This window comes from Colius striatus, chromosome 3, assembly GCF_028858725.1.
Source record: "Colius striatus isolate bColStr4 chromosome 3, bColStr4.1.hap1, whole genome shotgun sequence".
Taxonomy (NCBI): Eukaryota; Metazoa; Chordata; class Aves; order Coliiformes; family Coliidae; genus Colius; species Colius striatus.
In genome coordinates this window covers 5,178,169-5,250,257 of record NC_084761.1, presented here as the reverse complement: position 1 = coordinate 5,250,257, position 72,089 = coordinate 5,178,169, and positions in this window count along the sequence as shown.

The following is a 72,089-nucleotide window of genomic DNA, read 5'->3' as shown; positions in this document are numbered from 1 at the left end:
AAAGAAGAGCAATTCCCATTTCTGGTGTGCAGGACAGTGGGCTAAGGCCTTGAATCTCCCCCTTTTACCATTATGCTTTCCCCTAAGGCCAGAGTTGAAAAGGAAAGAAAGTTCTCAAGTTACCAACTCCCTTTATTGGAGTCCATAAAAAGACCAAAAAAAAAAAACCAACCCAAAACCCAAAGGAAAGCAGACAGAAGCTCCAGATTTTCCTCTGCAGAAAGACATTTGTTTCTCTTACATCTCTATATTTATCACACATATTTATAGCACCTACATTAAGTTCACTGGCCAGGAAAAGTCATTAGAAAATGATTTCTGAGTCCCTCACTGGGTGCAAACTGGTACAAGCAGCAGAAAATGTGGCAGAGCTGTGTGCTTCCATGTGCTCTAGATCAGATTTTGGCCACTGCACTTCTGCTGTTGCCATTATCCAGGTGAAGGTAGTTCCAATTTATTTCTTGTGGATATGTAGCACTATATGGGATGTCTGTGCCCAGGCACTGATGGGGAACTGTAAGGGCCTCTGTGAGGAGAGGCTAGAGCTGCTGCTCCATACCTGGTTAATTAGCTAGTGGCTCCACCCTGGGACACAGCTGAGCCCATCAGGTGATGCTGATGATGCTGCTGGGAAACAGATTTAAGGAAGGGCAAAACCCCACCCATAGAGTAAGGAACCTGTAGTGAGGTGCTGGAGTGAGAAGGACTGGAGTAGAGAGTCTCTTGCAGCCTTTGTGGGGGGACTATAGTGGAGCAGGGAAGAAGTGTGAGGAGGAAGGATCATCAGAGAAGAACTCAGAGCCTGACCCCAGCCTACACTGCCTTGTGCGGCTTGGACCAGGGAGATGTGCAGCAAATGACTGAAGGATGAAGGAGTGAAGTGTTTCCTTGGCATTGTGTGAGTTCACAGATGGTTCTAAGCTGGGTTTGTTGAAGATAATTATGGAATGTGTTTTATTTTTTCTCTGTTTCTTACAATCCTACTCTATTTTTAATTACCAATAAGTTACATTAACTTTTTCATCTTATTTTCTCCCCCTGACTTGCTGAGGGGAGTGAGAGAGTGGCTGGATGGGCCAAGGTCAGCCCACTGCTAGGATTTGTTTTGGCTAGAGCAGTGCAAGGTGGAAGAAGGGCTTTGAAAATTGGAGGTTTTTAAACACATATATGTTTTCATGTGTCAGAGCACTGTCCAATGTCTTTGTTATATGTAGAACATCTCCCTGAGGCATTGGGGGCTGGAGGTGATGGTTGCCTGTAGCTGTGCACCCTGCCTTTCTGCTGGGGACCACCTGCCCCTATTTTAGCACTGTGAAGCTTGTAGCCTTTAGATAAGTTGAATCAAAACAGGAGTCAAAACAAGGGGTGCAAAGGTGGTCTAAATTATAAGTTTACTCCTCCTGGACAGCTGCGACAGCTTCCCCTCTTACAAAGAGAGGATTTTGCTTGAATAAGGGCTGACTCTGGTGTCTTTGCAAACTGCCTGGTCTAAGCAAGCTGGGTTTCTCTTTAAGAAAGCACACACTATATTCTAGCTTAATGGTACGTGTTAAGCAAGAACATCTGCTTATGAAGAGATAGATATGCTGAAACATTTACTGATGTTTTGCTTCCTCCCCTCGTGTCACCTGAAATCTATCATCTCACTATGGTATTCCAGCACAGTCCTGCTTGCAAATCTAGGGAAGGAGGGCAGTGGTGCACAGCTTTTAGAAAATGATTAGTGATCTGTCAGGCTAATGTCTAAACATGGGCACCAACTCAGATGTGTTACCTATAAATCTGTTCATCAGCAGCTGAGGAACATATGTGCCTCCTCTTCCTTAAACATAAAAACATTAATTACATTATATTGTACCACAGTAATGGGCAAAGTAGTGACAGAGGCTTGCCAAAACTTTAACAGTAAATCTGGAGGGTCTGAAGTGCCAATTCAAGCTGCTTTAAAAGATGAAGATAAAGCTGAAGTTGTGTGTGTAGGAGCAGGAGTGGATAGGGATGGGGAGGAAGGCACAGAATTAGTGTAGACTGGCTGAAACACTGGAGACTGAGCTAATAAAACTACAATCTTCTCTGGACAAGGTACTGGAGAGAACAAATTGCAATTCAGTAACAGCTCCTCTTCTGACTTTCTATATTAGTCGTGGGATAAAAGGTTTCTCCTCTCCTCTTGGGTCCTGGCTTCCTACTATTAGGTTTTGCTGTCCCTCCTTTTCTCTTCCCTGGTGTAATCATTTAATCACAGAGGGAATCCTGAACAAGCAGCCCTTGGTGTTCTTTCTCTGGCTGAGTTTTCACTTTGAATAGAGCTTGATTGGGAGAAAAGATGAGGCACAGCATGTCACTTGCACTGCCCTTTGTACCTGGATAAGAGTGATGAGAAAAGGTATCTGGGTTGTTTATCAACAAATAGGAGGAATATGGAAATCTGTATGTCGTTAAATATGAAGGGCACCAGGAGCAAGTTCTCCTTTTGAATTAAGAACTGTATCATTGACTGTTTAAAGAATCACAGAATGATGGGTTGGAAGGGACCATCCCCTTGCTAAAGCAGTTTCCCCTTGATCAGGTCCTTTGGGAACATGTCCAAGTGAGTTTTGGAAACCTCCAGATAAGGAGACTTCACACTCTCCCTGGGCAGCCTCACAGGAAGGAAGTTTCTCCTCATGTTCCAGTGGAACTTCATATGTTCCAGCTTGTGCCTGTTACCCCTTGTCCTGTCACTACAGAAAAAAGACTGACCCCATACTCCAGACACCCACCTCAATTTATAACCATTGATAAGGTTCCCCTCTCAGTTTTCTCCAGGCTAAACAGCCCCAGGTGTCACAGTTTTTCCTTGTCAGATATTCCAATCCCCTGATGATCTTTGTGGTCCTCCACTGGCCTCTCTCCAGCAGTTCCCTGTCTCTCTTGAACTGGGAACCCCAGATGTGTCCTTATTAGGGCAGAGTAGAGAGGAAAGATTAATCTCCACCAGAAAGACAAAGATGTTGCCACTTGTCTGCATAAGCAAGCAAGCATGATTAAAGCAGAACAAACTGTTCAGAGTAATACTACTTGTGGGCACAAACCTAGAAGGACATTTCCCTTGGGAGAGGCAGATGTTATTCAGAAGCTGTGTAGCCACTGTTGCTTTACAGTCCTGTTCCGTTTTACTGTATCTCAGCTTTTCAGTTTTCTCAGGTAAAACAGTGAAGTGGTTTACCTTTTCATCAGTTTGTGGAAGTTTTGCTCTACTTCAAATAGAGCATTACACATTTTTAGAACAACACATAGCTATGGTTGGCTTATATTCTACTCACAGGCTGTTTTCCTGCTCTTGCTCCAATATATCTCTTACAGGTACATTATATTCCCCTCATTTTAATGCAAGTAGTAACTCTTTCCATGCTGCTTCTCCTTTCTGATTTAAGAAAGCTTTCAGAGACTTAACATTTGAACTACAGATACACTGGCCCTGACTAAGCAGTGCTTTAATCCATCTAGGTCCAGGTTGAACTGACAATGTTTTCACAGGCATTAAAAGGGCAAAAAGCTGGAGTACTGTGTACAAATACTCCAGGCTTGAACTGCAAATTGGCTCAGATAAAGATATATAGCTCTTCAGAAATTCCATGAGGTGCCTGGTTCTTTTTTGTTTGTTTTCCCAAAGCAGGAACCATGACATGGAAAATGTTTTCTATTTGCCTCTTAGCTAAGGGAACTTAACTGGCTGCCAGATGTATTAGCCTAGGGAAGAGTGTGTTGCAGCAGAAAATAGCAACCCATTTGACCCAAAGTACGGGCTGGAGTGCAGAGCAGACTTTGCAGCTGCTCTGCAGGGTGTTTCTTCCCTGTCAGGTCAGCACAGGATGTATCTATCATAGAACAGAACACTGAATATTCACTGTGCACTGGACAGCAATATTTCATTTCATGCATCATTAAGAACCTGCATTGATTCCAACTAGTCATATAACCTCACCCTGTGCTCACTTTAAAGCAAAAGGAACAAAACAGAAGAAGGTCTGTCCTTCCCAAGTCACTAGATAACTTTAAAACTTGTACACTTGAAAACATAGTTTTTCTTACTGTCATCTCTCTTGGAGACCAAGATGGCAAATGCCTATGACTTGGAAAACAGCAAGGGCTCCAGTGAGAGCCTTGGTTTCGGTGTCACTCAGATTTGTTTAGCACACATCCACTTTGCAGTCATGTATTTTTCAAGAGGTCTTATTTCCCTGTTAGGGTCAGTTTGATTGGGAGTAGAGATTGTCTTCTCCTCTCTAATGAGATTGGAAACTATAACCTGTGGTAGGAAGCGCTGGGCTGCCTGTGGGGCATTTTCTCCTGGGCAACCTCTGTGGTGCTCCCTGGTATGACCATTAACAGTACTGTGGACAGTGGTAAGAGGGCCCTACCAGCTTAAAAATAGCATATTTGTACACATTTCAATTTCAAGGCAACAGATTGAGCTTAATCCTAAACTTGAGGCCTGGATCTAGATTAAGAATAGTAAAAGAATTTGGTGATATTGAGGCTGCATTGTCCAATGCTAACATTTCCATGCTTCAGGAGCTGCAGTGCCCTTCTGCTAGAAGCATAGAGATGCTAGAGAATGCTACCTCCCTTTCCAGGCTTTACCAGGACAGTTGGAACATGTGTGATGGCCTTCCCTAGGGTCTTATCTGGATTGTGATGGAGTTGTTGGCCCCTTTGTGAACTCAGTTTAGGTGAAAAGATGCCCAGCAGAGTCATCTGGGAAGATTCAAAGAGCTCTTTGAATAGCCAGGGCTCATTTCTAACCATGGTCCTTGGCATGTTACATTTCTAACAGAATATTCCAAGAATCACTCCAACTTGTTGCCCTCAAAGGGAACTTGCAAATGTTTGTCAGTTCAAGAAAGCAGCCCTGAAGATTGAATGTGCTGTTCACATGTACTAATGTGCTATACATTGTATTGAAGAGGAATGTTATTGCTTGTTCATACTAACAGTCCTTTCTCCTCAACTTGAGAAGAGGAAAAAGGGGGCAAAAAGATGAAAGTGCAACTCTCATCATTTCCAGCTGCTCTTACTGACATCTATCTTCTCAGCAAGAAATGCTCTTTGAAGCCTTACTAATAGTCTACAACAGGAGTGACTGTCTCTTTGCCAATAATTAGCCACATCAACCTGTCCCAACCTGCAGGGCAATGCACTACAAAAAATAGTATTGTGTTAATATATTATTTACTATTTGAATGAGAAACAATAGCCTTCATAAGTTACCTGTCAAAGACTGCAAGAGGTGCTTACTTTCCATGAATAGACTGAGTTTAATGTATATGATATAGTCCAGAGTAGAACTAAGAGCCTTGCATTCCTTTCTGACCATAATCTCACAAGAGAACTTCCCTTTTCCTTGTGTTGTAGTCTCTCATTGCCATTATTTGACTTTTTTTTTCCTCTGCATCTCAGATCCCACAGCATCTGGTGGCAAATCAAACATGGTAAAGTGTTGGTTTTGAGCTCAATAATATTTTCCAAGTCATTTATTTACCAAATGCTCTTGGTGGAAGTGTTTTGTTCTGTATGTTAACAGGTGGTGCATACTCAATCTGAATGTATGAGTAATCAAATCACAGCAATAGGGAAGTCTCTCAGGGTGTTGTGATGAAGCTGGACAAGTCCTCGTAAATTCAGATGCTGCATGTTTTGATTATCTGAACTTCCTACCCACTCCTCCCAAACACTGTTACAGTTTGCTTTTCTGTATCTGTTCTGTTTATACTGCTGGGCAGTGATGGCTTTTATCAGGAAAAACAATGAATGGGCTTATCCCATACAAAACTCCAGGTAAAAATTTGGAATTCAACAAGAAAGTTGCCCCTTCATGTTTTTTTCAGACCCAAGCCAGACCTCAGCACTCTGTTCTCTCCTTGGCAGCTTGAGCTTGTCTTAAAAGCTTGTCAGATGTGTCTCAATCCTCAGGGGGTTTACTTTGTCTTCTCCCATTTTCAGTGACTACTGATCTCAAAGGGAATGGAAATAGCAGTAAAACTGTATAATTACTGTTCTATACATTGTCTTTGGATGAGTTCACAGCCCAGTTCAAGATGAGTCACCTAAATTCTATAAGACAACAAAAATGAACAGAGAAATGTTATAATCAAAGTAGCTTTTTTAATTGGAAAACCACATCTTTCTTTCAAAGAATGGTCATTTAAATCTGATTTCTTATTCTTGGAGCACCTGAAGAAATGTGGAGTTACTCGTCATAACCTCTGTGCCATCAAAAGATAAGGGCACTTTGCAGGTTTATACTGTTTATAACTCCCCCATCCCCACTCAAAAAGTTGTATTTTGCTGTTATTCAGCAAAAGAGAAACTCATTATAATGGTAACAGAGGAGGTTGTCCAAACTCACAACCCTTCTATCTTGAGGGCATTGGATAAACTCAAACTGTAAACTTAGACTTGGAAGGTTTTTTTTCTTCAATCCACCAAACAACAGGAGCAGATGCAGATTATTTTTTGGATAAGACATCTCTCTCTTGGAATGATTTCACATGCTAACTTTGCTTGGGAACTGCTCCTGTTGGTGACCATGTGTTCAGCACATCTGCTTTGGCTTGTTGTTTTCTCAGAGACTGACAATATTGTGGCAAGACGTCAGAGTGAATTGAGGTGAAGAAAAAGGAAGAGGAAAACTAACATGAAAGAGCTGCATTGCAAGTCCAAATGAACCCTGGGAGACTTTCCATCCCTTGATCCTCCATGTGTATATTAGGATATGTGTTGAGGGATTTGCAGAGGTGGGAGAAAGTGACAGACTTGAAGTAATATCTGGGCTTGTCTTGTCACAGTCAGAACCAGAGCTCAAGCAGACATGCTGGGAGGACATTTCTGACTCTGAGCCCACAGGAGAGGATGCCTTCAAAAAGTTGGGAAAATCCTGCCAATGACTCATCAAAGCCAGTTTCACTGTTCACTGCATAATGTGCTCATTCATCAAACTGAAAGGATTTCAATCAATATTGTCCAACAAAAAAGTTATGTATTATGCACACACAAGTGCACCGGGTTATGCAGAACGTATGCTGTGGCTGTCAGCAAATAAATTGCAGAGCTGGGTTCCAAACTGAATTTACTGGAAGTCCCTATCTCTACCTGTCCCTTTTTTGCTCCAAGATTGCCACATAAAATTCAATATTCTCCCATCTGCTTCAAACAGCCACCAGTTAATGAAAATATCTGAAAAATATATCTATTAAAAATAATAACAGGAACTTTTTCTTTCTTTCTTCAGCCTGTGGCTCCTTCACCAAAATCACACTTCTAAAGATATCAAAGAGCCAACAGTAATTCCCACCATAGAGCACATCTGAGATCTGAAGTGGAGTCACAGAAAGCTCAGTTCAGGTAACCAAGTGATGCTTTAAATAATATAAAGATGTTTTTTGCAAGATCCAAGGCTAATGCTAACCCAGAAACCATTGTATTGGGCAGTCAACAGTAGATAAGTCATGCCTGGCATATAATGTTCTATGATCCTTATTTGTGGAAATGTGGGTGCAAGTATGGACTGAGTGATGTGGTTAGGGGGGTGCAGGCACTCTGGGTTCTGCTCCTCATTCAGTCTCCATCTTGATATCTGCAAAGAGGGAAGGGGTGAGAATAAGTATTAATTCTCCTGACACTCCAGTCCTTTGGCTATAGATAAACCTGACTGGAGAGAGAGAGAAAGAGGTAAAATAAGGGGTTTTTGTGGCCACTAGCCAATTCAATCAAATTTAAAGCGTGCATCAAAATAATCTGGCTTTCTAAAATAGAGGCCAGAGTTATAGATCTACACCTTGATTCCTGACACCTCAGCAACTCTGCTTCGTGGCAACCTGCCTGTTAAGGGAGAACCTAGAGAACTTGTCTTCACCATTGGTGGCTCAGCCACCCTGATGACTGAGCTCTGGGGGCTCTAATAGTCCTTAGTGAACCCTGAGCATCCTCATAGGTGGCCTCCATCCTTCCCCTCTGCCCGTGGCTCATTCCTTCCCTGGTCTGGAGCTCTTCATGGACCCTGTCGCCAGCCCTCAGCTCTGCCTGCTGTGCCTGGCACTGGGGATCTGTGCACATTGCTGCAGTCTGTCCTTCCCTCACGAAGCAGCCCTGCTCTTTCTGGCCCCTGACTCTGAGTTTGTGGGCTCATACACCTAGTTAAGTCATCATTCAGGATTTAATGCAAGAAATTTGAAGCTTGGAGTGTTGTGAATGGAATCAAATTGTGGTGTGTTGCTGCTGTTCATGAGCATAGGGTATTGCTACCCTTCTGTGAGCTGATCAAACATCAGGCAACACAGTCCTAGATACCAAAGTGTCGTGTCTTGTCATTACCAAGTGTCTGTGAAAAACTGTAAGAGCTGGTTGGCTTAACAGTAGAATTTTGCTGACTCGTGCCCACACACCAACTCCCAGAGCACTGAATGGGCAGCGAGTCAGTGAGCCAACTCCTTGCGATGTCAGTTGGTACCTCCTGCCAAGGGGACAGCTGACTGTACAGTCATGGCATGGCTCTCTAGAGGTCCACAACAGAAGAGGAGGCTCATGGATGGCTTCTAAGGCAGACCACTGATGCAGATGAGGACTGAGTAAAGAATTTGCCTGTCAGATGGAAATCTCACTCATTTGAAGCATTTGATGTGGGGATCTCAAAGAACCATGTCAGATGTATAAAAACATAAAAAGACATGACAGTTGAAGGGATTTTTGTTAATATGCACAAAATAGAGCAGCAAATCATGTAGTTAAGATTGAATTTGACATGGAATGTGCACTTCAGTGCTGAGTCTAGAAAGCTACTTGTATACAGGCTTCAAATTTAAGGATGTGAATAGGCTCACTGGAGTTAGTGCTAAGCCAGTACATCAGCATTTTATTGGTTTGGGGATGGGTGCACTGAGCATCCCTCAGGAAAAGTCCTATTTGCCTATGGGCTTGGACTGAACAAGGCAGGCTAAGCTCAGCTGCCTTTTGCTTTTTGTGGAGGAAGCTACTCAGATGTCAATGTCTGCTGTTTTCTGAGTTGCCAGTCCAGGTGTCTCAACCAGTAAAAACACCTGGCCTTGCCAAAGAGAGAGTACAAGCCTTATGAAGTTAGAATTGGGCACTGTTGCTAAGCTGCTCAGTTGTGGTCACCACAGAATGAACATTTCTAACTGGGTATTTTCCTTGTTCTTATTGAATGTGGGGAGGAAAGAGACCTTCCTGCAACTCTGGCCTAACCTTCTGTTTCATTAATTTAGTTGTTTTTGTAGGGACAGTTTCTCTCCTCTCCTACACGTCTTCTCCATTTCCACAGCTTGTTCCTCATCTCCACTCATTTGACTTTCCTGGAGTTTCTGATTTTTCTCTTCAGCTTGGAAGCTCCTGGGCCCTTTTTTTTTTCCTTCTTGCAACACTTGTGAGGCTCCTGTGGAACCCTGCTAAGGGAAGAAACCTTCATTTCAGATGTAGTGGGCCCCCTCCAGCCCCAAGGTACAGCTCTGTATATGGGTCTGGGATTTAATCTCAGTGTGATTCTAGCTCAGTAACAACAACATAAGCGAAAACTGTGATCTGCTCTCTTCCTGTTGCCAGTTGTCTGTATGCCACAGCTCATCTCTGTGTGGTGGTGGTACTTTACCTCTCTGTAGTAAACATTCCCCTTCATCCTCCAATACTTGCATGCATGGACACCACACTATATCTTAGAATATCTTTCAGTCTTCCCATAACAATAATGGAGCACCAAATACCAATACAGTATTTTTCAGATCACAGCCTAGGCAATTTGGTAGCCTTTTAGCAAAAATCAAGGGCATTACCACACATAGACTTTGGAGATTCTTACTTTCTGGAGTATTTAGTTACTAAAAAACATAATCCTTGCCTGCTCATTCTACTTTTGATGGACAGTGTCAGCAGTTTTCCTCCTAAATGGATTAAGTACTTCATAATATCAAAGCATTTGTGCCAGGGTCAATCTTATTTTGACTGGAGTTCCCTCCTTGGAGAAGGTTGAAAGCTGTATCAGCAGGCACAGATGGGAGACGTTTATTGCAGGTATAGGAACCAACATGATGAACTGCAGTGCTAGGTGAGGTATTTTATTTAGCATTTAGCTTTGCTTCACATGCCTGTGGTCTATTAATTCATTCCCAGGACACCTATTATAATTTTCCAGACACCTGAAAATTTTCAAGCAGATATCACTTTAAACAAAACCAAAAAAACTTGGAGACAGATCTGCTGATTCCTGCTGGTGTCTGAAATTGGTGGTTTCTACACTAAAATTGCTCCTCAAGAGTGGGACAGGCTCCAATACCTGACTAGTAGCAATGGTTTTTTCCATTTAAAAAGAGAAGTGTGGAAAAGCAAAACCTGGCATGTTGGAGAAGGAAAAGCTGGGAGTCAGCACTTGATTTTTAACCGTGGAAAGAGCTGGAATAGGCAGATTCAAACTAGGGTGTGTCTAGATATGAAAAAACTTTGCACAAGTCTTTCTCTGAGCCTCACTCAGGCAATGAGAGTACCTGGAAGATGAACAGGGAAACACACTTAGGAAAACACCAATGCCCATACCATTGCTAAACAACAGTGTGAGCAGGGAGCTGTCAGCAGATGGCTAAAACCTGAAGAATTTGAAAGCTTTGTGTCATAGTATAGATATAACCTTCCCCTTGCCCAGCTCTTTACCATAAAGTTTGAGACTGAGTAATCAATGCATCTAGCTTCTTTGCAGTCTCAGAGATTTCTACCACCACCCCAGTTTTCTACACTGTTTAAGGACAGAGGTAACAGTATCAAGGTGAGTAGCCATGGTCTTTGTTACCTGCAAGTAGAGGTGAAAGATGAACACACTCATTTTCCCAGTTACCTCACTGGTAGCTGCTGCTGTGAGAAGGTTCAGTCTGGTCATTCCTCGGTGGAGTGAGAGCTGTCAGACTGGAGGGGTGCAGGTTGCCCTGTCCTCCTGCACAGCATCAGGTCAGGTGTGGGGGACTAAACAAGAGCACAGGAAAGCTGACAGCTCTGGTTCAGCCACATTCAGACTGTATGCCGTTAAGCCTGCTCAGGAGGGTGTTCCTTCATCCCTTTTTTCACAACAGCTTAAGCAGTAGTGTGTTTTTCCCTCTCTTTCACTAAACAGTTAAGAAAACAAAGCCACCTTTAAAAGCCAGATTCCCAAATCTTCCCCTGGATGCCAAGGCAGTAAAGTATTAAGAACTTTGCTGGCTCAGTCAGGTCACTTCATGAGCATCAGAAAATCAGGCAGTGGACTGTGTTACCCATCTGTCAAGAAAGATACCAAACAGCTTTCCATTAATTATTTTTTAGAGGGAATGCAAATTGTCTTTGCTTAGGACAGCTCCACTGCAGGCCAGTCTGCTCCACAAAGCAAAGTTATTCCCATGAAAGCAGTGCAACTTTGTTGGCTTTTAAGAGCTGAGGATATGGCCTATGCTATGGGGTTTTTATCTTAAACCTTGTACAATAAAATGTTTTAGCACATCATGAGTGTTGGGTTTCTCAGCAGCTCCAGGTAATAATGAGATTCTGATTGCTTAGGTTAACTCGTCAGTGTTTGAGCCTTCATCAGCAAACCTGCAACACTTCCAATTAAACAAGTTGTGCATTTAATGCCTTTTCCTCTGAGCTGAAGAACACCGTTTGCCACAGCTATAGAAATACAAAATACCAACATAATAGGATTCATATATAAAATAAAACCTTGTGTCTATAAATATGTGAGAAGACATTGAGTTGAGAGGACGTGCTCATTGTGCAGAGCCTGCACATGCACAGCAAGCTTATGGAACATGACCCTATTTATGATAGCAGCTTCCCAAGACATGATGTTTGCAAGCTTCTCTTCCCTTGCACTGTCATTCTCAACCTCTCCCTTCTTTATAGGTAGGCCAATTACTGGGGTAACCAAGAAGTTTCTGTCACAACTTGAGCAGTTTCTCAAAACAAGTATCAGCTTAAAAAAGCATAGATGGAAGAAACCAGAAAAAGCAAAGCTACAGGGATATAGCTGGAGGGAGAAAAGGGAAGGAATGTCAGTTGTCGACTTCCGAAGCAATTGTGGATATGGATTGCATGGAAGCCTTCTCATCAGCAGGGAGTCTGACAGGTCTATCAGGGGAGAGTTCATCTACTTCTATAATAGTAGTTATTTGAACAACCAGAGATCGATACAGTTTCTAGGGGAGATGCTGCTATTTATTGGGAAATAAAAGCAAAACGTTGGTGAAAGTTTCCCTTCTGTTTCTACAGTAACCACCATCAGCAGGATTGTGAATATTTACTCGAGCTGGGAATCATGCTTAGGGTTTCAAAACTGCATGGCTGCAGAGCAGCCTATGTACAGAGAGCCACTTGCTTTGCCTCCAACTTCTCAGACCTCAGAGTGGCCAGCCAGTGGGCATTAAAGTGATGAGTTCACACCTGAAAGAGATCTCTTGTGAAATGAAAATGAGCTCTGAATTTGCATATGTCTCTTGGCCACTGACAAGGGGTCACCCAGCGGCTCATCTGCCTGCAAGTGATTCTTGCAGCCTGTTCTGCTGCCAGGCTTGCTGTGAACAGCTTTGTGTGCAGAAGACATGTGTTACAAGCCCAGGAAACATGCAGTGTGCAAGGTCAGCAGCTCATTTCTGTTTAAAAAGCAGAAATGTCCTCATAGGCGTTGGGCAAAAGGTTTAGGTATAGTTGTGACCGTCCTTTAGAAAGGGGATGCATCTCATTCATTGCATGTAAAGAACTGAGGTCTGTCAGTTCACATGCAGAGGGCCTATAAGGTTCTGGTGCCTTCCACCACATCAGACCTTGTACAGAAAGGTAACCTCAATGAGTACCTGTTACAAAAAAGCAACACATTGAGGATGTGGTCACTTTAGGACTGGACTCTGGTTAAGTAATGATTAAGGAGGCAATAAATATAATTGCATGGTGCATCACCAAAAAAAGCCAGGAACACTTCTACTCTGTTAGCAATCATACCTGCAATATCTTTACCTTAAATGAGCAGTAAAGTTATCTGCCTCTCCTTCACTGTTTACTCTGTGTTACCGTTTTCTGCACATGCTGCAGTATTTTGCTCTTTAAGAGGTCTGTGTGATAAGCTCATGAATAACAAATGAGGATTTATGTTTGTAGAGTGTGAAATAATATTAACGTGACTATTACTTTTAATCTTTGCCCTTGAATGATGTATTGAGCTGCAGGTAATCCCAGAGGGATATTACCAGGTTCTGAGTATTGAAAATGTCTCCTCTTTTTGTCTTCCTTGCTATTAGAGTGTGGGATTGAATGTAGAAAAGTGAAGCAAGTAAGACAAACACAGGTTCTCTTATTTAATGACTTGTTTTATAGGCTAAGAGCCACACCAGCTATAGAATGGAAGGGAGGGGGAAGATGAGTAACTCAAAATCTGGACACAAGCTACCATTTTAGAGAGAAATGATGAAAGTCTCTCCATGCTGAAGCTTGATGATCTCCAGTATCAAAGACTGAAATGATCTGTTTCCGAGAAAATGTCATTCATTTAAACCCCCAAATCTTCCTTACTGTTTGGAAATGAACAATTACATTTTCTTTGCAGCTTCTGAATACCAGAACTGGAAGTTAGGCTGGATTTTGCATCCCAACATTTGAAATAACAGTAGAACAAAGTGCTTGAAATTCTATTGGAACAAAATTGAATAGACTTCAAATCTACCCTTCTTTATCTGAGTGTGATAGGAGTTATTTCTTTAAGAGGATGGATCTCTGAAAACATTCCCCAGGACTGTAAATATGAGAAGTAAGATATGCTGTCTGGGATGGTTTCATGCAAATAGACACCGCCCCCCCCCCAGATTTGTAAGCAAACAGAACATGTCACCAGCTCTGTAAATCTACTGTTCATTTCATGACATCAAACAAATGTTGTCTGTTATCTTTGCATAACAGCAGTACTGCTATTACCTTCCATTGCTACATTACTGTTGTACCTCAGTTGATAGAGCTGACTGGAAATCTTGGGGCAGAAGAAGATGTTACTGGAGACTACTTAAATTCTCATTTCTCATTCAGTACACTTCTACTGAAGATCTTTCCAGAATATTCATTGAAGCCAGCTCCAGACAGCCTGCAGGGGATGTTCAAACCTACTGGCCATAGGAATGGCACCTCCTTGGTTGTACTGGGCCCCAGGCAGCCACAGTGGTGAGCACTGCGCTGTGCATCTGCCCAGACACAGGCTACTCCTGGAGAAGGAGTGGGGTGGATACTTTCCTGTGCATAGCTTGACGTGGGGCTGGGGAGGGCAAGCAGGAGGATGAAAGCAAAGTGTCAAGTATGAGTGGACTTCAGGTAGTCAAAAGGACCAGCCCTTCTGACTTCCAGAGGCAACTGCTGTCACTGTCTGGGTCAAGACAGCAACCTGTGTGCAAGAGGGAGGTGCTCAACTGTCAGGACAAGCTTCTCTGAGTAACTGGTAGGTTCCCATCCTCTCTGGAGAAATGCTAGCTGTAAGGAAGCCTTCTGCAGGCTGGATCTGATGGGCTATCAAGCCATGCACCACATGGCATCACTGGATTTTAATCCCACCAATGACAGAAACATGGAGACCTCCCTTTGCACGTGGTCAGCTACCAGCTCTGTCTCGCACGGTGTCATAGTGCAAAATCCACCTCGCACCGCTGAAAAGGTGAGCACAGGCTCCTACCTCCCCCTTCTGAGGGATCTTTCAGCAAAAATGTTGTACATGGCTCATCTGAAGGCAATGCAGTTTGGCAAAAAACAGAGTAAAATGTTTACAAGGCTTGAGAAGCATGAGGTGTGTAGAAATGTAAAGGCAATCTCTGCTGTAGGGCAGATCAGGAGAAAACTGTGGTGTGATGCTGCTGGAAGGAAGCAGTGTCTGATTTTCAGGGGCAAAATGACTGCAAGTCTGCAGCTTTTGTGTACTTATGACTGAGTCTGCTAAAACTGACAGGTGGATAAGGGGTCACAGAATCACAGGTCCCTCTGTTCTTTCCAACTTTACTCTGGGAAACAGTTTAAATTTCAGTGGGAATTCTTATTCTTAAAGCTAAGACAGTCCTGTCCTTGAAAGCTGGTAGACCTAATTATGAGAGGCTTACAGGGATGGTGAATAGATCATCTTTGCTTCTTGAGTTAATCTTGATATATAATGCATGGCAAATATTGTCTTGTTTCTTTTAAAAACTGTCAGTGAGAGGAAGTTCCAGAGACGGGAAATGCAATCTTTCAAAGGATTAAGAGAGAACTAACTAACATGAACCAGATCATTAGCTTTGTATTTTCTGTTCCACCTTCTGATGCCCATATTTCACTCATGAGGATGAGTTGGAACGACTCCAAAAACTAAGTGGAAATTAATTTCTCAAAGGCTGATCTGGAAGTTAAGATGCATTTCAAAATCACTTGCTTTACAGATCCCATCCATTTGCCCTGAAGAAAGAAGAAAAAATAATAATGCTTTATGTAGCAACACGAAGTACATGTTAAAATGAAAATGAGTGAGCCACTACAGGAGGCACGGGAGGGGGGACCAGCCTGCAGCCCAGTGCTGCTGTGGAATGCTCATCAGCCATGTGAGGGGGTATTTAGTAGGTTTAAATCAGATCCTTAAAACTGAGGATTTTTTTAAGAGAGCTAGGAAGACAATGTAAGGAGGGATTGTACACACTGTGATTTCACAGATGATTTTAAGATATCAAAATCAGGTTTTCCAAGAGACTCCCTCCCCAGATTATGAAAACCTACATAAAAACTCAGGAAAAAACCCAAGCAAACAAAGGTTTGATTTTCCTTTCAACATTATATTCTTTGACATAGACAAGAACCTATTTTCATAATAACAGTATCATTGATAAGATGTTAAAGCTTTTTACTTCCTCCAAATCGTGACTTTTATGCAGAGACAAATTGTAATCTCTCAGAATTCTCAAACATGGAAGATTTAGTTACTGAGAGAAGAATTTTTAGTGACAAAACTGCTTTGCTGAAGGTTCTGGAGAACTGTTTTGCAACTGGCTTTAACATAAGCAATTTCAATTGCAAAGAAAAAAAGGGAGAGAGGAAACTAATGAGGTGTTCTTCATTGTTAGAAAGGTTCTCTTCTGAAGGCAGTCGAGGTCCAGATAAACACAGCAGAACTAGAGAAAAGTAGGGCTGTTGTGAGATCAGATTCTAGGCTCAGCCTCAAATTATGTCCCTAATTTTAAGGCTGAGAAGTAAAGGGTGAAATGCTGGTGCTTTGAGTTATGAATACTTTTAAGATCTTTGCTGAACTATGATCTGAGACTAATGATGATAAATATTGTGAAAATGATTAAAGCCTGATTGCATAGAAATGCATTTGTATCGCTAATATTAATTAAGGTCCATGCATTCTTCCTAGCTGTGCTCACAGATAGGTAGGAGGAATCACAGTGGAGCTGACACCTTCATTTCAGAAGTGCTGGAAAAGCCTCTTCTGCTGCTCTTTTCTGTGTGCAGTGAGTGCTCTCAGCGTCCCCAGACGTGGTGCTTAAAGTCACAAGGTTGCTGAGTAGTGCTCTAGGTCATCTGGTTTCATATCTAATGGCAGATCATTTTTGGGAGGGATTTCTCCCAGCTTAGAGTAGGGAAGAAAGGATTGAGCACTGCAAACATGGTGCAAATCATTTAATCCTGACACTTTGTACTTTGATGCATGTTGCAAGTGAAATGATGCCTCGGGTTAAATGAAATGTTGACTCTGCAAAAGGTGATGTCAAACTCAGTGTAGAGAAATATGTTCACTAAATAAGAACTAGGACTTCATGGAAAGACTTGTTCCTTCCTGTTTTGGGGAAGCACCAAAGAACAGGAAAGCAAGTTGGCCAAACTCAGTAGAGAAATTCATTGCATCCATGCGGAGCTGATGTTTGCAAAGCTGCTGTGTAAACCTCTGTCCTAAGGCTGAAGCTAATTTAAAACAGAAAATGCAGTACCCATGAAAAAGCTTCTCTTTGTTCCCTTCTTAAAAAGTGCCTTTTCATCCAGTTGAACCTATTTGCACTGGCTTACAGCAGTAATTGCTAATGATCCTTTTGGTTCAGTGTTATTCTGGACAAATTATGGCAATTATCTGGATCACAAATATATGTAACAGTCTTTGATACTTTCTGTAATTGTGCTTGAAGTTCAAATGCCTGGTGTTTAATATGGCTTATTCCATTAAGGATTGTTTCAAGTAAAGTCAATGGCAAAAGTCCCAGTGACTTTAGTGATGAAGGTTCACACCCTTAGATACGGTTCATCTTGCTTCAGAGGAAGATTTTGTTTTCCTTTAATTCACTAGATGGTAGCAGTGCACAAACTGTGTGTAGTTGGGGTGTTTTTTTTGAATTCTAATCAGACTTATATTCAGAACCTTCCTTAATTTCCCAGCTCACCCTTTCTGAGTCTTGTACCGGGGTCTTGAGGGGAAAGATGACAAAAGGTTTTCAAATCCTTCTGGAATGATGCTCAAATTTGTGCCATCCTCTAAATGTTTTCTTGTCATGGCAGAAGCGAGACTGCCCTGGAAGGGTACAAGTGCTGATGGTCAGAGAATGGCACCAGCATCTAAGGCTGAGTTTAAACACTTTAATCTGGCCAACACAGAAGTAGAAAGAGGCATTAAATCTCCATTAGTTCTGTATCCTTTCTAATTGGGCCGCGTGGTGAAATGAAAGTGTGTTACGGCAGTAGTCGGTCCTGGGAAAGTCACTGTGCTCAGCAAAGAACAGTCTAGTTGACAATAGGCAAAAGGACCTGGGCTTCCAAACTACTAATCTAAGGTAGGGTTGTTACTGAGTGTAATTGTTTTTGTCAACAGTGGATGTGCAGATAAGCAGTCATTTGACACAGACGTTGCTGTTTCATGTCCTACCTGATACATGACACATGCCAGGGCTAACCTCTTGATCTGCTTGTTGCAACGAGGGCATAACCATATACTCAGGCAGGCTGGTATAACTTTTGACATTTCACTTCTGTCAGTAGCATGCCTTGTGCTTTCAGTGATGGTGGCCAGTTTGGAGCAATGTTCTTGGGGAGATGGTCACAGCCAAATGTGCCACTAAAGAGCTGCTTCCTGCCAAAGTGCTGCTCTCCTTGGAGTCTATCTCCCTCTAGTTTCTCATCTACTACCCCCAACCTCTTTCACAGTTTGCTGTACTCATCAGGAACTTTCAATGTGGGGTTTATTACAGCTGTCAAGGTGCTAGATCTAACTAAAATGTAGTTCCCAAGAAGGTGCTGAACTGTTATAACTTACCTCCAGCTTGGTATTACATCTTATCAATGACAATGGCAATCCCTCTCCCAGGCTGCCTGTTCCTGTCTATGTGAAGCTGGCTATCTTGGCCAGTGCAGCAACTTGAAACTGGCTCAGTATTTTAAAAACATATAGAGCACTCATCCCTCTATTTCATCCATTTCATTCCTAATAGTTCTACTACAATATGTCACAGATGAACGATGGGAATTTGAAGTGGTCTGTCAGAGAGACTTTTTATTTAGACAAAAAATACATGATGCTAAAAAAGATGGAGATATTTATGTACTGATAGATAATGGCCAGAAGTAGCAGAGATATGATTAATGCAACCTTCCAGTGAGTAGCTAGAACCAACTGTAGTTATCTGATATCCCCATCTGATCCTTGTGGCATGCAGATAGGAGCCTTGTCACTGACTAAAACAGAGTCCTCTTGAGTGAATCAGACAGGATCACTTTGAGAAGTTGCTCTATTTAAAGCTTGCAGCAAACGTTATTTTCTGGTGGTAGACTGAAATAAAATCAGGGGAGATTTGCAGGTGAGTTTTCAGAATTCCTTCAGGCATTGACTGTGGAAGAGAGACTGTCATATAAGTACACTCTTGCTTTGTGCAAAGCACAGGGAAATAGGTGGAATTAACATCGATGGGAGAAAGCACACTCGGTTTTCATGTAGATGTTTAAATATCTGATATCATTTTGCCAATTTGAGTGGTTGAGGAGCAGGAATATATTGGGGTTTAGACCTTATTTTTGGCAGCAACTGAGATACTGAATTTTAAAATGCACATATAGATGCCAAAAAAACCCCAAATCATTGTAAATGGGTATCATACCTTACAGCTTGCCCACTTTATAAGTCTTTATATAGTACCTTGGGTAATATGAAACAATTTCCTAGTCAGAGCCACAAAAACAATCCTAAAATGTATGATAGAGATGATGATAAAACAAGACAGCCAAGATCAGATTTCCATTTTCTTTTGGTTCTTGTTATCTGATAATTGCTGACAGAACTTCCAGAAGGAAAGTCTCACTCTAAAATTTCAGCAAGGAAATGATTCACCCCTGGAAAATAACAGGCTATGCTGAAAATAGCCAACAAAACATACCAGTTCATTCATGTTGCAAGCATGTCAGGGAGGGGAAGGGGGGGTATATGCTGGTTCTGTGTCACTCCTATCACTTAGGAATTAATAAAACATATAAAATTAATCTCTTGCAGCTATATACCTGCTGGCTGCTGCTGTGGTGATACATTGCAATAATATGCCAGTGATGATATTCAAGTAATAAATGATGGTAATATAGCACCAGATCGTCATCACTCCGGTGATGTACCATTGCAATACATCATCAAGCATTGGAGCTTGAGCATTAGTGGAAGAGGCAAATGTCAATATTCCTGTACTGAACACAATGTATGACAATGTACTGTACACACCCTATGTGTCTTCAGCAACAACTGTATATGCAATTTATACTGCATACATGGGGCTTTCTTATTTATTTGGGTACTTAAAATCTAAAGGAAATGCAAATACTCAAACAGTCATAGAATCATTTGGCTTGGCAAAGACCCTTAAGACCATCGAATGATAGAGCTGCTCAGCAGTCAGCTCTCCAGATTTTCACCATCCTGCACTGCAATGGCAGCGTGCAGGGTGATTGCCTTTTGTAATCTTCATGCACCAAAATGATATGTAGAGCCTCGGCCTGATAGGTCAGTGTCAACAGGCTTTCCAGTTAACTTGCAACTGCTTCTCAGCTCATTTCTAAGACAGCTGAGAGGTCTCTCAAACCATTTAGTGAGTACCAACCAACCCTTCTGCGACAACAGTGTAACACTACACCTGATAGGCATGAAGATGGGTCAGGTAGTGGAGGGAAAGATGAAGATATTTTTCATTCCTTCTTCCTTTCCTTTGTCAGCTGCCTTCCTGGGAGACATAAGGCATCACGGTGGTGACATTTTCACTGAAATCTTCTCAGATGACATAGTTCATAGATTAATCTCCAGTGAAATTTTCTGAAGAACTGATGCATCCTGGCTCCCAAACAGTGATGTGAGTTTGGGGAGTCACACTGTGTCACCTGCCTGCAAGTAGGTTTAGAAAGAAGGGAAGATTTTACTTTAGGAGCCAAAGTAGCAACACCAAGAACAGAGTTAAGGGAAGAGACTCCTTTTTAGTTAGTAAAGTGCAGTTTCAGAGGTTCAATTTTGATGACAACAGACCAGAGAATTAAGCTATGCGCTTTAAAGATTTTTCTTAGCCTTTCTGATACTGAATTTCTCCAGAGAAATTCAGTACCAGCCAGCTCTGTGATCAATAAATATGCTATTGATGGAAAATGAGGGAAGGACTTAAAGAATCATTAAAGGTCAGCTGACGTGTCCCTAAAGCTCATACACTCAGCATCTGTTTACTACTTAAGAGTTACAGAGTGAGACAGTGAAATTCACCTGGGAAAAAGGTTTGATTTCGTATGGCTGGCTGCAATGTGTCTCTCCTAACACTGAGGAATATTAATTTCTAGGAGCTGATGTGAGTAGCTTCTGTATGAGCAATCAAATTAGTCACTTCTGCTCATACTCTTCTTTGATGTAAACCAAGTAAGACCATTCTGGTTAAGTTCAAATGAAAAACAACCACCCTCAAGCCAAGTAAAGCATCGCTCACAAAAGCTTGGAGCACTGCAGTTTCATCACCCAAACTGCTGCTGCTGTAAATTTGGTTCAGCTATACAAAGATTGCATCTTTTACTACATTATAAATAAACTTCTGGATTTTTTTAGGATACTATTACAAGAGTTGATGCCACATGCTGGAAAAAAAGCAATTAGAAGTAAAGAAAGCTTGGAGAGGTGAGGATCTCCAAGTGTAATATACATGTTGTAACCCAACAGAGCATCCAGAGCCACGGGGGCAAACTGCGTTTCCTGCTGGGCTTGAAACATTTTGTCTGCTTTATTAACTTCCAGTAGTGATAGTGGAACTATAGCCTCAGATGGAGAAAATATCCACCTTTAATATAAAGGTTCCTAGCGATGAAAACTATCACAGCCTTCATTAAATTGTTCTTCTGCTTAGGAAACTTCACCGTTAGCAACTTGAAATATATGTCTGGAATATACACAAATTGGATTGCTTAAAGTTCAAGCAATTTGGGTATAGATTTCCTTGTTCAGCAGAGGCTCCTGCTTTCTGGTGGCTTTCACCTTTCCAGTTACTGACTCCATAGCCAAGTTATTGTGTATCTTTCTCTTCTGTTTGACCTTTTAGTACACCTATTGATTTATTTCCTTTGAAACTTTCTAAGTTCACGGTTTCGTTTTGTCAGCTGTACAGCGATGTTTTACTGAAGCCTATTTATTCAATGCTCTTCCCATATCAACCAGGTTAATCATCTAAGAAGATTAAAACTACTTCAAGAAGAGATATTTTTCATACTTTGTTGATCAGCATTAACAGTAGTGTGCACCTTTCAGTCTCTGTCAATTGGATTAAATAGGAGCTTTTTCTTTGTTTTGCCATACTGATGCCAGCCTGACAGCCTCTGTTATCTCAGCCATCTCACCCACACTTTTTACCAAACTAAAAGGAACTAACATTCTTTAAGCTTTCTGGAGTTCTCCTCTGTCCAATAACTACTGAAAAATCAACATTAGCTGACAAAAAAGCTCCTCAGCCAGCTGCTTTAAAATTCCTTGATGCAAATTACCCAGAACTTCTGATTTAAGTGTGCCTAACTACAGTAGCTGTTGATTAATATCCTCTTTAGTTACAGTAGGGATAGAAAGTACATTACTATCATCTTGTAACAAATACATCATCCTTTCTCCCCAGTACAGAACAGACATCTTCATTGAATTCTCTTACACTGTTACTAAATTAAAAAGAAGTATCTGTTGTTTCTGTTTGGGGACAGACCTATTGGTCTATTTCACAGGGTTCTTTTTTCCTCTCAACAAATGTTTTGCTAAAACTTTTCCCTTATTAATGTTCTCAAGTATACATTTTCTGGCCTTTACTTCTCAATTATATGTCCTCTTTTACTATGAAATTCATGTTTCCTCCTTACTGGTAAGACTTCTATGTCTGTATTCACTTCCTGCAGCAGAAGCTTTTGATTTATTACATTGAGCTTGTTCTGTTGTGTTTTTACACAGATAGAACCTTCTTTAGCCTGTTAAGGTAATAAATTCTTTAGTTCTTATAAAACTCTCATATTTTCTGCCTTATTTTCTTCTTCTCATTGATTTTACCCATCATGGTAAGACAACTTTCCTATGGCACCACTGTATACTGCACTGATTCAAACTTCATTTTACTTACTTGTGGCAACGTTAGTTGATGTGTTACAACTCATTTGTCAATAATGAAACCAAGACTGGTTTTTGGTGTAGGTATTTCCCCTTTCTTCCAGAGCACATCAAAGATAAGCAAAAATCACACATAAAACAGATACATTCACTCCTGACACTAAAGTCTTCCTTACATGTAAAGATTCTTCGTCTTTCCTACAAGAAAGACCTGGCTGCTGAGTTAAACCAGAAGAAATTCCAGCCTCACCAGAGGAGTTTTATAGCTCCATGTGGGATATGGCAACTCACTCCAACTGGGCACAGGCACAAATTCCTCCTCTTTCCCCTGTGGTAGTCCTTGAAATGAGAACAGGCAGCTGTGAGGTGTCCTCTGCCAAGGCAATGAGAGTTAACCCTTCATTCTTGTCACCTGTCTGATGGGGTCTGTAGGACTTAAAAAGGAATCATTCAGGCCCAGACACCCTGGGCTCTGCCCTGAAGTTGCCTGGCATCAAGGGGAAGCTCTCCCTAGTGACTTCTACGCTGGGCTGGCTTCAAGCCTGTGCTGATGTTGGAGGTAAAGGATCAGAGCTTGGCTTCTAAATAGGCTGCATTTTGCAAGTTTCTTTGCAGCACTCCCATTCACTCAGCTGCTGGCTGAGAGAATAAGCTGCTTTCAGCATTTGTGTCTGTGGAACAGGTTCAGGCTGCTCACTGTTTCAGTTCAAGGGAGAGAATGAGCTGATATGCCCCACTGCTCTCTCTCCTTAAAGCATAGCGTTGTGTTCTCAAAACAATGCCCCTATTTAGTTTGGTTCCCTGAACTAAAATGTCTGCACACCGTTTTTCTCACTTGCAATGTGTTTGGATCTTTACTCATAGCTGCTGTAATTGAAAATGGTTAATGCACAACTGCTTGACTGGATGCTTAGTGGATCCAATTAGAGCTGAGTTCAATAGCTGTTATGCTGCTTTGCAGAGGACCAAAAACTGGCTTACATCTTAACTTCAAACCTGATTAGAAAAAAAAGTCATTCAGAAGTTCTTTCCCAGTGTGTCTCCTCTGTCTCTGAAAGTACTTGGATTTATGTGTATACCTGCAGCAGTCCAACAGCATGTAAACAAGCCAAAGAGGCAGCGCAGGCAGAGTGCCCTTCCAGAGCCTGGAGCTCCTCTACAGGTTGCCCAAATGCCTGGCTGCTGGGAGAAGGCAGCTGTGTGGTCACATCAGCAGCCTCACTGTGTTTAAAGAACACATGGCAGTGGGCTTTGCCCAGGGCCAGAGCATGGCCCAAGCGTGTGCCAGGCTCCATGGGGAGGAGAGGGTTCCACAGATGGACGAGGTGCCGTGGATGGAAAAGATGCTGCAGGAGGACAAAGTGCTGTGAGAGGACAGGGTGCCACAGATATTCAGGGCACCGTGTGAGGACAAGGTATTGCAGATGTTTAGAGTGCTGTGTGAGGACAAGGTGTTGCAGATGGACAGGGTGCTGTGTGAGGACGAGGTGCTGCAGATGAACAGGGTGCTGCAGGATCTGGGACAGGACAGGTACCCACAGCTGAGGTCTCATCCTGCTCCCTTTGCTGAAACCTCCCATCCTACACACAGTCTGAAGTCAGGCTGTGCATCCAGATAGGGCTGGTGCCGTGGTATGTCAAATACAATAACAAAGCTTCTCTATATCTACTCTTCCTCCTCTTCATCAAAAAAAAAAGAAACAAAGAATTCTTTCTATTTTGGAGATCAGGCCGTAGGCTTGAACACTATATATACACGAGCTTTCAGCATACCATATAGTATTTCATAAAACCATGGCAAAGAAAGTACATTGACTGCTTGCCAGATTCCTCCTCCTCAGTCCTGCTCTTGACACTAGGCACCTATTGTAGAGCTGGGAATATTCCCTCCCCATATCTAAGTTTTGACAGGAGCTTGCTTTTGTGCTTGCAAGTGAGCCATAAAAAAAAAGAGTCACAGCAAATTAATAAAGTCTCCTCTGCTGAATATGTTATTTCTATTAAAATTTTCAAAGAGTATGAAGTGGCAGTAAATGTGGTCTTATTTTAGGATGGTTTCCACAACACTACACAACAGTTGCCAATGGCATTTAGGCTTTCTCATACATACACACACAGCTATTTAGCTGACAACAGCGTTTAAGCCATTAAGCAAGATAATGTTGCGACCGTTACGCAATGACAAAGCTGGCTCTTGAAAGAAGGATTTGATGTTTTAAGGTGAAAGCTGACATTTGTTCCATATTCATTTATATTTTCTTTATTAGAAATGTATAATTTAATGTAATATTCAAGGCCCTCGGGGTATCCACTCTTACCTATAAAACATTCATGCACATTGAACACTTTTTTTTTCGGTGCCAGTTCTTGGCTTTGTACATCTGCTGATACAATCCTGAGTATTCTAACTAACAACATGCCTTAATTGAGTTTAGGTGTTCGAGTCATTTATTTAAATTTAGGAGTGTGAATAATTTATTTCAATTTACATTTTAATTATTTTACCCACTTTTTTTGGGAGTAACCTCATTTTCCAGCTTCTGAAAAAAAAAAGAATCGGCATATGTTTACTGCAGCAACACTCACATTTGCTAAACTCTCAGAGAAGTTTAGTTCCAAACTGAGAAATACTGATGAATTATTCATAGGACAGGCATTAGCTGGAATTAAATTAGGATGTCCAGATCTAAAAGAAACCTGACCTTCTAGTACTCAGCAGTCCCTAAAGCTCCCTAAGGATTGTTCATCTGCCGTGGCAAGTTGGAGTAAGCTCCATTCAAGTGTGGCAAAAGACAAGTATTTCTGCAGTTCCTGTGGGTTCACAGGTTTTTATTTAGTATAACAGGTTATTATTTATTATCCATAATTCAGGTTTATTGGGAAGAATGCAAAGAATGGAGTTCTTTGTGTTTTTTACCCAGGAATATTTACAACTTGGAGGAAAGGGATTTTTTTTGTTGTTATATTACTTTACTTTGCAAAAAAGGACTAAACATGGCATTTTTTTTCCCATATAACTAATAGAAAGTAAAGGTATGAAATAGATATTGTATTTGCAGCTGGTGCTCATTGTATTTAAGAGGCCTCACGGGTGAAGGAAAGAGACACACACCTGTGTGTAGGAGGATCTCAATTGCCCAGCTCAGTGTGCACAAGCTGCACCGTGGTTTGGTGGTGGTGGGTTTGCTGGAGGAGCTGTGAGGAGGTCTAAGCCCAAAGGACTCGTATCCTCAGAAATAAATGGAGCCTTTGGTGGGGAGCCAGCATCAGTTTAGAGAGAAAGTGGTATTTATTGATTCAGTGACAACAGAAAGCAAACTGCTCGTTCTCTGAAAAATTTGCTCTCTTTAGAGGTGTGCCTGAAAAATGGAGGCACCCAAAAGTAAACCAAACTGCAAGTGATAAACTGATGAAAACTCTGAGTTTGTGGTGCCTTTAGTGTGTCCTGCCCCTGGTTGAGGATTGCTGGGACACTCAGGTTACCTGGTCTTCTGCTCTCTCCGAGCCCTGCAGAGCTGAGGACCCATAAGTGTCTTGCCCCCACCACAGACAGTGTCATTTCCTTGTAGCATGTGGCAAACTTGTAAAGCAGCTCATTTTGTTTGCAGGGTTGTGTAAGACTTAAAGGCTTCTGCTCACATGTGAAATCTAAGACTGAGCAGATATTACCAGGGAGCCACTAAAGGTATGGGTTCATCTACATCTTTTGCTGTTTCCTGGGCATTAGCCACAGACTTTTTTTCTTGCAGCCACAGGTGTGGATAGTTTAACTGAGCTCATTGGAGCTATTCAGATATATCATCATTCCCATGGCACTCAGATTATTCCCATGACTCCTCAGATTAACCCATTAAGAGCTGCTGCCATTTTAACCTCTGCTCCTCACTGCACAGAGAGATGAATCTTTCCTTATGAGGAAAGGCTATGGGACCTGAGGCTATTTAGTCTGGATAAGAGGAGACTGAGAGGGGATCTCATTAACATTTGCAAATATCTAAATGGTGGGTGTCAGGAGGTTGGGGCAGCACTTTTTTTCTGTTGTATCCAGTGACAGGACAAAGGGTGATGGAGCTGGAACACAAAAAGTTCCATTTAAACATAAGGAAAAACAATTTCCCTGTTGAGGTGAGGGAGCCCTGGCACAGGCTGCCCAGGGAGGGTGTGGAGGCTCCTTCTCTGGAGGTTTTCAAAACCTGCCTGGACATGTTCCTATGCAACCTCATCTAGGTTGACCTACTTCTGCAGGGAGGTTGGACTGGATGATCTCTAAAGATCTCTTCCAACCCCTACCATTCTGTGATTCTGTGAATAAAGGCTGCTTGTTTGGGGCACAGCTGGGTCATTTGGTCACCAAAGAGTTTCTACAACAGTTGTCTCCAATTGCATGAGTTTCTAGTGCATCCAGCCTCAGGGTCTGTCTACCTGAGTCCTAACATTAAGACATACAGTGCAAGCTGATTTTAGAGGAGCTTAGGATCTAAGAAAACATCCAACATCTGAATCTGGCTCTTGGAGAACATCCTTCTCAGAGGCAGCTGCCTGTGTAGGTTTCAAAGTGTTAACAAAAGAAATACTATCCCCATTTTATAGACACTTGTTAATGATGAGATGGCTACAATAGTTTTACAACCAGAGGAAGATGCCTTCCACAAAGGGCAATGAAAACCACTCAGCATTAAATATGTGAGGACTTTTCTTTAGTGGCAAAGCCAACTTGTGACACTTTGCCATCAGTCCAGTGTGCAGACGTGCATATACACATGCACCTGTGCCTCTCAAGTTGTCTTTTTCTTCCTTTATGATCTTTTCTGAATACAATGTAAACAGAAGCAGAAATATATGCACTGGTTTCAGCCTGAATGACTTTGTTCCTTGGTTTCTATGTGTACACATATATATATAATCCAGCATTATGGTTTTTCACTCGTGTATACCTATTCACACACACGTGTGCCCTGAGATACAATGATCTCCCTTGTCTGTCAATCTATAACTACATAAAAGTTCTCTGGGTAGATAAATTTCACCACATTTTACTTTAAAATGTAATTTTTTTTCTTTCAAATTCACTTTTACTGCTAAATATGGCACAATAAAGAGCCCATGTGTAAATGAACACCTTGTAAATAGGAAATGGTAAGCCAGAGATGTTTTTAATAATAACAACCTTTAGCTGCAACAAACTACATGCACATCTTTGTTTTGAATATCAGTTGAGATACTGTTTAAAATAAGCCTTTTATTTCTTTTTCAGCTGTAGAAAAAATGTATCCTAGCTGAGCAGAAGTCGTGTGTAGAGGCATCTGCAGAGAAGCAGTGATCCAGTGGGTTGTGATTCAGGTGCAGTGATGATCATCTCAGCTGAAACTCTGAACTGCAGTTTTCCAGAGCTGCAAGCAGAGGCTGCAGCTTCAGCTGAAGAGATGGCAGTGCTGCTGAGAGCTGTATGGCATGGGACTCCTCTGCTGACCAGGTGGCCACCCCTGAGGTGGGTTCCAAACATTCATTTGGAAGTTGGTAAGTTGCCTGCTTGGGAAAGGTTTGATGTTGGTTGTTGTGGGGTGCAATGAATGCTCAGGCTGTTTTCTCAGCATCACAGTCTGCAAATTCCAGCTGAAGGAACTGATTAGTTCAGCAGATGGTTAAATACCTTGTTGAACCAGAGCCATTTCCTATCCCTACACATGGGGAAATCACTTGGGGAATGATTATGACAAGCACAAGGCTGTGGACTTCTGAGAAGTGAGGCATCCTAAGGCCATGTGCAGGTGGTGATGGGAACAGAGACAGCCTGGACACATAGCTGGGGCTGGGGATGTGATTGACACAGGCACCATGAGGAGGAGAGTCCCACTGGTGACTGCAGCATGTGAAGGATGGAAGGTCCATCTGTGCTGCTTTGGCACCAGCAACCAGCAGAGCAGGAGTATCCTGAGTATCCTGCACCATGAAATGAGCTATAGGGACCACGAGCTGCTGGTGAGCTGAGGTGCAAATGCAATGTACTCAGCTTCCCATACTACAAACCTACATGTATACTAGAAGTAAAAGGATTAAAATACTTTATGGACAACATGACCTCTGTTTCAAAGGTCATAAGCATAAAACCTTCCTAACAGTTTAGACAGAACATTTTGCAGATGCCAAGGGGTAATTTCTATAAGAAAAAAAATTCCACCTTTGAGAAAAGCAAAAGGTAGAAACCAAGTATCAGTTGTTAAAAATAGAGAAGGAAATCCCCCTTTGTTTAACACAATATGTCTGTAAGTACTTTTTTTTAATAGCAGTCCAAATTTTTGGGCCTTTTGTGGACAACTCTAAGCCTGTTTCTTTGTCCCATTGCACTTACTGTCCATTACTTCACATATGCAAGAAATGAGCAAGTGAGAGAAGACTGGGAATGATGGACATAACTGTGAAAACAGTTTTGGCCTTGATTGTGAATGGCTTTTCAGGTGCAGATTTATTTGAAAAAGAAACTAATATAAAGAATGTCCTCATTTGATGGGTCTGAACCTGTTCCCTCTCCTCACCCTCTTTGTGCTAGAGGCACAGTGAATATGATGGGAGAAGGATCATGCCACACTTTTTCCTCCAAGCTTCCACTGTTGGAAACAGGATATTAAATGCTTGGCAATAAAGCAGGTTCTGCTTGTTGTTCAGTAACCTTGTAGCCTTCAGCTCTGCTCTAAAATCTTACAAGAGCCAAATATCCAAGCAGGAATCAATGATTTGTATCAGAGAGGAAGGAGATTATTAAAGATGCACCAGAGGAAGCAGAAAAGGAGAAGCTAACCTTGGAGCAGCCAAATGGGTAGAGACCCATCGGTTCAACTTCTAACCCTCATTACTTGATCCTTCCCACTGCTGAATTCAATCTTCTTTGCATGATTCTTGCCAGCCCCTCCTCTGGCACTGCAAGCTGCCTTTTTAACTTGATGAGTGGTTTTTGTGCACAGGCTCTGCTGGGCAGGGAGTCGAGGGTGGGGAGTGAGATGAAGCAGTCGGGGAGGTAGCGCTGCGTTCCCATCTGGGCTCCAGCAGCCCTGTGTGGATGAGACCTATCAATCACCTGAAAAAGGTTTCTCATCGCTGCTAGAGCTCAGGAAAGCATATGTTCCTTCCCACTCGTGTTATCAGCCCACTCCCTTACCTTGGGGCTGCGTGCTCATTAGCAGCCACCTCTATCTCATGCCCAGGAGCTGCTGATGCTGAGGGAAGCGCAGGCGGCAGTGGGCAAGGGGCTGTGATTGAGGCCACACGAGTGCAGAGATGCTGGGCCCTGCTCTTCAGCCACTGCAGGCAATGCTGTCTGCAGGTCTCCTGGGTGTGCAGGAGGTGATGGGCAGAAAAAACAGCACTGGGACTGGCAACCGAGTGGTTGGGTACTGTTTATTCCCTCTGGCTCAACTGTCAGATATCAACCATTTCTAACATTCCTCTGCCTCCCCTATTCCTTCCTTATCTTTCTATAAAAGATTTCCTGACTTTTCTTCAAGTGGCAATACCCAATGAGCTGTCCCTGCAGAAAGAGATCTGCCCTTTGGTCTGTGCTTTTTGTCTGGTAAAGCCACATCTGGGCTCCCCAGCTCAAGAGGGACAGGGAGCCGCTGGAGAGAGGCCAGTGCAGAGCTGATCAGGGATCTGGAACATCTCTCTGATGAGGAAATGCTGTGACACCTGGGGCTGTTTAGCCTGGAGATGACTGAGAGGAGACCTTGTCAATGGTTATAAATATCTAAAGAGTGGATGTTGAGAGGATGGGGTCAGTCTTTTTTCTGTAGTGCCCAGTGACAGGACAAGAGGTGATGGGCACAGGCTGCCCAGGGAGGGTGTGGAGTCTCCTTCTCTGCAGGTTTCCAAACCCACCTGGATGCATTCCTGTGTGACCTGATCTAGATGGACCTGCTTTGGCAGGGGGGTTGGAACTAGATGATCTCTAAAGGTCCTTTCCAACCCCTACCATTCTGTGATTCTGTGGTTGTCTTTCACCTCCCTTCTTCATTTTGATCTGGAATGACTGTGTGTCATCGTAAAATTGATCTGAAATGCTAGACTCATTCCAATTAAGTACCGAGCTTTTAGATTAGTCCAAGTGTAATATAAGAATCATTAACTAATCCTGAGCATTCACGTTCTCCTGGCCCTAGAAGAAGGCTTCATGAGAAGCTTAGTGCTTTTAAATCACTCCACTGTGCTCCCTTATTAAATGCCACAGTTTTCAGCCCCATATCGCATTATTACCATTGTTGTCCTTTAGGGGTTGATGTTAATGACGACTGAAAGACCTTAATGAGCATGTGCCTTGAATAAGCTCTTTATACACCTTATAAAATAATTACATTTTATTGAAAACTCCACAGGGCCAAGCTCACAGAAGCAGTCAGGGGTGCCAATTTAATATGATACGCTAGACTGCTTTACTCAAATAAGGCCGGATCCTACAGAAGTTCACCTTCATTGCTGCAAAGGACAGCAGCATCACACCTGCAGCTGCTGGGCACAGGGTTGCAGCAGACCTGCCATCTCCATCCCTTGACACCAGGAAAGGCAATTGGATTTAAGGATCACAAGACACCCTCTTAGTCTGAAAGTGTTGTATGGTAAGAGAAATAGGACTTGGGTTCTAACAGCACAAAGACACCTGATGCTCTCTGATGAAAAGTGACTCATCAATAGTGTGTTAAACATACCTGAAGTAGTGCTAGTAAGCTCCTTTTTTCTGTCTTGTTCCCATCCAGCACAGATCAGAATGGTTGATCTAATAAAGACAGATATTCACAAAGGAATGACTCACGGTGTCTTTTGGGATGCAACGTGGTCTCTGCCTTTAACAACACACAACAGCAGCAGCTCCGAAGAGAATGGTCCATAGAATCATCTTAAAAGGAATGAATGCCAAACAAAGATCTCATTGAGTCTGCCACAGGGTAAGTTTCTCCTCATGTAAATATTTTATGTGTGCCAGAGGAAAATGGCTTCATGGTTAACAGAGGTGAATTGCTTGCAATACATTTGGTTGGAAAACTGGAATGTGGAAATTTAGTTTTCATCTTTAAGGAAAGAGCTTCCGCATCTATCACTGAGGAAACATTCTCTGAACACAAATGAAATACTCCCATAACATGCTCTGACTGGTATGAAATGTTGTTTTCTGGATGGAACTAAAACCCTTGTGAAAACGTTTTAAATCTCTGACAGTTTTTTTGTTAATATTATTCCTCTTGCAAAAATGCTGAAGGATGCCATAGTTTCCAAAACAAACCCTTCATCAAAAATATGCCTTTTTAAATAATGAGCTATGAAAACTCCTTTCAAAATATTTACTAAATGTGTGCAAAATGTGTGTACCAGACCCCACAAGGACCAAAGTGGCAGTCAAGCTCAGCGCTCTCTGTGTCTCTCAAGGTGGGGACTCTGATGAGGTTTGAGGTGCAGCAGGCTGGGCCAAAACACCAGGGAAGCCTTCAGCATCTGCATCCCAAGCTCCTTTGTGTGCACAATTCTGGGTTGTATGTTAATGCAAAGTCAATGCAGAACAGCGTGGGATGCTTGGGGAAGGTAAAGTCTGGCATGTTTTTCTTCTCTGTCTTGTGATTTCTGAGTCTTTACAGTAGACTAGTGTCTTGTTTTCCTAGTTTTCCTTTGCAACAGTGGATGTTAAAAGCGTGTTTTAAAAATGTCATATGCACTAATAATCATCAATTTCCTACTGTTCCTATATTCCCAGGCTCCTATCCTTGGCTGCTCATTCCTACTCAATCAACCACAACTTCTACTCCCTCAGCTTTTGTCCATGCACACCCCTCTGTATACTTGCTTTAGCTCTTGATACAAGACCAGCGTGAGAGGAAGGACAGGGAATAGGAAGCACCTCCCAGAGTAGATCAGCATCAAGGAGGGCAGAAAGGTGCTCAGCTCATGGAGCATGCACTATGGGAGGCTTCAGCCATCCCTCTCCTGCAGCACATTGCAGTGTCACAATTCACTGCAGGCTTCTTCCCAGCCATGGTGCTGCAGTTGTTAGGAGGAATCCACCCCTCAGGGGGAAGAAATGTCCAGCACAGACCACTGCCTGGTTACATGTCTTGCTGAAAGCAGTTACTAGTGGTGCTTATAAGGTAAAGTAAGCAACCTCAGCAGAGAATGTAGCAAGAAGTTAAGGTGAAAAAGGGGAAGGTTAAAAAAAACCCTCAAGAACTAAAAGGCTGTTTGAGCAAAGCAAGGCACAAGAACTTCATGTGTTTCACCCCTACAGTTTTCAACAGGGAGCTGAAACAAACAGAGGGAAGCTACTGAGGCTGTCACCTATCTGCTCAGTGTCTGTGCACAGGGGCATCTGTCACAGGCAGTCACATATGGGCCACTGAGACAGAGCTTTGTACGTGCTCAGTTACACACTGAACTCTGAAGCCAGATTCTCCAAATGTGGTCTTTGTGTGTAGTCAGTGCCAGGGGTTACACTCAGGTGTCTGTCTGCAGTTTGTAATCAGGAGCTCTCTGAAATGGTTTCATTAGGCAGGTGTGAGGGAAATGTACAGTGTAATCCAGTATAACACAATCATCATCACACTTTGATTCCCCTGCCCATCACCTTCCACATTTATCTTCGGAGACCTCTTGATGAAACAGCTGCTTAGATTTAATTAAACAGCAGCATTATATAAACAAGTTCTTTTGTTTTGTGTGCTGAGCAGGGTATTCATCTTCAAAAGCTTTTCTGCCAGAGCTGGCCTTGCTGCCCCTTGACTTGTCTTTACTCCAATTACCACTCCAGTTTAGCTGATTAATTTGTAGCCACTGGCAAACATGCACAGTTGGCAGGACATCATTCCATTTCAGTGACAAGCACTATAAAAAGATCATTATTTTCATTAGCATAAATAACTGCATGTTGATAGAACTCTGGTTGCTGAAAATAGGTTAAAGTCTTAACTGTCCTTATTCATTATCCAGATATAATTGGAAGTAAAATTATCACGTAAGTGAACAATAAGCTATCAGTGTATAGTGCTTAATGACTGCACTCAGTCAAGCAACAGTCTGGAATGATTTTTTTTCTTAAAAATGAGACATTTTAATGTAAAAGTCTGTATAGACACACACTAATTTTTTACAAAACCACACATATTTGATAGTACATAAGAAGAGTCAGTGGGGAAAAAAGTGTCTGGTGGCATATTAAGATGTTTTTCTACTGCCTAGCTTCTGTTTCCATAGGGCATATGGATATTATTTTTCCAGTCACTGGCCCAGGTTGGATGCTTTGAAAGCTTCTCTGGCTGCAGCTTTCTAGTCAATCATCTTCCTAATCGTTTTTCCCTTACCATGTTTTTAAGAGTTAATATTGCATAACGTGGTCCTTTGAGATTAAAGGCTCAGTTTTCTCTTCCATTCTCTTTTCTCAACCATGCTGACTCCACATTCTTGGTGACAGTTTTATGCTAGCTTGGAAATGCAACACCTGAGTCACACTGGTTATAGCTTATATCTGTGCTTGCAAAGCAATTGTCCCCAGTGGGACCCTGCTCTGTGATGATACCTCGTACGTGCCAAGACAACAACAACCCTAAAGGAGACCAGCAATAATAAAAAAAGCAGTGTTTCAAAGGTAGATGTTTAAAGAGCTTTAGACCTTTATTTACTTGTCAGATGAAAAAGTGTATCAGTATCCAAGATGTGACCATCTAGATGGTTTTAACCCACTACCCTAAAGAGAAAGTTTGAAATGAGATTTCTGCTTTCAGTTCTTATGAGGTGTCTCTTTTTATTTCACTCAGAAAATAGCATGAAGTTTACTTACCTGTCTCTGTATAAAAATATACCTTTATATGTATATTTTATATATATATATGTGTGTATATATATATATATATATATACCTTCTGATGCTGTAAGTAGAGCCTTGTTTCAGAGACAACGGTCTAGAGTGTTGAACAAGCATAAATTTTAGTCACTATAATGCCCTTGTTCAGGATTCAGAGCTGAGGAGCCTTTGAAAGATACCATTTTTGGCTTTATTCACTTAATTTGCTACTAATAAGAAACATAGGCAGTTCTTTGCAGCTGGCCCTAAGCTCCCAGGCAGGGCTTTGCTCACCTCCCAGAGCTAGATGGGGATGTAGAGAAGAAGCCAAAGAACCTCTTATGTTCTCAGACATGAAAATGTCTTGTAAAATGCCATGGAGTAATTGCTGAAGCTTCCCACCAGCAGCGGATGCAGGGGAGAGGTGGGTGGAAGGTCCCCCAGCACTGGTGAACATCCAGTTTGGGAATGGAGTGATATGATCGAATGCTAAAATGGATCTTTTTCCTTTTTGAAATCATTCATTAAATGCTTATTTTGCAACCAACTTTTAAAAAAGAGAGAAGCATTGAAATGTGGCTTCATTTTTTCAAAAAGAGAAGAAACAAACCTCCACATCAACGGAGTTGTTTTCAGGTTTTGTCTGCAGTCAGAACAAATGCCCTGAGTTGAAGCACAGCAGGTCACAATGTCTGTCTCTGTCTGACAGGAGTCCTGCAGCACCAGCACACTCCCTGGGACCATTTGAGGCTGGCAAAAGGCACCAAAGGACAGATTCAGGGCTCATGGTCCAGGGACCAGCTTTGCCCTGGGCACGTGATGGCACTGAGGGAGTGGTGAGTGAGATCCTGCCCTGAGTGAGTCATCTGCTCCTGGGAATGGCAGCAGGAATCCCCATCTCCATCAGGTAAGCCATAACTGAGACATCTCATTGTGGCAGAGAGCAGGCTACTAGCAGAGGCAGCAGGGGAGAGTCCTCAGACACAAGCAGGGCAACCTGCTGCCTGCCTGGGAAATGCCTGTCAGCAGCAGTGATTGAGTAAGCCATGGTGTTTACTGATGACAGCAGGAGCCAGAACCGCAGCTAACTGTGGTTACCTATGTGGGGAGGGAAGAAGAGGTTAAGGATTGTTTACAGTAAACAACAACCCACAAGGAGAAACAAACAGGGAGGGCTTTCTGTGGCTTTTTTTGTTTTGGGTATGTGTTTTTTTTTAAGTTACTGAAATACATCCATGGAGTATCACTGTAAGTAAATAACCCTTTGGACCTAACTGCTTAGGGTGTTGCTGCATTGGATGCATTGTAGGAACTGGACAAAAGGCACTAACAAGTTGAGAAAAGTCAGACATTGAGGTAGAATAAGAACTTGCCAATTATTTCATGTGTAGAATATTGCAGTGCAACTCCTGCCAAATTGTGGCTTTTTAGAAAAAGCTGTTGTAGTTCTGAAAAGCCATCAAAGGAAGTAGATGTGGTCTTAAAGAATGACTTCTGCTTGCTACAGCAAGTAGTTCACCTGGGCTGAGGTCCCATTAGGCTGTTGCTGTATGGACACAGGAGAGGAGCTTTGTGCAGAGCAAGGACTCCAGGTTAAAGCAAGCCAAGTGCCTGCCTGCCAGATTAGCACTGAAAGTGCTCTGCCATCATTTAGGGAAGTGCTGCTTTCCCAGTGGCAGCAGACTTGCAAGCAACAGCTTGCCTGAACTTAATGAAAGAAAGAGACTCTTTATTTAAGACTGCTAGGCACTTATTTTGAGTTTTGGTAAACAGGAAAATTAATTTACCTTAACTATCAGCCAAATGGTTTGATAATACCAATTATCAGCTATGAAACAAAAAGGAAATGAGACCAGAATAGCTTTTTACAGCTAAAAAGGCAAAGGCCATCATCTTGCAGGTTGAGTGAATTCAGTACCATTTGCTGAACAGAGAGGCTGTAAGGTCTTGTTAAACTCCCTGACTGGCCAAGGTGCCCTCAAAAGCACCTGCCTCAATCAGCTGGTGCAGTGAGCAGCTGCTTTGTTTTCTCCAAGTCTACAGCAAATTACAGTTGGGGCTTTGTGCTGCACACTCCAACAGCAGGCAAATCTATGTGCTGCTTGTGCCCATGCTGGAGAGGTTTATTATTTTTTCTTTCAGTGGCTATTTTCTGTTACACCATCCTTACCATAGGTGTTTTTCCCCTTGCAAGAGTCAGCACTGAGGACTCATTCCAATGTCCTATTTCTTTGCTGGGCAGAAAAATGCTTGTGTTTGCATTTTCTTCAGCTGTTGCTATCCTAGCTGCCAACATGGCTAAACTCACTGCTGCAAGATGGCTTGCTTGGAGGGAGCACAGAATGCTTGAAGAGGCATCCATACTGTTCTCTAAGTATCACTCTGTTGGCTACCCTCCAGTTGCCTTCTCTGGCTAATACATTACAGACACAAAATCACAGAGCTTAAAAAAAGAGCAATGTGTGTGGATGTGGCATTGTAAAACACTGACCAGGGAAAACATTTTTAATGTGAGGCAGGTGACCTGGAATCTCTTTCACTCCCCTGTCCATTTCCCTATATGTAATACAGGCAATTTCAACACTTTTTAGTCCTTTGAGCATGGATTTCTGGGCTCAAGGATCACAGTGAAGTTTTATAGCCCTTTCTTATGAAGGGCTATTTCTGACATTATTTGATGTGCAAGAGCAACTGCATTAGTCAAAGGCTGCGCTTGAATAGTTCTCACTTTAAGCCCATGCCCTGGGAGTATTATATTCAGTTCCCTCATTATTTCCAGCCCTGCAGGTTATACCAAGAGTTGCTATCAGTACATTACAATCATAAAATGAAGGTAGTCACTTTCTATAAGGGTCAAGTTTACTCCTAGAAGCAGGCAAACACCATTTTGCAGCTCAGATGGACTGGCAGTGCCCTGTTCCAAGCTCTTCTGCCACCCCGCTCTCCTGCAGGCAGCTTTGCTCTGTCACCTTGGGTCCAAGACTCACTTGGACAATGTCAAAACGTTTAACAAAATCTAACACTACAGCCTCTCTGTGACACAGCCATCAGCCAGTTCACCTTATACTAGCTACATCATTTTCCAAGCATACAGCCCATGGTATCTGAGGAGTGTTTGGGTCAGAGTATGAGTGTTGTACTAAAAGAGAAACCTTCCAAATAGTCTTAACCCTTGCAGCAGCTTGTTGGATATCACTGTACTAATACAGAAACTGAGACAGTGTATTTAGCAAAGCACCTGGCCTGTGCTTCACTGCTGGGTGCCAGTGCCTATGAGCTAGTGATACAGGTGTGGGTACTCTGAGGAACCATAGTGATTAAGGTCACCCAGTCTGGAGAAAGATGTTCAGAAAAGAGAAACAATCATCACATCCAGGCTCACTTCTTAACCTGAGACTGTTACTCCTTCTCCTAGAGCTCATGACCCAGACTGCAGGTGGAATAACCACCAGCTGCATGCTGCTGGCAGGGCAGCACATACTGCCACGACTCACACAGCCTCTGGGCTTTTATCTAGATGCTGGTAGGAGGGCAGCGGTGTAGGTGATTGTGCCTAAGGAAGAGAACCTGCTTCTAATCTGGCTGATATAAGGGTGTAACTTCCCACAGCCTAGCAAAACACTGCTGTTTGACTGAATACACTGGTGGCAAGGAAGTAGATGGGTTGCTTGGGCATATCTAAGTGCACATCTACTGCTGAAAAAGCCCCAATAGATTTTAGGTGTGGAAGAAACAGCTGAAATTGAAAAAGTGTTTTCCAGGAGAAAAATTTCCTTGACCCCAATTCTCTGCGTGTTACAACAAGCAAGATATAGATCCAAGAGACATATAGCATTAAACAGAAAAGAACAAAGAGCACTGTCCTCATTTGAGCCACCTGCTGCTTTGATGGAGCTTTGCTGTGGTGCCACAGCACACATAAGTCATGCTTCTACACCATGCCTTTCATTTGGGAATCACTGTTTTGCAAAAGCAGTGAGGTCACTTTTGCTAAGGCAGTGTTTAAAACAGAGGTGCTTCACATCTGATCAGCATTGATCAGTGAAATGAAAGCCAGCAACTTAAGGATAAGATGATAGGATAAAAAAAAATCTTAATGCACCTCGTAGATGATGCTTTGCCTGAGAGGCACAGAAAAGAACCTTATTTGGCTGTGTTTGGTATCGACATCCAACAGGGTTCTGAAGCCTGGTCTTTCAGTGTAGCACCTTTCCCTGTAAATAACTCCTATGCTTACCTTAATTACAGTCCTAACCAACTAGTAAAAGGGTAACATCACAACTGCACTCCCCAAATAATTTTTTAATAATCTTAAAGGGTAACAGGGTTTCAGCAAAACATAAGAAACTTTTAGATAAAATATTTTCTTGAGTACTCTCTGAGGAAAAACCAAAACTAATCTTCAAGCAATCTCAGACCTGTGGCATGACTTCCTAAAGCAACAATGCACATCTTTTGGACCCTATCTTCCCCAACAAAAATATACAATAATATGTTGAAAAAAAACCCAACAATCCAAATTCCAAAACATTCCCCAGCACATTGCTCTTTTTTTAATATGAAAAGGGGTTTTTTTTGGAAAATATGATGTGATGAGTGTTCACTGCACCACATTTCAATCCTGTGGCATTAGGGAGAGTGGAGTGTCAGGATTGAGTATTGAACATGATATATGTATTTATCATGGAATCATAGAATGGTAGGGTTTGGGAGAGACTTTTAGAGATCATCTAGTCCAACCCTCCTGCACAAGCAGGTCAACCTAGATCAGATCACATAGGAACGTGTCCAGGCGGGTCTTGAAGACCTCCAAGGAAGGAGCCTCCACACCCTCCCTGGGCAGCCTGTGCCTGGGCTCCCTCACCCTCATGGTGAAATAGCTTTTTCTTACGTTTAAATGGAACTTTTCTGTTCCAGCTTCATCCCATTGCCCCTTGTGCTGTTGCTAGATACCATCAAAAAAAGTACTGCCCAACCTTCTGACATCCAGCATTTATATACATGTAAATATTAATAAGATTTGTTTATTTATAGACACCTTCCTGCTGTATATATGGGCTAGAAGTATGTCTAATACATACAAGGATGGTCAATGGAGATACTTGAAGGCTTTTCTTTGTTATCTTTTGGATTTGATAAAGCTTCACAGTCAAAGCCCAGGCAGAGTGACTTTGAAAGTTTAAGGAAAGAGTACTCCTTTTGATCCCTCTTCAAGCTGCTGTTATAATGGCTAACTAACTAGGTCAGTAGGTTATTTATCACCATGGCATTTAGTCTATCTTCTGCTGATGTGCTTGTAACTATCTGGAAAGCACATTCTTTGTCCTGAGTATATCTATAACTTGTAGCAATCAGGCCTGAACCCCCATACTGCACGTGTGGATGTAACCTCGGTATGACGTGCAATCCTTTCATGAGAGGATACAAAGCCCAGGTAGGTTCTGGGAAAGCTCTTCATCAAGGGCCAAGAATCTCACAGCTGGAACATATATTAAGATTGGTGCTAACAGCACCAGGAGCAAGGAATGGAGCTTTCACACTTTAGGTATGACTTGAGCTGAACTAATCGACTCATAGTGCTAGAAGAGCTAAAGCAGCACGAGGCTCTGCCCCTGCGTAGGAGAGGAGAAGCCCCAAACAGCAACACCGCATAACGACCCAGGAGCAGTAAAATGATGTATGAGCACTCTTTGCGTGTTCACAAGGCAGCAGTGGAACACTAACTTGTTTCCATGGCAACCCTGAAAAAAGAATTACAGCTTTAAAATTGACTGAATGGTAGCCCCATGAAAAAGTAAAGGGCAGACCATATCTTTCTAAAATATAATTTAGTACTAAGTCACCTGAACAGCATTAGCTAAAAGGATTTCAGCACTAGACTTGGGAAGTGACCCATTTGGGATATGGAGTGTTAAGTTTTTCGAATGGTGTGCTTTAGATCTGAAGGGCCTGGCAAACACACCATAGCATGCAGCAGAAAAGAAGAGGGGGGGAAAAAAACCAAAACCAACCCTTTCTGCCTCAAATGTCTTATCAGAAAAACAAGAAATTATTGAGGTGAAGGGGAGGGGAATAGCCTGATAGATAACTGGCACTTTTGTAAAGAAACCATAACACGTTGAGTGCCTAACAGAAACATACGTGGGGAAGAGAGTGGAAATTAAACCATTTGTAAGGTGAGGAGGGGGAAGCTTCTACATTTAAACTGGAAACACATTCAGTTAGACTAGTAGGCCTGATGTATTATCCTGCCCTTGGAAGGCTGCTCAAATCTAATCCTGAAGTTTATGAACATCTCAGAAAGTTTTTTGGCAGAAAAAACTTCCCATGAACTTCAGCAAGAGTTGAGAAAAATACTCAGGATTTGGTCCTTGATGTGAGATCTGAGGGCTGTGGAGAAGGGAAGGCAGCAGTAATTTGTACAAGCAAGGTGACAGTTTTTACATGATGATAGTTAAAAGGAAAAAAAATCAAATTAATTGTGGGAGACAAACTTGGGAAAGCAGAAATGGAAATTTATTGGCAGAGTGTTTCCTCTGCAAACCAGATAAAATTAGGTATCTGCAAAGCCCCGTGTGCATTAGTGACAGACTTAGCACTGACCCAATGCTTGGAAAGTGTGGTCTTCCCCATTTACAGAGGCAGATCTGTAGCTGTTGTAAACTGACAACAGACAGTTCAGGATTTGGTCAGGCACATTTCATTGTCTATTACAGAAATCAGTATTTTACCAAGAAATGCAGCCAATACATTACAGGGAAAGGTGTAATACAATGAAAACAGCCTTTCACTCAGGAGCAGGGCCCCGATCAGCTCCTCCTACAGATAAATGTTACCATGTGAGTGGTGTTGCAGTCCTGCTGCCCCTGCTCCCTTTCAGTGGTTTCCAAAGAGCAGCTATCTGTAAAACCACATTGAAAAGCCTTGTTAAAAAATAAGTACAAGCATTGACCTTGGTTTCTAGAAACTGCCACAAGAAGGAATTATTTCTGTGTTTGGGTAAACAAGGGCTTCAGTCTGCAGCCTGGTTTTATTTTCCTCACAGCAGAAACCTGCACGGATCCTGTTTTCACAGAACCATTGCTTTTGAGTCTAAGCACAAAAAAAAGGGGGCCCTGATTCCCAAGAATGATCAACACTGTTAATCCCTGAGGCTGGGGTTTTCAAAAGAAGAGCTCAGTGAAAGAAAAATCTCTGAGGCACCTTGGCCCTCCCTGTCTGTGAACCCCAGTGCTGGCACCCAGCAGCGGAGAAGCCCAATGCCACAGCTGGGTGCTCTGTGTACAGACTCCCTTTGGCCTCTTCTGGGAACACTCACTTTAAACATCACATTAAGGTATATGTTGAAACAAATCACAAGTGTGCTTAATAACGTATAAAATAGCTTAGTAAAATTGTCATGAAAATTTAAAAGCTTGGGCAAAAAAACCCCCTACACCTCTGCCATTTATACTGATGACAATGATAATGAAAAAAATAATGATGTTTTAACTCACCCATCAGAAAAAATTTATTCACCCTGAGAGAGCAGAACTGTGCAAAGCCAGGAGAAAGATATACTTACCTTGAATTTATAAACTGTTCCTCAGATAAAGAAATACAGGATGAGGAGTTGCCTCATTTACATTCACTCAGTCACCCTTAGCCAGTTTTTTTTATTAGCCAAGTGGATGTGAGTTTGTTGAAGTCATTAGAGCTTGTAAGAGAGAAGCCCTAAAGCTGGGCCTGCTTTCACTGCCCACACACCTGAAGCAATGGTGACTCCTTGTGTGTGCCCCAGCTGCCAGAGAGGACCCACAGCATTGCTGGCCACCACCACGAGAGCCCTCAGGTCATCTACTGCAGCCCATCGAATGCTCAAAGTGTGAGGTAAGGAGTCAGGATCAGGAGGAAAGAAATATTTCCTTCTGCCATACCTAAGACAGCTTAAACATCTTTCTGCTTAATAGAAGGTGAACAATTTTTCCTTAATGCTACAAGAGAGATGAAACGATAGAAATTGCATGATAATTATTAAACTGAAAGGACAATTCCAATACACCTGTTTCTTGCTGGTTGATGTCCAGAGAAATTCTATATCCTCCACTTGAGCTGTGCCATCAATTAGGTCTAAGAACAAAACAGCAGGAAAAAAAGAGAGATTCTTTACTCTTGGAATCACATGCTGAAAGACCCTGAAGGAACAAAAGGCATCAGGGGAACAGAATAGTAGCAATTACGGCAAGGGCATCATAGAGTGCACAAGGTAGATATTTCTATTTAGGAATTATTCCATATCACAGTAGAAGCCCAAGCTGGTCAGCTTGGCTGGACATGGCAAGGCAGAAGCATTACTTCAGCAAAGAAGAAAGCATGGCTTCTTAAAGCTTGGTCTGAAGAGGGCACTTCACTTTTATAAGGCAAAGCACAAAACACCTGCAATCAGAACAAACAAGTGGGTATTCAGCCTAAGATTTGCTGAAGATAATGATGTAATGAGAGAAAAAGGAGAGAGGACACTTTGAGCTGTGGATGCCTTTGCTTTGTGGACAGTCACAGCTTAAGGGAATGGAGGTATGAGTAAGGGCTGTCCTGTGCTCCAGGACATATTCCTCCTCCCTAGCTGCAGATAAATGAAAAAGAAGCAGTTCTTTCATGATCTTGTCTGGCATTAGCCCCCCGATCTTACCATGGTATCGTGAGGTGTCCTTCAACATAAATAGATACATGTATTTATCATTTAGCCATATCAGGTCTAAATTCCAGCTTTTTATTCCTGTGGAAAAGGAAATGGTGAACTTAAGCAATTGCCATTGCAGAGAATGAGAATCCCACCAGCAAACTGCTCCTTGCAGCTCCCAGCAGCAGACCTTGTAAAAGACTGTGATTGAACCTATTCTAAATTAATTTGGAAGCGTGTGGGATTTTAAGACAGGAGAAGTGAACACAGTGCAGTTAATTGTGCCTGCCCTCTCAGCCCTGCTCCTTGTCAGCCCAGCTAAGCAGCTGTCCCAGCCAAAGCGAGAGGGGAAGACGAGGAGGCAAGCAAAAAGCCCTGACAAGAATTTAAATGAAAGAAAATAGCCAAATTCTCTGCTCCAGTGACTTTGTTTGGGTTAGATCTGCAGAGAGCTTGAACCAAATGCCATAGCAAATACAGATACAAGCAGCCCAACTCATGTGGCCTTTCTGCTTTGCCCCTCTCTGAATGCTCCCTGAGAAGCTGTGAGCAGCTGCTCAGCTCTTAGTGCTGCTGAGTCACTTGATAAATGTGTCGGCTGTTACCTCTACCAGTAGTTCTGTTGACAAACATGGTTTTGGGATCCACTTACCCTGCTAAAAATGAAGGCTGAGCTGGGCTAAGACAACATGCAAAGCACCATCCCTTCCCACACTCAGCTGCCACCATCCACACCAGTGGGACCAGCACGGAGCTGGGAAAGAGTTCCCTCGTTACAAATTATTATTACACATCCCAAATAAGTGCTGGGGTGTGACAGAGGCAGCAGCACTGAGGCATGAGGCACAGTAAAGCGTCAGGAGCTTTGGGAGCTCTGAGCAGCCCTCGAGAGGTCTCAGTGCTTTATGTGCACTGCGCTCCTGGAGAAGGCTTCTGGTAATGATTTGCCCAGTGGAGCCTTTAAAACAGATTATGGATGACAAAGCAGGAATCCAAGGTAAATTTTTGGAGCTGATGAGTGAAAAAGAGCTCACATCTTTATATACTGGCTGAGCACATTTTGGAGAGAGTCACTGGGGTGCAATGAGCATGATTCCACATCATGTCACTTTTAAGAGTAAAACTTCATAATCCTTGGCAACTTCAGCATCCTGAAAAGCAGGGCTTGAGAAGTTGGCACACACTGAAACACCTCGTATAGCCAGCAGACTGTTACTGCTCATCTCAGCCCTTGCGTGACTTTGGGTGAGACAGTCCTCTGAATGCTCCTCTGCTGTGTGAGGGCAGGAGGAGCTGTGGCAGGTCAGGGGAGGAGGCTGGCTGGAACTGAGTGGGCAGACCAGTACCCACTGCTGTGGTGGAGCTGTCACCCCAGGGTGGGGAGAGCAGAGTTTAAACACTGTAGTGACAGATGCATTTTATCAGATTTAATGATTCATTCTGAGGCACAATCATCTTGTCAAGTACTTATTACCAGCTGCTGCACAAGGACTGTCTGCTTTCAGGGCTGTACCCATCACAGGTCAGATCCAACACCTATTGAAGATAAAGCAAAAACTTAAATGCCTTTGGTTTGGGACATAGATGACATGTTAAGAAATAAATCTAATTAAATCTCCTGTTATATGGGTATGCACATATGAACACAGGTATAGGAAATGCTCTGCAAGTTGGATGTGATATCAATTCAAACCCATCTGTCTTCTCAGATTGTTTTGAGCCATTGGTTAGGTTATTGGTTAGAATAAAACAAGACTTCCAACTAGCAATCAGTGCTTTTGGCTGCGCTGTCCACCCTGAGAGATGTTCCAGCAGCTGGTGGGGTAGAGGGTGCTGAACAATCTCTTGCACTCTAGGAGCTGTTATACCTCACAGTGACTTTTCAGACATGAACTCAGCTAAACCCCTTGAATTACTTCTGAAGATTTTAACATACTAGAGCAATGTATTCAATTTCTTACCCATGCTCACCTGAGGTTCTTGTAGACAAACACAAAACACTCTTTAAGGCACCAAATCCAGAATTCTCAGAATACAGCTGCTCTGTAGAAATCTATTGTTCAGAGAATTCAGAGCAGAAACCCAGACCTACAGCCCAGTATTCATCTTACTTTCTCTGCCTGGTTGTCCAGAGGTGTTTTGCGTGCCATGGTAAAAAGGTCACAATCAAGCTTGTTTATACAAATTACAGCACAGGTGATGCACTTTGTGTATCTCAAACACTACTAGGGATGTCTATCAGAGACCTTACAAAACTCAGATAGTTTAGCCAGCACCTCAATATAAGTAGCAGAAAGTACATCTCTCATTCCATTTATTAATGGGCATTCTCAGATGGGTATCATGCCCTATATCCACTTAGTCCAGCTTCCTGTCTCCAAGATATCAAGGAAGGGGTGAACAGAAGAGTGAAATGGAAGCCATGGGTATAATACAACTCTCCTTGTAAGTTCTGACATAAACACTAAAGCCAGCTCTAAAATAAGCTGCTTCTCCACAGCTGCAAACCACCACCCCACAAAGCGAGCATCATCCCAAGGTGGGAATTCCACATCCAGAGCCTGCCTTGTTTTCTGGGTGGCAGCTGGGCCCAGATCAACCTTTGGCAAATGCAATGTAATGTACACAAGCTGATCTTTCCTCCAGTTTCATCTGCAGTGATAATTAATGAACCTGACAAGCACCAGACGCTCTCCCTTTGCGTTGCCTTTGAATGATTTGCCACACAGAGGGTACATCACTGCCTGAACACCTCGCCTACCACCGTGGTGAATATTTATACAGATTTGTCACCATGAGCTAGCATGGTTTTGCAGTAATCATTAATCTGCTATCTAGGGTTTAATTGCTCTTATCTGCTGCTGCAGAGAAAAGGAGCAGTTCATTAGGCAGAAGCAACATCCCTCCTCCTCTAACTCTGGCCTGGAGGCAAAGGGTGTTGGACCTCACTCTCTTTCTTTTTGTGGCTGTGGGGAGCCTGTGGATCAGTTGTGCTGGAAATCTACTGGGTTCTGGGGGTGTCTGTGTGGCGTCCCCAGTGCCTGGGGCCGCAGGCTCTGCTGGCAGGGCTGCCTGTGTGCTGCAGGTACAAGTCAGTCAGTACAATATCGACCGTGCACCTGACCCCGCACTCTGGCCAAGCATTTGGCCTTTACACAGCAGAAAGCTTCAGCTGGGCCTTGTCTTTGCCCAAACCTGCCCTTGTCCCTCCCTCCCTTTGTCTTGGCCCCGAAGCCCTCTCTGCTCAGGGCTCCTTACACCACTGGGATGCTTTCCCCCAAAGCCTTGTGATGCATCACCCTGACACACACTGCCCTCGAGGACTTGGCTTGTGGCAAAAAACACAAAACACGAGGGGCCAGTCAATGTGATTGGCTGCCAGGTCTCGTTCTTTGTGCTAAGAAGGTGAAGTATGTGCCTGCCAAAAATAACAATACCATACACACAGATACAACTCAGCCATCAGACAGGAAAAACCCAGCAGCTTCCCGGTGAGAGATGTGAATACAGCTCTTCTGGAACAGAAGGAGCAGGAAAAGGTAATATCTACATAACTGAGTTTTCTCTGCTGTATGCTCCAAATGACACCTTTTGCTCAGAGGCCCTTAGGCACAAAGAATCAGGGTAGCTGGGATGTGTAAAATAATATGTTTAGTTTTGGGGTAATAATATGTCTTTCAAATGAGAATGGCCTATAGCTGCAAGCTTCAAAGAAGCAGTCAGTGCACTTTTTAAAGCCCAAATAGGCATTTTATGATGCAAAGGATAAATCTGTCAGTAAAGATACTCGTAAGTCAAGTAAATACAGCTGTTCTCTTACATGAAGTGCTGAAGTATTACTATTGTGGGGAAAATTCTTCTCTCTTTTAAAAGGGAGCAAGAAAAAGAGAAACACAGGCAAAAAAGTGAGGAGTTTTTTTCCTACACTCCACACCAGATATACACTGACAGGGGATGTGTTCTGGCTCCAGCACTTCAGCACCAGTGGGGTGCGTGGTAGGGGAGGAAGATGTGGAAGCTGCCACCTCCTTGAAAGCATGGGCTGTTTCCTCCAGCTGAGCATCAGCTGGTCTTTCAGATCAGCTGTTTTGCAAACTACTAGTTCCTCAGGTCTGTGAGAAGCCAGGAAACATGGCTGTGATATGAGAGTCATGTGTACACATTCGTGTGACATGTAAGAGAAAGAAAGAACGTGGCAGAGAGAAAGCGGCAATTTAACACTGGCTTAGTTTTAAGCAATAGCTGGATGGTAGCCAGGAAGACACACAACTGCTTGGTATTATTTCCAAAGCTTAAAAGACAAGGAAGGAAAGAGATTAACAGTGAGGTCCCTGGGAATAAGCAGGGTTCAGGCTGATTGCAGCAAAGAGGCATCATGTGGAGCAGGCAAGTGGCAGAGAGGCAGGCAGCCCCAGCATTTCAGGCATAAGCATGTAGCTGCCTACAGACACAGAGCTGAGCAGCTTGGCAGGCACAGGTAGGTAGCTGATGGGGCACTGGTGAAAGGTCTCTGTATCCCTCCTTTTATCTGCTTTGTAGGTCAGGCAATAAGAAATAAATACTCCTCTTTTCTGGAGATAATAATTTACAATTCTATATCCCAGCTGGGACTCTTGCATTATTATGGGTAAGAAGTAAAAGACTCCAAAACTCATCTGAGAGGGACTGAAGCCTGTTGCTTCAAGTTGAGTGATGTACAAAAAGCTGTAGAAAACCTTCCCGTTCAATACCAGACTGCAAGATCAGCTATAAAACTGCAGGATCAAAGGGCTGTCTAGCTCAGCAGCCTGCCACTGCCTGACAAGTGATGCTGAAGGAAGGCTACAAGGGCAGGCAAGCCCTGAGCAGTCTCCCTCATATGCTACCCGCCCCTTCCAGACAATACTCCTTACTTTACCTTCCAGAAGTTCAGCAGTTGGCTTCAGACCACGACAGCTACTATGGAATAGCATCAATATCCTTTATCCGTGTGTTTAAATTCCACTTGAACCCATTTACAAATGGCAGCCTCAGGAAAGGAGTCCCACAGTTTGGTTGGTATGCAGAGCCTTAATAACATGTGTAGAAGAACCCTGAGATGCAGTTTGGCCTCTAACCTCTACCAAGGACCTTGTAAGCACATGCTTTGAATTCCCAGCTGTAGCTCTTTAAGGTCCAAAACAAGCCATTAGTCTTTTAACTGGGCCTGGGCCCAGCTGGGCTCTCCCTGGAGACAGAAAGTGGGAGGAAAGGGAAGGGGGAGGTGTGCTGGTCTGACCTTGACTGGTTGACAGATGCCCACACTCAGTCACTCTCTTCTTCAACAGGTCAGGTGGGGAGAAAATAAGATGAAAGTGCTCATGGGTCAAGAAAAAGGAGGGAGATCACTTACCAATTACTGTCATGGGCAAAACAGACTTGATTTGGGGAAGATTAATGTAATTCAATGCCAATTAAAATAGCATAGGATAGTTAGAAGCAAAGACACCATGTGTATGCATTGGTGTACAGGCTCACACGTACTCATATGAGTGTTTGACTTGTGTATGTAAACAAAGGCCCTTTGGCTGGAGTGGGCACTGAAGCATTTCCTCCACCATCAGGTTCGAAGGTCCGTGGCGTCAGGTGAAGCTCAGGCTTTCCCTGTGCTCAGCCCTCACAACCAGTTGCTATTGTCTCTCTGTCTGGAGAGGAGGAGGCAATCAGGGCTGGATGAGGTGCTTCCTTGTGCAGGTGAGGTTCTGAGGAGTAAGGTTTTAACACATGTTTATTCAGGATTAGTCTGCCCATAATCGAATGTATTTCAGTGCTGCTGGGTTTGTTCCTCCAGAACAATCCTGGAGTAATTAAATAGGAAGAGAAAGGTTACAAGAAAGCTGTGGAGTTCAGTGAAGTTTGGATGTGTGCTGTCCCTGCTCTTTTTTTCCCCAGCCCCAGCACTTCAGAAGCCAGTTCAGCAGCTGCTCAGCCTGCAGTAACAGGCAGGTGAGGACACTTTAAATCCTCACTTGCGACTGGTGCTCCCAGACGGCTCTGATGTGCTGACACTTCAAAAGCAAAAGATGAGATAATGACAACTCACTTCCATCAGGAAGCAATTCAGTTCGTGTGGTTTTGAATTGTGTCTGCAACAAAGAAATCGCATCACAAAGCAGCTTTAAGCACAATGAGCAACAGAGAAGCTGGAAAAATAATGAAACTCTAAGTGATCTACTGCAGCTTTCTCAGGCACGTTCTTTTAGGGAGAAGCCCAGGTAATAAATTATCATAATTTTGAAAGAGAAGTATCTTATAAATATTTACCATTTACAGTTCTTGCTAGCAAACAAATAGTAGTTAAAATCTCCAATCCAGTCATCTTCATTTGCTCAGCAGTCTTTGAACAAATTCCTACTGGGTTGCATCTCCTGGCTGTAGCTTCCACCCAAAGATAATAATTTCTGAAGAGCTGCAGAAAAATCAGGAGAGCTGGTTTTGAGTTATTGTGAGGGAAGGGGAAAAAGATATGCTTTTCCCATATGTTGTGATTGAAATGTTGCATTTGCATAAGTCAAAACCAGCTGTAGCTACAAAACTGTAAACTTAGCTTGATTTATTGCCCTTATTGAAGAAGGAGAAACAAAAGATGTCTCAAGACAACCAGTTCAGTGGGTTTTGAGTTAGGGAGTGTGTGGTTAAGTCTGGCACATGTGCAACTGCAAGTATTTTCTCGTGGAGTTTTCTCAAAGCTCTCGAACAAGAACATTTTAGCCTGTATAGCATGCACAGATCTGTGAGCCTTAGCTGAGGATGACAGCATTAAAGGATACTCAGCATTAGTTTGCACTTAGAAATAATATCATTGCTTACAATTGTTTATTCTTCAGCAGTGTTTAAATGCTCCACAGTCATTTGGCTGATGACATCTTTACTTGAATAGCATCTGTAATAGCCTAGCTGGCTTCAGTGGGACCACTGACAGAGTAAGATGCTACTGAAATGGACTTAAAGTATCAGTGTGACCCATCAAACACCCTGCCTCAAAGATCTTAAGCTCTTAAAAGCAGATACACTGATGAAAGTGGCAAATAAGACAGCGAACAGAGACAGAGAACAGCAGGGCACTTGAATGAGCCCATTTGCTGTACAAACACCAGAACCATTTAATAACGGGTAAAAATGCATGTCAGTGTATTGGCTTAAGACCATCCTGGCTTTTCACAGGAGAGAGTGTATTTTGCTCTGAGAATTTTTGGTTTGCCTCTTGAGTTTTAGTTCCCTCTCTTGCCTTCCATTTTTCATTTCAGATGCACTAAAATAAATTCCCTTGGAACTGGTGTTGGCTTCCCTTCTTCCTGTAGTGTCAGAGGAGTTACCCTGCAAGTAAGAGATGCTGTCTTGCTCCTTGCTGCCTGGTAGAGGAGGGAGGAAATGGAGCAATGCTTTACTGCACAGCCACTGAAATTTGGTTCTGGTGAAGGAAGAGACAAAAATTTCCATGCATTTTGATGGGGTGAGCAAATTGCACAGAAATGGCTGAGTCACTTCACTCATCTCTGCAGAGTGCTTTGAGGTCCTTAGGGAGACTGGTTTATTAGTGCAACTTACACATTTGTTTATCTGTGCACTGAAAAGCTTGTCTAATTTTTTTTCAGCTACACCAGCTGGTCTAATGAAAGATGTCACTGTTACTTACAGACCCTGTCCTACCTATGTCCTTAAGATCCCTGAAGCTGCAGAAAGGTACCAGTTTGTTGTCAGTAGGAGTCAGAGGTGGACACTGGGATAATGCTGAAAGTAGGGGTTAAAGAATGATATGATTGTTGTCAGCAGGAAGATTATAGAATCACAATTGCATCCTGCTTGAGAAGTTTCAAAAAGGGTAGAAGCCCATCACATAGCTGTTAAGAAAATATTAGGTTAACACTGAATGGAATGAAACCATACTGAGCTACAGCCACTGAAATGTGGTGCCCTTGTCCTTGCAGCGTGTCAGGCTTTGACAGCCCTTGTCACCTTCTTGCCTCAAAGACTTCTTCTGCAAATAAAATCTTGCTGAGGTTTGAGAAGCAATTGGGGTCTGCATGAGAAAATTTGGCTGCCCTCACTACGGTGATCAACCTATACAGGGCACAGGCGATTGGTCCTGGGACTGCAGCTAGTGCAACTCTATCTGTTTGGCTTTCTGTTCCCCATCCCATGCTCTGCAGGTTTTGCTTTTGCTGGCAAAAGTTGTTTTCTCAGTGTCAAGAAATGAGCCAAAGTCTACAGTGTAAAATGATTTTTTTCACCTCTCTCACCTTTCCGTGGCAATTGGCAGGATTTGCAGGTTTCACATTACGTGTCAAGCTGCTTCCAGAGGCTCCAAACTCCCAGACTCTTAAAAATCAATGAGCTAGACACAGTGAAAGCTCAAGAATTTCTTGCTTCATCACGTACCATACAGCACATAACGGTGCTTTAAAAGAAACAAACCCCAACACATGTATACACAAACCTACCCAGAATTACAGCTTCTCTACATTTTGGAAGGCTAAAGTTTTGGGGAACTTGACAACATGTCTGTCTGTGTTAAGGGCAGATCTCAGCAACAGAGAGATTACCATTTAGGAGCTACATGAGAGGAAGAGGTAGGAAACATAACCCTAATCTTACAGCTTTCCTCAGTGTTTTTCGTCAATGTTCCTCAAAGTTATCTGTGGAGTAGAGCTGAGTCTACTCAGCTCCAAATAACCTTAAGTGAATCCCAAACCTGAGCTTCATGGTTAACAAAAAGTCACCAATCTCTACTTACCTGCTTATTCAATTCAGCAGCTCTGGGCCTCGTTGAGACCCAGATCTTGAGGGAGCTGGAGTAGGGGAAGGTGCAAGCAAGTATCGTCCTGCCTGGAGGTCACCCCTCTGTAATCCACTTAGGAAGGAAGTGGGGGTTTCCTATTGCTTCTCCCTTTCCATACAATGGGAAGGGACAGGATAATAAACATGCCAGTGACTTGAAAAAAACCCAACTATCAGTCAGGAAAATATTTATTCATTTGCCTAGAAAAGAAAACCTCAGCAACCTCATCACACACTTCTACAGAATCTGTTTTCCCCCGTTGGTGGAATACTGAAACACCATTTATTTACATATGGGAAGTAGAACCTTACAGTAAATGGATAGAGAGTAGTTTGAAAGTGTCATTTTGTGAAGGGCACCAGTAACATTTGTGACACATTCTAGTTTTTGACCATCTGGCAACGTTGAGGGCTAAACTGATGTATAAACCTTGAGAGACCCCATTTGTAGCAGGAACTGCTTTAGACTTGAAATTTTAATGGAGTGAGATCTCGAATCAATGCCACCCTAATAATGCAGAATGGATTTGGGCCAGGACAGAGTGCTGTTTATACTGGCTTTCTCTGAGAGGCCAGAATTACAAATACAGAGGCTAAATCTTTCTCTCCTAAATTGAAAAAGACCTGTTAATAGTTATTGTGAGCCAAGAGAAAAATCTAGACCTCTCTAGAGACAAAGGAACAGGCGAATACAACGGGGAGGTCATTAGCTTAAGCTTTGCAATTGCTGTCCAAAGGGGCTCTTTTTCAAACCTGTCAGGAATTTCTTTCTAACAATTCAGCTATTCAAAAAGTGTCTGCTTGGATATTGCAAAAGTCAGAGTCACACACAAAGGAAGGACACGGGGAAGAAGACGTGAGATTTAGCAGTGAATTCTACTCTGAGTCCAGTGGTTAGCATATGAGGAGCCCAGCGAGTGGTGAAAAGGTGTGTGTGTGGGGGGGATGAGACCGAAACTGAATTGCCAGTGCTGGGGCAAGTCTATGTCTTTGTCTGCCTCAGTTTCTCCTTTGCAAGACAAGAGTAATGACGGCGACCTCACGAAGCCTCTCCCTTGACTCCAGCACACACCACAGATGGAAAGTGCTTGCGAAGGGAAAGCGCCGCTATTTCGGGATGAGGGAGGTGAGACGCTGAGCAGCTGAGCGACTTATCTGCAGGCACACAGCGAGTCCGTGGCAGCTCCAGGAATAGCACACGGGTCTCTCGGCTCAACAGAAACAGATAATGCTTAATAAAGAATTTAAAGCGGCAATTAAGGGCGCAACTTAACGTTAAATGAGGCCTCTTTGGGCAGTAAATACAGCTTAGGGGTGCAGAGCTGGGACCTAGAGCAGCGCTTTGGGTGAACAGTGTCACTTGAAGTGTTTTAGGATATGAAAACCAAAGTCAATGCTGAGGATTAAGACTTGAAAGCAAATGCTGACGTACCGAGGTCCTTGGAAATTTTGTCTGTGAGGAAATCTAGTGTATAATTAAATTTGCAGTTTCCTTAGCAGGACCATCATTTCCTTCCATGAACAAAAAGATACATTTCTGAGATATTCTGTCATGGACTCTTCTAATGTAACGAGGCTTGACAGACTGAATAAGTAACTCCACAGCTTTTAAGAATAATCTTTTTGATAGCAGCGATTCCCTGAGATGATAACCTTCCTAAAGACAACTAAGGAGTCTACCAATGAGCTGAGGAGCGGAGTTTTGCCAGCCACAGAGGAATTGCAGTCATGACCTTGTCCAGACTCTCTGACAGGATTTTGGCAACGGCTGCAGGAATCGGAGGCTCGGGAGGAAATGCAAACTTCCCGGTCGAAATGCCAGGTGATAAGTAATTCATGGGGAGTCCCTGGGCCGTGCTGGAGGGGGTGAGGATGCCGGCAGTACATTCAGATGAGGTGAGAGCAGTGCTATCATCAGAATTGTGTCCCACACCTGAGGCAGCCTGAGAAGAGGTCTTTCACAAAAGACCTCTTCTGAAATACAGCTTGCCTGTGACAAAATGCCTGTAAATCCTTTTGCTCTTTCTGTGATGCGAGTTAGCCAACAACCTTTCAAAAATTAACCTATCTGCAGCTTAGAAGATATCAAAGCCTTCTACTTTTGCTGCCTCTGGTATCCATTTGTAGCTGCCTCTTACATGGATGAGGCTGCTGCCCTAAAGACACCAAAGCAACGGTTGTTGTCTTTATATTTGGGAAAACCTCACCTTGAGTTTTCTTTTCAAGTCTAATTTGTTCAGACTAGATGAGCAGGCTTAAGTCTTCAGGTGAGAAGCAGGTAGTAGTCTAGGCTTTTCTTGTTCAACAGTTATTACCAAATTCCAACCTGCGTGGTGTCTCCACCACTCTAATCACAAATACGAGTCAACAACGTTGTACAAATCATCTTTAGCAAGGAGAGTACAGTTATGGGGTTACAAAATACAGGGCATCATGGGATTCCCACTTGGGCATTTTATTTCAACACTGATTCTCAGCTGCTGAGAGAAACCAGACTGCTCTGCATCTCCTCTCACTGACTCACTTTAAGGTCACAGCAAGAGGCAAAGCAAATGGATGACTATATTCATGTTCCTTCACATCTAAAGCAGTTGGTAGAAAGTATTTTTTCTGCAAGTACAAACTAGAAGGACCTATAAAGAAACAAGCTATAAAAGAATCCCATTTATACTATGTATTAGACCAGATTAAGCCCAGATTCACATGTCCTTTAGTTACTCTTAGAAGAGGCTTCTACTCTGAACTGACCCTGGCATCAAGAGAGGCAGCTAGTGCACTTTGGGACATTTAAATCTGTCTTTGGCATAAAATGACCCCCAGGGCATTGGAAGAATATCAAGATTTGTCAAGTTTGAATGTCTTCTGTAGTTGGAAATCATCCTTCTGCCTGCATTTCACTCCTACTAGACAAGAAGGGTGCTCAGCTTGCTATAAACAATCTTTTGGGGTGCAACCAAGCTCTAGTAGTAAATATCTCACAACTGACATTTGCACTTATGATTCAATGTGCATGAAGCCAGGCATTTCTCCTAGTCTCCCTATCCTAAAGTAAAGAAGGCAGAGTTTCCTTCAACATAGATTCTTCTCCTTTCAGTGCAAAATTGATCCTAGATTGGCCCACATGGAAATCTGAATGTGTGACAGTTGGCTCCAGGCCAATCTGTGTGACCCTGCATCAGAAATACTCAGTACTGCAGCTGAGAACAGACTTTCAGAAAAGCCAAGACTAAGCTTCTCAGCAGACACTTTAGCATCTGCATCCAGCTGACATTAAAAAGACTCCAGCCCCAGATACATTTTAAGACTGGGTCTGAAGCCTTATGGAGCTGTCTGGATGAGGCAGACAGATCTTGAGAAAATGAGGTATTCTCTCTGGGAACTAGGCTAGTTTGAATATCCATCCAGTTTTTCAAACATCTGACCAGGTGCTGCACATATGAAAAAGACTTTCAAAGCCAGTTTCCCATTTTTGACATTTGTTTGGTAGCTTATATGAAGTAAACCATAGCTTTTCATGTAACAAGTTCTAGTTAAAATGGAATTATTTTAGGGAAAAGGAATCACTTGGCTGAATCCCAGGAGAAAATACTTCCTTACATCTGAATAGCTTTTTCTGACAGTCTGCAGCGATGCGTTCTCTTGGCAGGGGCCCCCTCCATAAATCACATACTACAGAGTGTAAAAACCAGAATGTTTGGTATCTTACCATGAGATTCCTTGGCAAATCTACATATGAGAGAGGTACTTCATGTGCCTTGGCAGCTACCAAGTGTTGAAGAACAAAAGATAAGTTGATAGCAAGGGCCCTCATGAACTTCAGAGGGACAAACATTCCTCTAATCACTGTGAAGCTATTTGGGGGTAAGGAAAAAACCATTTGTCAGCAAATTTCCGTGACAGAAATGCATTCCAAGAAAATCTGAAGCATTTCTGTAACCTCATCCTGTTAGAGTGTGGTGGATTCAGATTTAAGCTGGAATATAGCAAAACACGGGAAGGAATTTGAACTGAAAGCATACAGTGACTCCAGGGATGTGGAATGGGCCACACAGCATAAAAAGAGGAAACCATATGATCCTTTCTACCTCCTGGCCACAGCTGGAGAGAAGGAAGTATGGCCATCAAACAAAAACCAAACCATTTCTAACAGCTACTAGCAAACATGTGGTCACTCAACACCTAATTAGACCTTTGGGCCTTAGAGAAGTAAAACAAGCCAAAATATGACTGAATTTTGTAGAAAATTGCCTTTTTTTTTGTGGGCAGTTGTGAATGTGGATACATTGTGAACAACCTATTCCCAGCTACATCAATGGCTTGCAGACCAGCATGCCTTCAAGTATCAAGCCACTATGATGTTAATCCTACCTTCCATCTGAGTGTGAGAAAACCTTTCCTGCAGTCACTGCCTCTCTGTGTCTCGGCCAGAGGCAGCAGGCAGCATCAGAAGGACCATTCCAATAATCCAAAGGAGTGCTTTTGCACTCATAGGAGGCACAGAATTCCAGCACAGGACCTTCCCACGCAGTGCCCCACACAGGTGGATGGTCGCACTGACACTCCTACCCCAACTTCATTTTGAGTCACTCCTGTTAAGGATCTTACTCTAGTTGGGAGTGAATGATCTGCTGTTACTGTGCCACAAAAGCCATCGTGTGCCATGGTGAGCCAGATGTTCATGGTGGTGTTGTATGGGGATATACAGGAGCACAACAGCACCTCTCCAGCTCCACCAGCAGTTGCGGGTCCATATGGCAGTGGCACACCCCCCATACTGATGGATGCTCAGCAGATGCTCTTCAAGAGCTAACTAATGCAAACAGAGGCTGGTATGATAAACATACAGCCCTCATAGTTCAGGCACTGCTCACAGCCAGAAAATGCAGTGATCTTTTTTTTGGGGGGGAATGCAGCACTATGTTTTAAAACAGTCTTTAAAAACCAGACTGGTAGTCACAGGTGCTGCTGAAGAAAGAGTTTTACTTTGTTACCAAGATTCTACACCTTCATTAAAAATATATATGTTTTGGAGAAATGTCTTATTTAAGTGAAATGATTCCTTGGCCTTCAGGAATCTATATTTGTCTACCTCTGTCTGGGATTGTCCTCAAGACACCTGTGCATATGTATGTTACACATTCATAAAGCACTTATTCTCTCCTCTGAAAATATTGAGTCCCTCAAGACCAGGAGCCTCCACTGGAGTGAATATAATTTCTCAGTTCCTCTGTACTGCTCAAGATGGTTACATGAAACTATCAGAAACTATGAGAATCTGGATCTTCCTAGGATAATGCCAGACTTATTTTTATTGTCACGGCTAAAGAAAAATAACCTCTCTGCTCATAGCAATGTTTTAGAGCATCTTCAGTGGTTGAAATTAGGTCAGGCACAGCAAAACTGCTGGTAGTTGAGGTGAAGTAAAGATCAATAAGGTTACCTGATACAGAGACAGCACAGCCAGCAGCAATCATAATATTAGCACAATATGCATCAAAATCCGCTTATATGTGGGAGTCGCGAGAAATGGAAACAAATACTAAAGCCCACACAGAAGACATAATTTATGATTCATGGGATGAGACAGGAATGCAATTTTCGGAAGAACACCACTGAAAGCAAAACAATCTAAAGGAAAATGCATTAGGTATCAGCCCATTTGAAGGAAAAAGGTGTAAGAGCTGCCGACACTGCCCTGCACCTCCTCCATTCTGATACAAGCAAGCAGCCCCAGGGAAAGAAAAGTTAGAACTTAATATCCAAGGTCATTAGTGTTCTCAGTAACAGATTATCCTCAAAAACACGTTAAAGAAGAAAATTGTTTTAAATATAACATTGGAATAAGCCAAAATTACCCCATAAACTTGAAATTAAAGAAAGAAAAAGTCTTCTATGCGTTGCTAACACTTGTTAAAGAGAGCAAAAACTGTAAGGGGTTTAATGCTTAATGTGAATTAACTCAGCCGTGTGTATTACATAGCCAAAGCCACAGAAATGGCCATCTAAATTGGTTCTGGAACTGGTAGGCCTGCAGCAGATTTGCAAATGATAATGCATACATTAATAGATACTTTCACTGATTTCAGTAATGACCAATTTTAACGAGAAATTTGGATTTGTAGATGAACAGAAACATTCTCGTTCCATCATTTGTACACATGCAAAGAACCCCACAGCCCAGGACAGAGACTGAGCCAGCTGCAACACAGATTTATCCCTCTTAACCCACGTCCAGTGCAGCACAAAGGGTTGCTCCTTGCTCTCATGGAGCTGTCCTTCCTCAAGCACCTTCATAGATTTATGTCTTGCAAAATGCTACTTGGTTCCAGCAAATGGATCCCTGTCAGCTTTAAGGACCAGGTGGCAGACGACATAGGCTTGTGGAGCAGCTGGAGGAGGAGTCACATACTGAACTAGCTGACAAACTGAATTCAAACCGTTCAAAGAACTGCAAAACCCAGGCCCTGGACTGCATGCCCAAACCAGAAGCTTGTGCAATCACAGCAGATGTGTCCTGCTCCTTGCATCATGCTGTGATACATCAGGCAGCTGGATTCTGCATTGCCATGGGGGAAGGAACCCCCAAGTAGTATGGTGTGGATAAGGCTGATTTATTAAGCAGGCAAAGTGAAGGATTGGCTATGTCTGCGAAAAGCTCCTCGGTCACCACCTCACCCCATGACTCCATCAGCTGAGACCTACATCCTTTTGCATTCCAGTGAGTGGGGACACAGAAACCTCTGATAACCTCCTGTTTCAGGGTCTGGAGAAAAGCCATCAGAAATACTCCAGTGACTTCTGAAAAGAACAGCTTGGTGTACTGGAAGAGAATGATCCTGCAGGCAACCTCTGGATTCCTACAAGTCACTGTTAGAAAACTCCCAAACAACCCAAAACACCTTCCAGTGTATAAGATTGGCTTTTGCACTTACCACACAGCCACACAAATATCCTGACTGATGCCTTTTGCTACCGCTTTAGTCTTGTCTTCCACCACCTCAAAGATTCAGTGGGCATCCTATATCTGAATGAATGGAGAAATTATTTCAGCTGCAACATTAACTCCAGAGGCTTAAAGGGCTTTTTTTTCCCCCCTAAATTTGATTTATCTTGCACCTAAAACAGCTTAACAGTGAACACATGCAGAGACTCATTATCTCTGCCTCAGGCTTCAAAAGCCTCTGGGAGTTCTTTGGACCCATTCAAAACCTCTTCCACTTTCAAGTGCCATCAAACATTAGTCACTAGCTGTAACATGAATATCCACACTCTCTGTGTCTGATCTTTGTGGCCACCAAATTGTTACTTCTTTCCTCTCTCCATTCTCTCTCTTTTATTTTTATGTGTTGCTGTTTTGGTCTTGGGTGTGTTTTGGGTTTTGTTTTCTTGTTAATATGTCTGCTTTCACATTTCTTTCTAACTAGGATGCTTTTGCATCCTGCACAGTTTTGTTCATGTTTGAATAATTGTGCCTTCCTGGGCATTCAATAAACTATCCTTGAAAATTTCCAGGTTTTATTACATCAGTATGTCAGGAATGCTGACAACCACTGCAAGCTTCGGAAAAAAAGCAGGTAAATAGACTCATAGAATAATTCAGGTTGGAAGGGACCACAAGAGGTCATCTAATCTAACCTTTCTCTCAAAACAGGGTCAACAAGAAGTCAGTATACTCATGTCTAAGAGGTGCCTCATTCTGTGTGCACCCAGGAAAGGTTCAGATTATGAATACCTAGGCATGAAGTACATCACTGAGCAACTCCCTCACTATGAAATTCAGTATTTCTCTCTCTCCAGTGGAAAACTTTCTTCCAACAATGCTCCCCCCTGCCCTCCACCCACATGCCCTGTCATCTCCACCACCCCAACTGCAGAAACCAAATGTGTAGCCCCTCTTGAATGGCTCCATGATGAGTTTTTCTTCTCGTTCTTTGCAGATACCTACTCAAGGAGCAGCATACTTTCCTTCTTTAGTTTTCTAGCTGAAAACTTAGTCCAGACTGGAGGACATGAAGTGGAGAAAAATTGCTAACAGTTCATGGTGTCTCTGATAAGAAATAATCTGTCATTGCCTTTTCCCCATGTTGTAGCCACACCAAATGTATTTTAGCATCTATCAATCAGCATTTCTGTTTTTCACATCCAAGTTCACATATAATCCCTCCAATTATTTAGATGCTAGCATTACCCTACAAATAGCCAAAGCTGTTTCCTCTGCTTTTCCATTTGTGCATGAATTTGATGCAGCCCCAATGTTTAACTTGTAAAGTGCCCCACTGGGGCTGTCTACTCACCAATCCTGCACAGAAATCCAGATCATGGGGTAAGCTTTCAGGCAGAAACCACGTGGGAATGCCATACTTCATAGAAACGGTGGGCTCTCTCCTCTTCATTCTTCCCACATCCCTCCCAAAGATCATTCCTGTAACTATGAAGCAAAATGCTATAAATCAGCAGACAATTTACTCGACAGCTGGGCCATCTTGTTTTATGTATTACCTTGAAACGCTTTCAGCTAATTTCACTTTTATGAAAAATTCAAAAAAAGACTTTACAGGCTTCATATATTGACCTAGTCACTTAGATATATCTTTTCTTTTTGGTAGACTGTGGCCTTGCTTTCCTCCTTCCCCGTGAAATAAATCAGTAACCAAGTTTCCATTAAGAAGTGAGGAGGTAAGCTTTCTGTCCTCCATATATCTAGCATGATACCAGCTTCACACAGGCAGGATGCTTGCACATGGACACGTGAGGAGGGGGCTCCAAGACATATACAGTCCAAATACTATGGAGTAGTTTATGTACACAAACAAAGGGATTGAATTTTTCCCCCCTAACATGATCTTCTTCAGTTCTGGCTGCTCTTGGGAAACCATCCTGCTGCTCTCTGAAGCTGCTGCCACCACCACAGCTAGCAATCCCTCGGGAGAGAGTCTTGTACCTTGTTTATAGTCACTGGACATGAACTTAAATGGAAGCTGCCAGGGACAGCTATGCCAAGTTGCTTGTCAATGCTGGCATTTATATACTCTCACAACCTTGCAAAAGTTTCCATCACAGGCTCAGCAGCACAGTGTCGAGACTGCAAGGTCTTGGTTTGTTTCTATTTATCTACAAGAGTACCCATACTTCAGGATCTGCTTTAGGGGAAGCTCAGTTGCAGCAATGCAATGCTTTCCTCTCTTAAAATGTCAGCAGAGAAGTCAGAGAAGGTCTAATGTGTAGCAAGAAAGTGGGATTTTGCAGAAACAATCTTTTTTTTTTTTTGCATAAAAAATAGGAAGCAGAAGTTTGCAACAAACTTCATGATGATGCATCCTGAAGATACCAGTTTCATAGGTATAATCACACCAAGCAGAAATGGAACTGAGGCTAACAAGCTCTTAAACTGATAGTTTATCCTTCTCAGGATTAAGGGCATTATGGACATCTGAAGTTGAAAACATATAAAACTACGCTGGTGTGTGAGCTGGTAAGCAAGAAATCCCCTCCACCCTACATGGAGAGGCTTAATGTTACCTGAGGCTTTTTGAGAATAGAGCTATCACATGCAACCACTGTGCTGAATATGAATCTGAAGGATCATGCCACTGTTTTCTTATGCAAGTGTGGGTTTAGGTATTGTAGCCTCTAGACATTTCCCAAGGGAAATATTCCAGATTTCCTATGTGAATACTATTGCCATTATCACAGCAGTATAAGATGTAGAAAAGCCATCTCTGAGCCTTGTGTGGAAGACAGCACGCTAATAAAAGGGATCGACTACTATCTAACATAACTGAGAGACATGGCATTTTGATCAAATGCACCAGGTTTCACACAACATCGCTTTTGTGGAGGAAGAGAACTTTAATTCCATGCACAGGAGAGCCTGGACCTTGTTTTCCAGTCAGGCATGCAAGACCTACAGCTGCAAGGAAATCTGTTTATTAAGAACAAAACAGGTGAAGGATAGACTTGTCCATTCTAGGACTCTTATCTATGTGTTTTTAACCTAAGACTTGAGACCTTCCACTTGTTCTTACAAATGCTGCCTTGCGTGTTGTCTGTGCTCTGCAGTTTATGACACTAAATTGGCACTGAAGTTCTTTCTTAGCACAATACCTTGGAGCAGTTCTCATCTCGCAGTACCTTAGCTGCTGGTACAGTACAGCACATTGGCAATGTGCAATTGAGTGTAGCAGCAAACCTTGGACTGAGCAATGTTTCCAAAACCAGTCAGGTTGTTAGGCATGTCAGTCAAGGATTTAGTACAGGTTGTAGAAAACAGGAGGCACAAAGGTGAGGTATTCAAAGCAAAAGCTTTTTGGAATTAGATACTCAAATTCCTTTAGTGGAGACATGCATGAAGAGAGACACTAATTTGAGCAAATGGTTTAATAAGATGAGATTTTGGAAATCTGAATCAAAAGATTAAAGAGGACAACAGAAAGTATGATACCAACTTGAACTAAGACATTCTCAACCTCACAGATCAATAGCTTGAAAATGCTACAAAGACAACGGGCAAGAGATCAGCAGTAGCCTTTTCCCTTAAGCACCACAATAGGAATTTAATCATAGATACAGTACCTTTTGAGCAAACCATTTCCAAACAAGATGAAAGATATTTGTAAATATCTTTTAGTCTTGGCAGAGTAAATATTGATAGCTGGAAAGGATAACAAGCATGCTCTAGATTCAAGTTTACACAAGAGAAAGTTCAAGTTGTGCTGGTTCTTGTTGCTGCACAGTAGAAGAGAGGAGATTAAGGTAAGAGCCATTCTTTATGGGACTAGTACCAGAGTCAAAGAGATGTTGTATAAAAGAGTATTTCAGGTAAAAGACACCACAGGGGCTGAGCTCCAGCACAGTTAGAATTATAACCTGTGAATGATGGAAGTGTACAGAAAAATAACTATAACAAACACAATGAATGAGATCAGAAGAGATGCTCTTTGCTGGAAGATCTGACAGTATCGGATGGATGCCAAAACACCCTCTGAAATAATCCATAGCAGGAAACGAAGCAGGGTGCAGGTAGCCCCGGAGAGGCCCTAACAGACTTCTGTTCAATGAATTCTGTTACCCAGATGTTCCTTTGTAGTTCTCAAAAACCTTTAAAGCTCCTGGTCAGTAAAGAAGTATGGAAAAGATTCAAACTTCAGCTCTGCAGTGTCAGCATATATTCCTGTCTGTGCTAACTAAAGCACAGTGTTAGCAAAAAAAGCCATTCTGTAAAGCAATACCATGAAATTCCACTTTTATTCTCTCTGTATGATTTTCAGATCAAGCAGTTAATCCTCCCCTGAAACCTTCCTCTTATAAGTGTCCTTTACTGGTGCCAGTGGGGATTACCCAGTTGCCTGGGAGCTGTTTTGTGTGCAACACTGGAGACCCAAAGCTTGATTCATGTGAAAGGAACTGAAACTTTCAAGTGAGAAATACTCCTAAGGGTGAAGAGGGGACAAGGATTGAAGGATTAGCTGCAAGGAGTCCTCAATTCTGGAAAGACCTTAAAACCCAGGCTTGCATTTACAGCTGTCTGACTCAATGGGATACGACATTTGCACCAAGGTCTGAGTGCTTGGCTCAGCTCATCTAAACTGAACTGAAAAGCAGAACTGGAAGTCTTGCTATGTGCTGGGTCAGAGGAGGGTGGTACTGTCTGTAAGATAAACAAAAATTGGTTTAAAAACCAAACAACCCAAACCCTTTAATTTGCCACCAATAATGACAACGTAACAGCACCTTTTCATTCCTGCCTTGGATCCTTAGATTGGGGTTTTTCCTGTGCATACATCTCACCAAATGCTCTCCTTGGCTACATGTACACTTTCTACTCACTTTCCTGTACATAGCATTTGTATGTCACAGCCACTGCTTCACAGCTGAATGTTACAACAGAGCCAAAAAATGACATCCTGCAATGGGAACTGAAAAGCCCAGCCTGCCTCGTATCACCCCTGTGCCCTCCCAAATGACAGCAAGACCACATGGGCACATACGTAATATCACATCTTTGCATTAAGTGAGGAGTAATTGTTAGGCTCCAGATGCTGCAAGTCTACATGGTAGTGCATCTTCACACGTGTTCACAGCACTACAGCAAGTATCATTAAAGAAAAGAGTGAGTTAGCAGTGATGCATTGCTCACATTATGAAATCACAAGCCCTGACCACCTACAAAATGGGCTCCTTTGGCTTAGAACCACACTGAACTATAGGCAAAAATAATGCACCTTAAAAGAAATAGGGAATATTCCAACAGGTAGGAAAGAAAAACTATCTGAGAGAGGAAAAGCTACAGAGGGATACATGACATGATAGCAATAAAAGTGTTACAATGTTTGGAGACATAGCCCTCCCTCGGTTTTTACTGTAATCACTGTGCATTGCCAGGCTTTCCAACAGATACAGGAATAGTCTTCAGGATATTTTTCTGGCCTTTTCTAATCTTCATCTATTTTTCACTTTAGAGAAGCCAAATAGTGTTTACTAACATACAGTTATCTCAAAACTGCAGTACCCTCATAAGCAAATCAGTATAGGATTTAAACACATTTCCTTGCTTGCATTACCACGAGTTAACAGAAAACTTTTGGAAGAGGTGAAGGATCTCCAGAAATACAATGTAGAGGTGTTCAGCAGGGCTGGAAGAAGAGAGCAGACATGCAGGAACAAGGCAGGTATCTGAAGCATGAGATTTACATTGGATCAGTTATCCACAGCTCCTTTTGAGTGTTTCAAGTGATGGAGAAACAAAGCCTAATAATGGAGACAGGTTTCTTAAAATTCAAAGTCTGTCTATATATCTTTCAGAGTTTCTATAACCCAGCACAACTCCTGTTATATTGCAAGACTTCACAATTAAGAGCTTGTAAATGGAGGTAAGCCCTTGGTCCATCAGTGCATATGTGTGTGTGTGCTGGTGTTGTGGGGACGCTATTACAGCTTCTTAGTTCAGTTCCTCACTTGATGAAAATCCAAGCTGTCATGAAACAGCACGTTGTAGCAAAGCAGAATGGCACTAATTTCTGGACTCCTATCACACACAGCAAGTGTTGGAGGCCAAGAGGTTAGAGTGATATGAAGAGCCAGGAATTCAGCAAACAGAATTTCCACTGTCTTCACAAGTTGCACTGGTCAAGAGGGGTTTAGAGTTAATTTGGTTTCCACTCATTAAAATTATATGTTCCAAACATAAGAGTCATAAAATGCCTATAAAAGGCAGAGCACTTGCACACTGAATAACTTTGGAAATGGGGTTGGGTCATGGGTGAGAAGCAGCAAGCACCAGGGCAGTGCAGGCAGCATTTCTGAGCGGTGTCAGGAGGGTGTTGAGTGTGCAGGCTCCCCACATTCACCCCGTCTCTACTCCTACATGAGCTGAGCAAAGCAATCCACAAAACAGGACACAATCTGTCACAAAGCAAGGGTGCTTGCCTTTCTTCACCAAGGGATCAGAACAATCCAGTTGTTTGAAAGTGCAGTGTAAGATGTGCTGTGTAGGTGCTCTAAACAGCACACTTACTGCCATGTTCTTAAAAAGCAGGCTGCTACAAGATACCGAAGACTGTGTCTTCAGATGATGTAAATCTGCTCAGCTTCATTGAGCCGTGGTAATTTACACCAGCTGAGGGATGGACCAAAGGCATTTATTAAGGCTGCAGTGTATTTAAGAACAAGTGCAGATCAATAGTCCAAGAAATATTCATTTAACAGCACAGCTTTTCAGAAGAGAGGTCAAATGGATCCTTACACATTTTTTTTTCCCCTAAAATTTCCAGCAGAGACCAGTGAAAGTCAGTAAAAGTCCCCCTTGATAGAAGCACTGGTGATAAAGAATAGGCAAGAGCTGGTACTGCACAGAAGCAGCAGCTATGGCTTGCAGCTGGCATTAAGGGCTATGACTTGCCCCTTGAGCTGTCTTCTGGGAAGCCTGGCAACTCATCAGTGAAAAGTCAATTGGAATGGATGTAAAAAATGAACAGTTTGGTATGTTGGTCCCCAAACAAATCAAACTGAACACTGGAAATCACAGAATGGTAGGGTTGGAAGGGACCTCTAGAGATCATCTGGTACAACCCTCCTGCTAAAGCAGGTCCATCTAGATCGGGTCACAAACACATCCAATTGGCTTTTTAAACCTCCATAGAAGGAGCCTTCACATTCTCCCTGGGCAGCCTGGGCCAAGGCTCCCTCACCCTCACAGTAGTTTTTTTCTATGTTTAAGTGGAACTTTTGTTGTTCCAGCTTTTGTCCATTACCCCTTGTCCTGTCACAGTCCCTTTCTCTGGTTATTTTTCATTTTAATGTATGACACTTCAGTGAGATTTGTATTGCTATTTCTCTCTGCTTAAAAAGTAAGAAATATATGCAGCAACAAACACTCTCATGACTTTTCCATCCTAAGTATGGAAACCCAAGACAACATTAAGATTTTAATGACATTCCTAAGTAGATTGACATTTTGCAATGCAACATGACAGAGCTGACTTTGGGAAGGAGTGCAGTGCTTCCCGAGAAGAGAGGACGCCTGGCCAACAGACCTTGGGACAACTTGTATCAGCAGAATGCCTCAGCAGAATGACACAAGGAATTGTGCAATCAAAAAATGACTCCCTTAGTGAAAGAAAAAGAGAAGAAAGAGGGTCATATGCTGGATGCTACAAATGATAACTTCCCGAAGCTATAGCAGATGTGTGTGAAACTTTTAGGTCGGGCCGTGTTCCAAAACATGGGAAATTACTTGTCTCAGAGGTTGATTTTAAATGAACATCAGCACCAGATCACTCTGTTTTGCTGTATACTGGTTTGCTCTCTCTGTCTTTTTCAGGGTAGAGTCCCGGCAGCTCTCCTTACAGCTTACAGCAGTGAAAAAAAAAAGCCATGGGGCTTTAAATTTTTAAGTCTGTGTTTTGAAAATATTGCTGTATGTATTAGGCTTCTCCTTTTTTTTAGAGGCCCTTTCCTGGAGAGCCTTCCACCAGGAATATCATTAACATCAGCAAGGCTTTTTGGCAGTTTTTCTTATTTTTTTCCTCCTTTCCCTTTTTATAACCATGTTGCAGTGAGACATCAGTTTAGGCAGCCAGCTCTGCAATAAAACTGACAACAGGTTTATTCTCCTGCTCCTCATGGGACCAATAGGAATTTTAGAAAAGAAAGCAGGAGGGAAGGAACAGTAACAACATGTGTGTATGATCTGCTCTGTCCCAGCATACCAATACAGCTCTTTTCAGAGTGGTTCTCATTTGAGAATCCAATGTTTTCCTTATATTTCATTAGCTCTTTTACTCATTTGGATTGCTCTGCAGGGGTAATATGTATCTAAAGCAGAAGTGTTAGGAGGTCCTAAAGGCTTCAAAACTGCCAGGATTTTACCTCTGGGCTCAAATTGTCCATTGCCTTTGTCACAGGTATGGAAACCACTGTGAAACACTAGTGTCCTGGAGTAGTTCTGCCTGAGGGAATCCCTACAAGGGTATTTAAAAAGAGAAAGGCAACCCAAACCTAGTCTTTTCATTAAGGAAGAGACTTTTATCTCAGGAGATTGCTGAAGCCTGGCCTGGCTGCTGTGCCCAAACTCACACAAGTTCAACCTCTGCTCCTGTCTCAGGAAGGAGCAGTGGCACTGGAGCAAAGACTAAGGGTCTTTGCACAAAGGGTCATTGTTTTAACCAGAAAAGGATGGTCTTCCCTTCCTCACCAACAGATAACTGACTGAAACTCTCGAGCATGCAATGATGGTCTAGGTTTCCACTTAATCCTATTTCATTCTCTGCACTAGATACAAGTGAAAGAAACAGTGAGCACAGTACTAGAAAGATAGAAGAAGTAGTCCAGGAAGGGCTCATGACCGTGCATCATGGGCATTTACTTCCACACTGCCTGGGGCCAGCGGGGGCAATGCCTCACTGATTAGCTGGTTGTGGTGCAGACTAACATGCTTGGAATAGACATGATGCTAGATTAGAAATTACATCTTGATTTCGTGCATTTGGTCTCTAACAAGCCTGGAATGTTAGGAAATCTTTAAGGAAAAAAATAATCCAATCTTCACTACCTAGCAGTTATCACCTCAAAACACTAATAGACCCGGTGTGTGTGTTGGGGGGAGGGGGGCACACACATGCACTTACTGAAAGAAAAGTGCTATTTTATTAGTAGTAACAATTTTTAGGTTTGGCTAGGCTTGAGAAAGTTTGTCATCTCTTAGGTGGTTCCCTTTCTTCCCGCTGCAAAGAGGCGTTGTGCCCAGATGATGGCGCCTGCAAATCGCAGATCACTTCTGCATCATGCTCAGGGAACTCATTCCTGGCGGGTTCTACATTGTGGGCTTCATGGTTTATTGCAGAGTGAAAGAGAAGTCTCATTGTACTGCAACCCCTCAACCACCAACATCCCCCCCACCCCCAGCACTGCAACTCCTACCTTCATTTCCTCAGAAACCATTGACTGTATCATGGTGCTGTATTAAATTAGCTTTTACAGCTACCTTCCATTTGGGGAGAAATAGTACCAGAGCAAGATATAGGAAAAAGAAAATAGAAAGGGTTTAGACTAAAGATTCTTCATCCCATGGGAAATGCATAATTCAAGGTATTTGTAAATGTGTTTGTGATGTGCTGAAAAGCTGAACTGGAACAAAATAAATAAACCCAAGAAACCAGACCCGAGAATCCCAATCTTTGATGGAAATCAGACAGGCAGCTTTAGATGTATTTTTTGAGGGGATTGTAGGATTAGGGTCAGCACACTGAAAGTCTGCCCTGGTCAGTGATAGCCTCACACAGAAATGAATCTCTCAGTGTTTTGTGCCAGCTAGAGTGTCTACATTTTATACAGTATGGTTTTATGTTCAGTTCATTGGGGGGAAAAGAAGAAAGTAAAGCTGTTGAGAAAATACCAGCTTGGAGGGAGACAAGCTTAATTAATTCCAAGTGAATCACACATATTTCAGGGATTCAGAGTCTGCACACAGAATGGAAATAAAAAGCTTCAGACGTGGTGCCTGAAAATTCAGCTCAGTAAAGCACGTGAGTTTGGATGCTTATCTGGGACTGGCATTTTCAGAAAGAGCGGTCTCTCTGAAGGTTCTCTCACGTAGATGGGGATAGCAGAACTGCCAGCATACAACCAAGTGGTGAGAAATTCCTGTTTCCTAATAGGAAAATGTTTTATTTGAATTTTGTGATCGTTGCTAATAGAAGTTCAGGTTTAACACACCATTTTCTCTAAATGTATGTGTTCAGATACCTAAATGTTAATTCTGACCTTTGTCTACTAAGTACATCTAATGTTCCTCACATATTTCAGTCACCTATAACAAATTACCCATTCCTTCCATTTCAATATGTTCATTGTCCTTCTAAAGATGACCAGAAGAGGAGGAAAAAAAAAAAGAGAGAGGCTGAGGAGATATGCAAAACTGATTTTAGATTTGGGAGCAATCTTACATTGTCTAGATTGTTCCTTGCAGGTACACTGCCCTCCCCTCAAACCAAACAGCAGAAAAATAATAAAACAGCCCAAAATCAAACTTCACAAGGGCTACAAGGATGATTAGGAGACTGCAACATCTTTCTCATGAGGAAAAGCTGCAAGACCTAGGGCTGTTTAGTCCGGAGAAGAGAAGACTGAGAGGGGAACCATATTGACACTTGTAAATACCAGCAGGGTGGATGTCAGAAGGATGGAACAACACTTTTTTCTGTTGTGTCCAGTGACAAGACAAGGGGTAATAGACATAAGCTGGAACAAACAGTTCCACTGAAAGACAAGAAAAAACCTCTTTACTGTGAGGGTGAGGGAGCCCTGGCACACACTGCCCAGGGAAGGTGTGGAGTCTCCTTCTTTGGAGGTTTTCAACATACCTGGAAATTTTCCTGTGTGACCTGATAGAGGGGAATCTGCATTAGCAGGGAGATTGGACTGGATGATCTTTAGAGGCCCCTTCCAACTCCTACCATTCTATGATTTTATGAAGATTCTTTTTTTCAGGGAGGATTTTCCTTCACTTCTGCCAATTGCTGGCCCACAGATGTATCACTTCTTGGTCTTATTCATAGGGAAAAGACTTGGTGGGGTTGAGAAATCACTAAATCCTCTGAAGCTCAAACATCCCAAGCTTTCAACTAGAAACTTGGCAAAAAGTAAGTACACATTAAATAAAACTCCTGGCAATAGCTGAGCCTCACAACTCCTTTCAGAGTTGAACACATGCAAGAAAGTAAGACACAGTGGTGCTATCCACGTCCCTTCTTCTACACACCTTCTCACAGGGGTGCAGACCACTGGGCTGTCTCACTTATGAGGATGCTCCTTTGCCTTTGTTTTGGACCACAGCATGGGATCTCACTGGGAAGCCCCAGCTAAGCATGATCACCGCTGCATCAGCCCGAGCCATCCCAGCTCCATGCAGAGCAGCTCAGCATCCCCATCTGCCCCGCTGCACAGGAGAGGCCGTCTCACCGCTACAGCTGCTCCTGCTATTTGTATTACTACATTGCAAACACTTAGCTATGAGTTATAGCTCCTCAGAGACTGGCTGACTGCAGGTAACATGCAGAAAGTGAAGAAAATTCACACATTCTTGTCCTCAGATGATTTCCAGTCTGAATTCTAAAGAATCTAATTTCTTTCTCAGCACAGCCGGTGTCTGGTAGCTGTTAGAGCTTCACTCGGGCTGGGCAACAGAGCAAGTGTTTCCCAGCTTTGCAAGCTGGGTCACAAATAGCATTTGTGCTACATTTCAGTTTCAAGACTTGGAGAATTTTCTTCACACGTTTAAAATCAGGAGTCTCAGAATATAGGAAGACAATAGTTGATTTTAAACAGTTGTAAAAGGAGAGACAGTGCAGAGAGATTCATTAGAAGTGACAAAGCCAGGAGCATTTCCAGCTATTTTGTGCCACGTTCTGACTAAGTATTACAGACAACTCGGGTTAAAGAAACCCCTTGCTTAAAGATTAGCATATTTGTGTCCTAACTGTGACAAATGTTGTACATATACCCTTGTCTGTCATGCAGAAAAGTCAATACATGTGCAATATAGGCTATGAGTGCCAGTCATTCTGGGTGAGGTTGACATCTGCTAACTTAACACTTACAAACCGAGTACGTGGAATTACCAAGTGGGCTCTTCTAACTCTCATTTTTTCCAAGGGCCATTTCAAGAGCTACAAGCATCATTTCTGAGGATTTAAATATAAAAACAAAATGTACAGCTTCAAGCCACAATCCTGTGCATGCCTTAATACGAATTTCTTTTACTCACACTGAAGATAGATCTAGTGTATGTTATTTCTCCTCTTAAATGTTGAGAATAGTTTAGTCTCAAAATGGCACCTTTGACTTATTTAATCAATTCTTTCTTTCCATCTAAGCTTTGGAGATGACCTTTTTTTGAAAATAGAAAAAAAGGATGGACTATTTCAGCAACCAGAAAAATTATTCTTTGGGATTAGAATTAATTCTGGATGACAAATTTAACCAAAGTGAATTAAGAGGTGGAATGAGAGGTCTGTTTGAAAGAGTATGATGAACGTCTGAGAGCTTTGCCAAGGACTACTTTTCATCAGCTCAGTGTGGATCCAAATTCCCTGGGCTCTCCAAAAGAAAGATGATCTGTTTGATCAGCAAGAAATGGAGAAGTCCTGCTTGCTATTTGTTGGTGTCTCTTGGAGAACATCTTTTTATTTAAAACCAAAATTAAGTTATACTGAGGTTTGTAGCTGTCATAAAATTCATTAGGCTGGAGAAGATATGAGGGGATCATTAAGTCCATACCAAAGCAGATTTCATAAGTTGTTAGGACTGTTACTGAGAATGCTCAAACACTGCTCTCTTGTCTATTTTCATAAAAACATGCAGAAATGTAGGACTTTTAGTACTTTCAACCTGTGATAGACTCAGTTGAAGCCTGCAAATAGGCTCAGAAATTTCTAGTGGAAGAAAAACACACACACAGACTGAATCATCTGTAGAAATTCAGTAAGCATTCCTAGAGAAAACCAGACTGTAGCATTCCCAGCATTTGTCAGAAGTTTTAAGACATTTTTTAGAGTCCAGATAAAAAGTACTTAAAGATTTCCAAAGACTCAACTCCCTGTACTTTGTAATAGGTTTCTTTAGTCCAGTCACCAAAATCAGTAGTCACTGACAATACAAATGTCTGGAGAGCTGAGAATTCCCTTTAGGTAATGCACTGATACTGCTGC